The 67,902-nt window shown below is 43.5% G+C and overlaps 2 protein-coding genes across 3 annotated transcripts; both read right to left on the reverse strand.

The window, feature by feature from the left end:
- Positions 1–2,047: 2,047 nt before the first annotated feature.
- LOC142187910 (methionine synthase reductase-like) lies at positions 2,048–45,723 on the reverse strand. 2 transcript variants are annotated; one of them, XM_075261714.1, is made up of 2 exons: positions 45,634–45,723; positions 2,048–5,200 (listed from the first exon to the last, which is right to left on the reverse strand). In XM_075261714.1, the coding sequence occupies exon 2, from the start codon at positions 5,171–5,173 to the stop codon at positions 3,077–3,079; it is 2,097 nt and encodes a 698-aa protein (XP_075117815.1). In that variant the 5' UTR covers positions 5,174–5,200; positions 45,634–45,723; the 3' UTR covers positions 2,048–3,076. The 2 variants fall into 2 exon arrangements, with proteins under 2 accessions (XP_075117815.1, XP_075117816.1); XM_075261715.1 differs by having other exon boundaries at positions 45,605–45,723.
- A 13,261-nt stretch (positions 45,724–58,984) lies between these two features.
- Positions 58,985–60,912, reverse strand: LOC142187912 (UDP-GalNAc:beta-1,3-N-acetylgalactosaminyltransferase 2-like). Its single transcript, XM_075261719.1, has one exon. The coding sequence runs from the start codon at positions 60,878–60,880 to the stop codon at positions 59,474–59,476; it is 1,407 nt and encodes a 468-aa protein (XP_075117820.1). The 5' UTR covers positions 60,881–60,912; the 3' UTR covers positions 58,985–59,473.
- Positions 60,913–67,902: the final 6,990 nt, after the last annotated feature.

The following is a 67,902-nucleotide window of genomic DNA, read 5'->3' on the forward strand; positions in this document are numbered from 1 at the left end:
GGAGGTAGCAGGGGGTGATAGAGGAGGTAGTGTGTGGGGGGGGGTGACATCGGATGTAGAAGGGATGTCTTTAGTTTGCTCTTAAAGCTGTAGAAATTGAGAGTCTGATTGTCCGGGGTAGAACATTCCAGAGAAGTGGTGCAGCTCGGGAGAAGTCTTGTAGATGAGCGGGGGAGGTTCTGCTAATAGAGGATGTAAGTCTTAGGTCATTGAGTGAGCGGAGAGCAGGGGTTTGGTGATAGACCTGCTTCAGCCATAGGGCACCTGCATCGGCCTTTTTGGCAGTGAGGACGGTCCAGATTTTCACCCATCAGAATGCATATAGAGCGGAGTACAGTCATCTCCGAGCTCCACTGCTCAGGCGGGTGCAGTACTATAGGTGCAGCCTGGAGATGGCTCCTAAAGAACGGGCCAGATGGGTATTTTATTACTCCATGTATTATGTTGTGTGATCGGCCACTTACCTTGTGATGGGTCATTGAGGGGGGATTTTCCTGAATGGGGCCTCCAGGGGGACATTCTAGTATTTGGTGGGAACTAAAGAGACATCATGTTGTACATACAGATGGGGGCAGATTTCTGTTGTGATGATGGACGGAGCCTTTCCTGTCAGGAAGGTCTAATGGTGGGGGAGGTGTTTTTAGGCACACCCTGGGTCTCCTGCCACCCGTGTATGATACCAGTAGACATCACCATTCCCTGGGTTTCCGGCATTCAATACTCAGCCACTTATTTTGGGTGTAATAAATGTTTTTAGCTGCCGCTAATATCTCCTTTGAGCCCCCCATGGTCCACGTCTCAACCCTCAGATCCCCTGGGACAGATATAGTAAACAACCCGACTACGAATCCCGGGCGCGACTTCCAATACAGTCCGAATTTCATGTCACCCCCCCTAAGAGGGCATTTAGCACGCGGCCATGTTCTCTTACCACAACCCCCTGGAGGTGCGATCTACTCTGTGATATATTAATGGTCGAATGACCTTCACGCCCTCCATGAGCCCCCAGGTTGCTGGGCTGGTGCCTTTCTATAGGCGGCCATATTACTTATATGATATGTTCAGCATTATCTCGTCTCTGTAGGATTACATGGACTTATCTGATGTCGGGTCCTGCACATGGCGGGTCTGGGGCCACACCGGGGGCCCTTGTGTGGCCTCATGTATATAGATCTTTTATATCCATGCACACTGATGGCGCGGCCATGATGTATTTCATATTGATGTGGAGTCCAATAGAAGAAATCTCCAGCCCCCTCTGTAAAGGCCGGACCCATCCAGCACTGCGCCAGGACACTGATCAATGGAGAATCGTCCAAAGAAACCGCCAGGACGTAATCCTGTTCTAGAGGTTACTGGGATGGCCCTAAGTGTGGCGAGACCCCCCAGCATACCTCTTGTAAATGACCACTAGGGGGCGTGACGATGCAGGGAGGCAAGTGTTACATGACGTCAGTACAAAGACCTGAAGACAGCAGAGTCACGCCAGAGCCCAGGAGAGGTGAGTAACACTATATGTTATGTTTGTCCCCTCCCCGGGACCCCCCATTACTATACTCTGTGGTCTAAAGAGACCTCACACTATAATAATAGCTGTTGTAATTCGGACGTGTTCACACTAAACAAAACTGCTGGGAGAAACGTCACAAATAATGTAACAACAATGTGAACAGAATCGGATCGGTTATCACGGTGGGTGAGCGGTGTGGTTAGGATTTGATTAATTGATCAGCATTGACCTACACCCATTATACATACACCAGAGACACACACACATACAAGTACACACATACACATCACACATGTGCCACACACACTATACATACACCATACATGTACAAACATTATACATACACCACACACTATACATATACCATACACACTATACATACACCATACACACACACTATACATGTACAAACATTATACATACACCACACACTATACATACACCATACACACACACACACATGTACACACACCATACATGTACACACACTATACACACCCCAGGCCTAGTCTCCATGTCTAGTATAATCTTTGTCTTTATTAAGCGCAGGCTCTCATCACGTCGTGGCCTCCGTTAGTCGGCCGTTTGCCTCGGTCTCACCCGATGGGTTTGGATTTGTGTAATTTCCGAATCTTACATAATGTTGGATTTACTCTTCCATCTACTCCAGAGCAATTAGGCAGAGGTGAAGATGGGAACGTCTATAATCCCTCGCGAGGGTCATACCTGGATGCTAGGGCAGTTCCGGACTGGGGTAGATTAGATTTTGGGGTAGCTGTGCCAGCTTAATAATTCTGGTGTATATTGTGCCAGCGGGGGATGGAACGAGACTAGAATAAGAGATGCCAGTCTTAATAAATTCCCCCAATCTTTAACTGATAAGGCCTCATGTACACAGTGGAGTGCGCAGCCTGAGGGGGGGGCGCCGAAGCTCCGTTCTTTGCAATACACAGGAAGTCCAATGCAGCTTGATAACAATGGAACCCTCCACTGAAGTCAATGGAGGACAGAAGGCACTCGGGTGTAGTTTGAACATCGTCCATGTCATGTCTTTGTCTGCACCAAATCCCACCCTCATCCCCCCCCCACTGTAGACTCTGCTGCAATGTCCGATGAAAATTGGTGAAGTGAAAAGTCCTGCCAGGCCCCACGGGGTGCAAGCGCTGCAGGAAATATGGCGGCGTTTTACAGTTAGGGCAAAGTGGATGGAGTTCTAGAAAATCCCTTCGCCTACTTTGCAATAAAAACTGCTGGGCGGACCCTCTGTCATTTCCAAAATCGGGACAGTTTTGGAAATCACAGCATGTCAATTATATGTATGGAAACGCCGGCGGCTTCCCCATAGACTTTTAGGACTTTTCCCATCTATTAATTTCTGATGGACACAGGTGTGAACGGAGCCTTAAAAAGTTACCGGGCCAAACCTCCCCCACATTAGAAAGTGCAAGGATCGGGGTCAATTGCAAAATGTTTTGTGCAAATAAGCTAGACCGTTTTCACTCCATCATTGTGTAACTTCGGGCCCTGAGCATTCCCCCACCATATAGTAAGCGGTCACCCTGAGGATCAGCCCCAGACGTCCTGTATGTATCTCCTCTCGTCCCTCAGCGAGGTCACTCTCTTCATGGCCTCCAGCTTGTCCACACCTAGTTCTGCACAGAAGATCTCAGTCAGAGCCGCATGTACGTCCTTGGCCATGTTTTTGGCATCGCCACAGACATAAAAGTACCCGTTCTCTTGGGTTAATATTCGGAAGACGTCTCGAGAGAACACTTTGAGGTAATCCTGGACGTATTTGGGTGGCTCTTTGTCGTCGGTGCAGGGCGGCTCCCTGGAGAAGCTCACCTTTACATGAGTCAATGTGCCATTCGCAACGAACCTTCTCAGCTCATCCCCAAATAAATAATCCTTCTCATGGCTGCGGCAACCAAAAAACAACCAGGTATCTCCAAAAACGCATCCCCTCTGCTGCTGACGCTGCATCTCTCGGTGCTGTAGGAAACCCATGAAGGGTGAAATTCCTGTCCCTGCCCCCACCATTATAATAGGGACAGAGGAATCCAAAGGCAAATGGAACAGAGTCGATGGTCGGAGGAATATCGAGATCTGCGGTTCTGCGGCAAAGGTGTTTATATTGTCAGATGTGTCCGTGCTGCCCCTCACAAGGTCAGAGAGCCAGCCGGTGCACACGCCTTTCCTGGCCGCTCTTCGTCCACAGCAAGGTGCAAAGTTCACAACATTAAAGATAAAGCAAAGCTTTCCTGGATGAAACAGCCTGGAGCTGGCGGCGGAGTACGACCTGGGCTGTAACCTCGGAAGATGCTCCAATAATAGACCTAACGGTGGCCGGCAGCTCGGGAAGGCGTTGAGAAGGTCCAAGACGCTGATGGCCTGGTCTCTAATGAAACTGTTATAGTCAGAGTTGCCCTGTTTACTGCAGAGCTCCTGCAACCTCCGCCTCTCGGCGACATCGGAGGTCTGCTCCGCCAGGGCACGCAGGAAGGCCTTCTTGGGCAGTGCCCGGATTTCAAGGCACCAGGTCAGCAGATATAGCAGAGAACATTTCTCAGGGATATAATCCGTGGCGAGCGTCCCTCTTTTTTTGGCCTGGGGTTTAACACTCAGGCAGACCTGGCCGTCTTTCTTATCCGACAACCCAAGCTTGTTAAGGAGGTCGGCCACTTCACCGGGAGGATTAGGACAAAGCACAGCAAAAGAATCCCCAGGCTGGAAGTCAATCGTAGTGTCTGAAATGTCAAGCTCCAGCATTAAGGTGGTTTTCACAGCATCTTGCGTGGTGAGGGTCTTCGCTTGTCTGATGGGAACAGTAAAAATCTCCTTTTCGGGGTAGAGAGAACTTAGGTCACTTTCCTTTGCAGCACAGTCAAGAATCTGAACATCCAGATACGGAGCAGGAAGAGCGGGGATATTAAGGCTGCAAGAAGACAGAGGAGGCACTGAGTGGACAAGCGAGGGCTCAGCTTCTTGGCCGGCATCTGGCGTGGCTTTGTTTGGTGGAGGTCCATCTGAGACCGGCTGACGTTCCAAGCTAATAGTCTGAATGTGAACGTCCAGATTTCCTGGGATTTCCACCATATTATGGTTGGCATTGGTGACATTGTTCATTTCCCTGATGATCTTCTCATTTTCTACCCTAGAAGAGAATTCTCTCTCCAAGGCCGACCACAAGTCTTTAATCCATGGCTCTACAACCAGCTCCAAGCCGACACAATCATCTGCATATCCAGTGTCATAAAATCGCCTGGCGCCAAGCTCCTCCAGTCTTCGGTCAACGACTTTCCCACCATTGCAAAAGTAAGTGTATTCAGAGTCACCGAGGGCCAACAATCCGTATCGTAGATGTGCAAAGTAGTCCTCGGGAAGATCCTTGTCTTTAATTTTCTTCACAAATTTTTGAGCATCGTCTGGAGGATCTCCGGTCCCGGTGGTGGAGATGACGATGACCACAGGGGCCTTTTCCTTCTCCAGACTGAACTCATTGGTATCCTTCAGAGAGAAGACGTCGGCCACAAGGCCGCGCTGCTCGGCCTGCTGGCAGATCTCCTCAGCGATGGCTTTGGATTGTCCTTGCTGGGTGCCGTATAGGAGCAGGAATCTCCTCTTCAGGGTCTCGCACATGGTCCGTCTGGAGATCCCGAACATAAAAATCTGCAGCGATGAGATACTGGGCTAAAAAAAGAAAAAAGAGAACGTGTTAGAAGCCAAATCCTGCAAGAAGAGTCTCCAGAAATACAGAAAAGTATTGGCAAGGTAGAAAGCGGAGCCAAAATACAACCCGGATGGAACGTGTCCTCAATGACAAGACGCCAGAGGCTGAGGCCACAGGATACATAACGCAACACCTGCCCTGATAGCGGGATATACAGTAACCAGCTGTATCTATACTATAGTATACATGACAGGGGTATATACAGTAACTGGTGGTATATATACTATACATGACAGGGGGATATACAGTAACTGGTAGTATATATACTATACTATACTATACATGACAGGGGGATATACAGTAACTGGTGGTATATATACTATACATGACAGGGGGATATACAGTAACTGGTAGTATATATACTATACTATACTATACATGACAGGGGGATATACAGTAACTGGTAGTATCTATACTATACTATACATGACAGGGGGATATACAGTAACTGGTAGTATCTATACTATACTATACATGACAGGAGGATATACAGTAACTGGTAGTATCTATACTATACTATACATGACGGGGATATACAGTAACTGACAGTATCTATACTATACTATACATGACAGGGGATATACAGTAACTGGCGGTATCTATACTATACTATACATGACAGGAGGATATACAGTAACTGGTAGTATCTATACTATACTATACATGACGGGGATATACAGTAACAAGCTGTATCTATACTATAATATACAAGACAGGGGGATATACAGTAACTGGCAGTATCTATACTATACTATACATGACAGGGGATATACAGTAACTGGTAGTATCTATACTATACATGACAGGGTATATACAGTAACTGGCAGTATCTATACTATACTATACATGACAGGGGGATATACAGTAACTGGCAGTGTCTATACTATACTATACATGACAGGAGGATATACAGTAACTGGCAGTATCTATACTATACTATACATGACGGGGATATACAGTAACAAGCTGTATCTATACTATACTATACATGACAGGGGGATATACAGTAACTGGCAGTATCTATACTATACTATACATGACAGGGGGATATACAGTAACTGGCAGTATCTATACTATACTATACATGACAGGGGATATACAGTAACTGGCAGTATCTATACTATACTATACTATACATGACGGGGATATACAGTAACTGGCAGTATCTATACTATACTATACATGACGGGGATATACAGTAACAAGCTGTATCTATACTATACTATACATGACAGGGGGATATACAGTAACTGGCAGTATCTATACTATACTATACATGACAGGGGGATATACAGTAACTGGCAGTATCTATACTATACTATACATGACAGGGGGATATACAGTAACTGGCAGTATCTATACTATACTATACATGACAGGGGGATATACAGTAACTGGCAGTATCTATACTATACTATACATGACAGGGGGATATACAGTAACTGGCAGTATCTATACTATACTATACATGACAGGGGGATATACAGTAACAAGCTGTATCTATACTATACTATACATGACAGGGGGATATACAGTAACTGGCAGTATCTATACTATACTATACATGACAGGGGGATATACAGTAACAAGCTGTATCTATACTATACTATACATGACAGGGGGATATACAGTAACTGGCAGTATCTATACTATACTATACTATACATGACGGGGATATACAGTAACAAGCTGTATCTATACTATACTATACATGACAGGGGGATATACAGTAACTGGCAGTATCTATACTATACTATACATGACAGGAGGATATACAGTAACTGGCAGTATCTATACTATACTATACATGACAGGGGATATACAGTAACTGGCAGTATCTATACTATACTATACATGACAGGGGGATATACAGTAACTGGCAGTATCTATACTATACTATACATGACGGGGATATACAGTAACAAGCTGTATCTATACTATACTATACATGACAGGGGGATATACAGTAACTGGCAGTATCTATACTATACTATACATGACAGGGGGATATACAGTAACTGGCAGTATCTATACTATACTATACATGACAGGGGGATATACAGTAACTGGCAGTATCTATACTATACTATACATGACGGGGATATACAGTAACAAGCTGTATCTATACTATACTATACATGACAGGGGGATATACAGTAACTGGCAGTATCTATACTATACTATACATGACAGGGGGATATACAGTAACTGGCAGTATCTATACTATACTATACTATACATGACAGGAGGATATACAGTAACTGGCAGTATCTATACTATACTATACATGACAGGGGGATATACAGTAACTGGCAGTATCTATACTATACTATACATGACAGGGGGATATACAGTAACTGGCAGTATCTATACTATACTATACATGACAGGGGGATATACAGTAACTGGCAGTATCTATACTATACTATACATGACGGGGATATACAGTAACTGGCAGTATCTATACTATACATGACAGGGGGATATACAGTAACTGGCAGTATCTATACTATACTATACATGACAGGAGGATATACAGTAACTGGCAGTATCTATACTATACTATACATGACAGGGGGATATACAGTAACAAGCTGTATCTATACTATACTATACATGACGGGGATATACAGTAACAAGCTGTATCTATACTATACTATACATGACGGGGATATACAGTAACTGGCAGTATCTATACTATACTATACATGACAGGGGGATATACAGTAACTGGTAGTATCTATACTATACTATACATGACAGGGGATATACAGTAACTGGTAGTATCTATACTATACTATACATGACAGGGGGATATACAGTAACTGGCAGTATCTATACTATACTATACATGACAGGGGATATACAGTAACTGGCAGTATCTATACTATACTATACATGACAGTGGGATATACAGTAACTGGTAGTATCTATACTATACTATACATGACAGGAGGATATACAGTAACTGGCAGTATCTATACTATACTATACATGACAGCGGGATATACAGTAACTGGCGGTATCTATACTATACTATACATGACAGGGGGATATACAGTAACTGGCGGTATCTATACTATACTATACATGACAGGGGATATACAGTAACTGGTAGTATCTATACTATACTATACATGACAAGAGGATATACAGTAACTGGCAGTATCTATACTATACTATACATGACAGGAGGATATACAGTAACTGGCAGTATCTATACTATACTATACATGACAGGGGATATACAGTAACTGGCAGTATCTATACTATACTATACATGACAGGAGGATATACAGTAACTGGCAGTATCTATACTATACTATACATGACAGGGGATATACAGTAACTGGCAGTATCTATACTATACTATACATGACAGGGGGATATACAGTAACTGGCAGTATCTATACTATACTATACATGACAGGGGGATATACAGTAACTGGCAGTATCTATACTATACTATACATGACAGGAGGATATACAGTAACTGGCAGTATCTATACTATACTATACATGACAGGAGGATATACAGTAACTGGCAGTATCTATACTATACTATACATGACAGGGGATATACAGTAACTGGCAGTATCTATACTATACTATACATGACAAGAGGATATACAGTAACTGGCAGTATCTATACTATACTATACATGACAGGAGGATATACAGTAACTGGCAGTATCTATACTATACTATACATGACAGGGGATATACAGTAACTGGCAGTATCTATACTATACTATACATGACAAGAGGATATACAGTAACTGGTAGTATCTATACTATACTATACATGACAGGAGGATATACAGTAACTGGCAGTATCTATACTATACTATACATGACAGCGGGATATACAGTAACTGGTAGTATCTATACTATACTATACATGACAGGGGATATACAGTAACTGGTAGTATCTATACTATACTATACATGACAGGGGGATATACAGTAACTGGCAGTATCTATACTATACTATACATGACAGGGGATATACAGTAACTGGCAGTATCTATACTATACTATACATGACGGGGATATACAGTAACTGGCAGTATCTATACTATACTATACATGACAGGGGGATATACAGTAACTGGTAGTATCTATACTATACTATACATGACAGGAGGATATACAGTAACTGGCAGTATCTATACTATACTATACATGACAGGGGGATATACAGTAACTGGCAGTATCTATACTATACTATACATGACAGGGGGATATACAGTAACTGGTAGTATCTATACTATACTATACATGACAAGAGGATATACAGTAACTGGTAGTATCTATACTATACTATACATGACAAGAGGATATACAGTAACTGGCAGTATCTATACTATACTATACATGACAGCGGGATATACAGTAACTGGTAGTATCTATACTATACTATACATGACAGGGGATATACAGTAACTGGTAGTATCTATACTATACTATACATGACAGGGGGATATACAGTAACTGGCAGTATCTATACTATACTATACATGACAGGGGATATACAGTAACTGGCAGTATCTATACTATACTATACATGACGGGGATATACAGTAACTGGCAGTATCTATACTATACTATACATGACAGGGGGATATACAGTAACTGGCAGTATCTATACTATACTATACATGACAGGGGGATATACAGTAACTGGCAGTATCTATACTATACTATACATGACAGGAGGATATACAGTAACTAGCGGTATCTATACTATACTATACATGACAGGAGGATATACAGTAACTGGTAGTATCTATACTATACTATACATGACAGGGGGATATACAGTAACTGGCAGTATCTATACTATACTATACATGACAGGGGGATATACAGTAACTGACAGTATCTATACTATACATGACAGGAGGATATACAGTAACTGGCAGTATCTATACTATACATGACAGGGGGATATACAGTAACTGGTAGTATCTATACTATACTATACATGACAGGGGGATATACAGTAACTGGCAGTATCTATACTATACTATACATGACAGGGGGATATACAGTAACTGGTAGTATCTATACTATACTATACATGACAGTGGGATATACAGTAACTGGTAGTATCTATACTATACTATACATGACAGGGGGATATACAGTAACTGGCAGTATCTATACTATACTATACATGACAGGGGGATATACAGTAACTGGCAGTATCTATACTATACTATACATGACAGGGGATATACAGTAACTGGTAGTATCTATACTATACTATACATGACAGGGGATATACAGTAACTGGCAGTATCTATACTATACTATACATGACAGGGGATATACAGTAACTGGCAGTATCTATACTATACTATACATGACAGGAGGATATACAGTAACTGGCGGTATATATACTATACTATACATGACAGGAGGATATACAGTAACTGGCGGTATATATACTATACTATACATGACAGGGGGATATACAGTAACTGGCAGTATCTATACTATACATGACAGGAGGATATACAGTAACTGGCAGTATCTATACTATACATGACAGGGGGATATACAGTAACTGGCAGTATCTATACTATACATGACAGGAGGATATACAGTAACTGGCGGTATATATACTATACTATACATGACAGGGGGATATACAGTAACTGGCAGTATCTATACTATACTATACATGACAGGGGGATATACAGTAACTGGCGGTATATATACTATACTATACATGACAGGGGGATATACAGTAACTGGTAGTATCTATACTATACTATACATGACAGGGGGATATACAGTAACTGGCAGTATCTATACTATACTATACATGACAGGGGGATATACAGTAACTGGCAGTATCTATACTATACACGACAGGGGGATATACAGTAACTGGCAGTATCTATACTATACTATACATGACAGGGGATATACAGTAACTGGCAGTATCTATACTATACTATACATGACAGGAGGATATACAGTAACTGGCAGTATCTATACTATACATGACAGGGGATATACAGTAACTGGCAGTATATATACTATACTATACATGACAGGGGATATACAGTAACTGGCAGTATCTATACTATACTATACATGACAGGGGATATACAGTAACTGGTAGTATCTATACTATACTATACATGACAGGGGGATATACAGTAACTGGTAGTATCTATACTATACTATACATGATAGGGGGATATACAGTAACTGGCAGTATCTATACTATACATGACAGGAGGATATACAGTAACTGGCAGTATCTATACTATACTATACATGACAGGGGGATATACAGTAACTGGTAGTATCTATACTATACTATACATGACAGGAGGATATACAGTAACTGGCAGTATCTATACTATACTATACATGACAGGAGGATATACAGTAACTGGCAGTATCTATACTATACTATACATGATAGGGGGATATACAGTAACTGGCAGTATCTATACTATACTATACATGACAGGAGGATATACAGTAACTGGCAGTATCTATACTATACTATACATGACAGGGGGATATACAGTAACTGGTAGTATCTATACTATACTATACATGACAGGGGGATATACAGTAACTGGTAGTATCTATACTATACTATACATGATAGGGGGATATACAGTAACTGGCAGTATCTATACTATACTATACATGACAGGAGGATATACAGTAACTGGCAGTATCTATACTATACTATACATGACAGGGGGATATACAGTAACTGGTAGTATCTATACTATACTATACATGACAGGGGGATATACAGTAACTGGCAGTATCTATACTATACTATACATGACAGGGGATATACAGTAACTGGCAGTATCTATACTATACTATACATGACAGTGGGATATACAGTAACTGGTAGTATCTATACTATACTATACATGACAGGAGGATATACAGTAACTGGCAGTATCTATACTATACTATACATGACAGCGGGATATACAGTAACTGGCGGTATCTATACTATACTATACATGACAGGGGGATATACAGTAACTGGCGGTATCTATACTATACTATACATGACAGGGGATATACAGTAACTGGTAGTATCTATACTATACTATACATGACAAGAGGATATACAGTAACTGGCAGTATCTATACTATACTATACATGACAGGAGGATATACAGTAACTGGCAGTATCTATACTATACTATACATGACAGGGGATATACAGTAACTGGCAGTATCTATACTATACTATACATGACAGGAGGATATACAGTAACTGGCAGTATCTATACTATACTATACATGACAGGGGATATACAGTAACTGGCAGTATCTATACTATACTATACATGACAGGGGGATATACAGTAACTGGCAGTATCTATACTATACTATACATGACAGGGGGATATACAGTAACTGGCAGTATCTATACTATACTATACATGACAGGAGGATATACAGTAACTGGCAGTATCTATACTATACTATACATGACAGGAGGATATACAGTAACTGGCAGTATCTATACTATACTATACATGACAGGGGATATACAGTAACTGGCAGTATCTATACTATACTATACATGACAAGAGGATATACAGTAACTGGCAGTATCTATACTATACTATACATGACAGGAGGATATACAGTAACTGGCAGTATCTATACTATACTATACATGACAGGGGATATACAGTAACTGGCAGTATCTATACTATACTATACATGACAAGAGGATATACAGTAACTGGTAGTATCTATACTATACTATACATGACAGGAGGATATACAGTAACTGGCAGTATCTATACTATACTATACATGACAGCGGGATATACAGTAACTGGTAGTATCTATACTATACTATACATGACAGGGGATATACAGTAACTGGTAGTATCTATACTATACTATACATGACAGGGGGATATACAGTAACTGGCAGTATCTATACTATACTATACATGACAGGGGATATACAGTAACTGGCAGTATCTATACTATACTATACATGACGGGGATATACAGTAACTGGCAGTATCTATACTATACTATACATGACAGGGGGATATACAGTAACTGGTAGTATCTATACTATACTATACATGACAGGAGGATATACAGTAACTGGCAGTATCTATACTATACTATACATGACAGGGGGATATACAGTAACTGGCAGTATCTATACTATACTATACATGACAGGGGGATATACAGTAACTGGTAGTATCTATACTATACTATACATGACAAGAGGATATACAGTAACTGGTAGTATCTATACTATACTATACATGACAAGAGGATATACAGTAACTGGCAGTATCTATACTATACTATACATGACAGCGGGATATACAGTAACTGGTAGTATCTATACTATACTATACATGACAGGGGATATACAGTAACTGGTAGTATCTATACTATACTATACATGACAGGGGGATATACAGTAACTGGCAGTATCTATACTATACTATACATGACAGGGGATATACAGTAACTGGCAGTATCTATACTATACTATACATGACGGGGATATACAGTAACTGGCAGTATCTATACTATACTATACATGACAGGGGGATATACAGTAACTGGCAGTATCTATACTATACTATACATGACAGGGGGATATACAGTAACTGGCAGTATCTATACTATACTATACATGACAGGAGGATATACAGTAACTAGCGGTATCTATACTATACTATACATGACAGGAGGATATACAGTAACTGGTAGTATCTATACTATACTATACATGACAGGGGGATATACAGTAACTGGCAGTATCTATACTATACTATACATGACAGGGGGATATACAGTAACTGACAGTATCTATACTATACATGACAGGAGGATATACAGTAACTGGCAGTATCTATACTATACATGACAGGGGGATATACAGTAACTGGTAGTATCTATACTATACTATACATGACAGGGGGATATACAGTAACTGGCAGTATCTATACTATACTATACATGACAGGGGGATATACAGTAACTGGTAGTATCTATACTATACTATACATGACAGTGGGATATACAGTAACTGGTAGTATCTATACTATACTATACATGACAGGGGGATATACAGTAACTGGCAGTATCTATACTATACTATACATGACAGGGGGATATACAGTAACTGGCAGTATCTATACTATACTATACATGACAGGGGATATACAGTAACTGGTAGTATCTATACTATACTATACATGACAGGGGATATACAGTAACTGGCAGTATCTATACTATACTATACATGACAGGGGATATACAGTAACTGGCAGTATCTATACTATACTATACATGACAGGGGATATACAGTAACTGGCAGTATCTATACTATACTATACATGACAGGAGGATATACAGTAACTGGCAGTATCTATACTATACTATACATGACAGGAGGATATACAGTAACTGGCAGTATATATACTATACTATACATGACAGGAGGATATACAGTAACTGGCGGTATATATACTATACTATACATGACAGGAGGATATACAGTAACTGGCGGTATATATACTATACTATACATGACAGGGGGATATACAGTAACTGGCAGTATCTATACTATACATGACAGGAGGATATACAGTAACTGGCAGTATCTATACTATACATGACAGGGGGATATACAGTAACTGGCAGTATCTATACTATACATGACAGGAGGATATACAGTAACTGGCGGTATATATACTATACTATACATGACAGGGGGATATACAGTAACTGGCAGTATCTATACTATACTATACATGACAGGGGGATATACAGTAACTGGCGGTATATATACTATACTATACATGACAGGGGGATATACAGTAACTGGTAGTATCTATACTATACTATACATGACAGGGGGATATACAGTAACTGGCAGTATCTATACTATACTATACATGACAGGGGGATATACAGTAACTGGCAGTATCTATACTATACACGACAGGGGGATATACAGTAACTGGCAGTATCTATACTATACTATACATGACAGGGGATATACAGTAACTGGCAGTATCTATACTATACTATACATGACAGGAGGATATACAGTAACTGGCAGTATCTATACTATACATGACAGGGGATATACAGTAACTGGCAGTATATATACTATACTATACATGACAGGGGATATACAGTAACTGGCAGTATCTATACTATACTATACATGACAGGGGATATACAGTAACTGGTAGTATCTATACTATACTATACATGACAGGGGGATATACAGTAACTGGTAGTATCTATACTATACTATACATGATAGGGGGATATACAGTAACTGGCAGTATCTATACTATACATGACAGGAGGATATACAGTAACTGGCAGTATCTATACTATACTATACATGACAGGGGGATATACAGTAACTGGTAGTATCTATACTATACTATACATGACAGGAGGATATACAGTAACTGGCAGTATCTATACTATACTATACATGACAGGAGGATATACAGTAACTGGCAGTATCTATACTATACTATACATGATAGGGGGATATACAGTAACTGGCAGTATCTATACTATACTATACATGACAGGAGGATATACAGTAACTGGCAGTATCTATACTATACTATACATGACAGGGGGATATACAGTAACTGGTAGTATCTATACTATACTATACATGACAGGGGGATATACAGTAACTGGTAGTATCTATACTATACTATACATGATAGGGGGATATACAGTAACTGGCAGTATCTATACTATACTATACATGACAGGAGGATATACAGTAACTGGCAGTATCTATACTATACTATACATGACAGGGGGATATACAGTAACTGGTAGTATCTATACTATACTATACATGACAGGGGGATATACAGTAACTGGCAGTATCTATACTATACTATACATGACAGGGGGATATACAGTAACTGGCGGTATATATACTATACTATACACGACAGGGGATATACAGTAACTGGCAGTATCTATACTATACTATACATGACAGGGGATATACAGTAACTGGCAGTATCTATTCTATACTATACATGACAGGAGGATATACAGTAACTGGCAGTATCTATACTATACTATACATGACAGGGGATATACAGTAACTGGCAGTATCTATACTATACTATACATGACAGGGGGATATACAGTAACTGGTAGTATCTATACTATACTATACATGACAGGGGGATATACAGTAACTGGTAGTATCTATACTATACTATACATGACGGGGATATACAGTAACTGGCAGTATCTATACTATACTATACATGACAGGGGGATATACAGTAACTGGCAGTATCTATACTATACTATACATGACAGGGGGATATACAGTAACTGGCAGTATCTATACTATACTATACATGACAGGGGATATACAGTAACTGGCAGTATCTATACTATACTATACATGACAGGGGGATATACAGTAACTGGCAGTATCTATACTATACTATACATGACAGGGGGATATACAGTAACTGGCGGTATATATACTATACTATACATGACAGGGGATATACAGTAACTGGCAGTATCCATACTATACTATACTATACTATACATGACAGGGGATATACAGTAACTGGTAGTATCTATACTATACTATACATGACAGGGGGATATACAGTAACTGGCAGTATCTATACTATACTATACATGACAGGGGGATATACAGTAACTGGCAGTATATATACTATACTATACATGACAGGAGGATATACAGTAACTGGCAGTATCTATACTATACTATACATGACAGGGGGATATACAGTAACTGGCAGTATCTATACTATACATGACAGGGGGATATACAGTAACTGGCAGTATCTATACTATATTATACATGACAGGGGGATATACAGTAACTGGCGGTATCTATACTATACTATACATGACAGGAGGATATACAGTAACTGGCAGTATCTATACTATACTATACATGACAGGGGGATATACAGTAACTGGCAGTATATATACTATACTATACATGACAGGGGATATACAGTAACTGGCAGTATCTATACTATACTATACATGACAGGGGATATACAGTAACTGGTAGTATCTATACTATACTATACATGACAGGGGGATATACAGTAACTGGCAGTATCTATACTATACTATACATGACAGGGGGATATACAGTAACTGACAGTATCTATACTATACTATACATGACAGGGGGATATACAGTAACTGGTAGTATCTATACTATACTATACATGACAGGGGGATATACAGTAACTGGCAGTATCTATACTATACTATACATGACAGGGGGATATACAGTAACTGGCGGTATATATACTATACTATACATGACAGGGGATATACAGTAACTGGCAGTATCTATACTATACATGACAGGGGATATACAGTAACTGGCAGTATCTATTCTATACATGACAGGAGGATATACAGTAACTGGCAGTATATATACTATACTATACATGACAGGGGGATATACAGTAACTGGCAGTATCTATACTATACTATACATGACAGGGGGATATACAGTAACTGGCAGTATCTATACTATACATGACAGGAGGATATACAGTAACTGGCAGTATCTATACTATACATGACAGGAGGATATACAGTAACTGGCAGTATATATACTATACTATACATGACAGGGGGATATACAGTAACTGGCAGTATCTATACTATACTATACATGACAGGGGGATATACAGTAACTGGCAGTATCTATACTATACTATACATGACAGAAGGATATACTGTAACTGGCAGTATCTATACTATACTATACATGACAGAAGGATATACTGTAACTGGCAGTATCTATACTATACTATACATGACAGGAGGATATACAGTAACTGGCGGTATCTATACTATACTATACATGACAGGGGGATATACAGTAACTGGCAGTATCTATACTATCTCTGTGCAGTATATATGCCCCCACCAGGGTCCCCCTACCACCACCCCGACACTTACGAGGTCCTACAAAGGGAAGCTGTCCACTTCCAACCCAAAGGCAGAGTACTAATATGCGGAGACCTGAATGCAAGGACAGGCACAGAGTTAGACTACCTGCCCCCGGACGACAACCCACATACGCACGGTAGTGAGATCCACCACCCAGAACCCACACAGACAAGAAGAAACAGCCAAGACAGAATTGTCAACAAGAGTGGGAGACAACTCCTGAACATGTGCCGAAGCCTAGGACTGTACATAATAAACGGACGTACCACAGGCGATCCCAGAGGACGCTTCACACTAAACTCTCAAGTGGGCAACAGCGTGGTGGACTATGCCATTACAGACGCAGACCTGTCACACATTGAAAACTTCACAATCGCACCTGACTCCCATCTATCAGACCACAACCAGATCCTACTATACATGAGAACCAGGAACAAAACACCCACACATGAGCCCCAACAGTCCGGCCTCTACAACCTACCAAGACATTTCACATGGGCCAACCACCAGGCCATAGAATATACCAACGCAACCAACCGACCCGAAATCAAGACACTGCTCACAAACTTCCATACAAACACCTATCAGCCAGACCAACAGGGAGTCACCAGAGCTGTGAAGGATCTCAAGTACATCCTACAGACCACAGCAGAACTAGCAGGCCTGAAACCAACCAAACCCATAAGACAAACCAACAAACAGTCCCACAAATGGTTCCACAGCGACTGCAAAGCACTACGCCATACCCTAAGAACAGCCTCCAACCAAAAACACAGGGACCCCAACAACAAGGAGGTGAGGGAAGCCTACAACAATCTATGCAAGCAATACAAGGGCACCCTCAGAGAGAAGAAACAGAGATACCTCTCCCACAAAATACAGCAACTAGAGGACTCCCTCCAGGACAGCTCATTCTGGGAGACCTGGCACCACATGGGCACAAAGCCCAAGAAAAACTCTCTCCACATCCAAAATGGCAATATCTGGCTCAACTACTTCAGAGGTCTCTACAAAAACATCCCAGAAGAAGAACTAACTCCAGAACAGCAACAGATAATCACCAAACTGAGGGACATGGAGAAAGTCATCAAAGACTTCCAGAACCCTCTGGACTCACCAATCACCATAAAAGATATACAGGAAAGAATTGCCCTGCTGAAAGGCAAAAAGGCCAGTGGCCCTGACGGCATCCTACCAGAGATGATCAAATACAGCCCTCCAGCAATACACGCGGCACTGGCAAAGCTATTCACCCTCGTGCTCAATGCTGGACACTTCCCCGAAGACTGGAACAAAGGGCTCATAACCCCCATCTACAAGAATGGAGACCAATATGACCCCAACAACTACAGAGGGATCTGCGTCAGCAGCACGCTGGGGAAACTGTTCAACAGCATCATCAATAACAGAATCCTCACCTTCCTCACACAACACGGGGTCCTCAGCAAGAGCCAAGCAGGGTTCATGCCAAACCACCGCACCACAGACCATATCTACACCCTGCACAGCCTCATCAAGACGCACGTCCACAACACCAGAAGAGGCAAGATATTCGCCTGCTTCGTGGACTTTAAGAAGGCGTTTGACTCAGTATGGCACCCAGGCCTACTTCTAAAACTCCTAGAGAGTGGAATAGGAGGAAGAACGTACGACGTCATCAAGAGCTCCTACACCGGAAACCAGTGCAGTGTGAAGGTGAATGGGAAAAGGACCGCATACTTCCAACAGGCCCGAGGGGTCAGACAAGGCTGTAGCCTGAGCCCAACGCTCTTCAACATCTATATCAATGAACTGGCTACAGCCCTGGAGGCCTCACCAACCCCAGGCCTCACCCTGAACAATCGAGAGGTGAAGTTCCTGCTGTATGCCGATGACCTCCTACTCCTGGCCCCCACCGAGAAAGACCTCCAAGAAAGCCTGTCAGTGCTGGAAAAATTCAGCACCACATGGGCCCTACCCATCAACCAGAAGAAGACCAAAATCATGGTATTTCAGAAGAAGGGCCACAATAAAGCCTCCACCACCCCACAATTCACACTGAACGGCTCCACACTGGAGAAAACCAACAACTACACCTACCTGGGGCTGGAGCTCAGCCAATCAGGAAGCTTCAAAGCAGCAATAGAAACCCTGAAAGCAAAAGCCTGCAGAACCTTCTACGCCATCAGAAGACAACTGTACCACCTCAAACCACCGGTGAGGGTCTGGCTGAAGATATTTGACGCAGTCATCACCCCGATCCTTCTCTATGGCAGTGAGGTTTGGGGCCCAGCCACCTACCCAGACCAGTCAAAGTGGGATTCCAGCCCAACAGAGAACTTCCACCTGGAGTTCTGCAAATACCTGCTCCATGTCCATCGCAACACCTCCAACATGGCCTGCAGGGCAGAGCTAGGCAGACTCCCCCTATGGCTCACCATACAGAAGAGGGCGCTAGCTTTCCAGGCACACATCCAGGGGAGCGACTCCTACCACCACCAAGCCTGGCTAAGCCACCTGAGCAAACCAGACATTCACCAACCAAACAACAGCCAACCACCAAACCAAAAACACCAACAGATGATAACCAAGGCCGAAATAAAGGCGACCACAGAGGCAAACAGAGAGCGGTACATTGAAGAATGGAGAAATGAAATAAATAACTCCAAGAAACTCACCAATGTGTACCAATCCCTACAAAGGGACTACACCATGGCCACCTACCTGGAGAGAATACGCCACCCCAAGCACAGACAGACCCTGAGCTGGTACAGACTGAGCGCCCACAACCTAGAGATAGAGACAGGGCGATACAGGCAGACGTACAAGCCACGGGAGAAGAGACTGTGCCAGCACTGTGACCAGGGGGCCCTAGAAGACCAGACCCACTTCCTGCTACACTGCACCAAATACTCAGCTATGAGGGCCGTCTACTACCAAAGACTCTCTGCCCACATCCCAGACTGGGAGAAGAGGAAACTCTACATCCTACTGGGAGAAGAAGAGGCCACTGTGGAGATCGCTGCCCAATACGTGTCCAGCTGTCACCAAACCAGAGGAAGATGAGACTCCATGGACTGTTATATTTATCCCAAAACACCCGCCCCGCCCCCACCTCCCCATATAGCAGTCACCAACGAAGAGGAAGACGAGACTCCACGGACTGTTATACCCCAAACCAACCGCCCTGCCCCACCCAACCTCCAACCCCCCCCCCATATAGCAGTCACCAACGAAGAGGAAGATGAGACTCCATGGACTGTTATAACCCAAACCCCCCCCCATACCCACCACCCACCCAACCCAACTCCCCCCCCACACACACTTTACTAGCTTTGGCAATGCCAAATACCTATTCGGACGTGCCAATAAAGCATTTTTTGATTTGATTTGATTACTATACTATACATGACAGGGGGATATACAGTAACTGGCGGTATCTATACTATACTATACATGACAGGGGATATACAGTAACTGGTAGTATCTATACTATACTATACATGACAGGGGATATACAGTAACTGGTAGTATCTATACTATACTATACATGACAGGGGGATATACAGTAACTGGCAGTATCTATACTATACATGACAGCGGGATATACAGTAACTGGCGGTATCTATACTATACTATACATGACAGGGGGATATACAGTAACTGGCAGTATCTATACTATACATGACAGCGGGATATACAGTAACTGGCGGTATCTATACTATACTATACATGACAGGAGGATATACAGTAACTGGCAGTATCTATACTATACTATACATGACAGGGGGATATACAGTAACTGGCAGTATCTATACTATACTATACATGACAGGAGGATATACAGTAACTGGCAGTATCTATACAATACTATACATGACAGGGGGATATACAGTAACTGGTAGTATCTATACTATACTATACATGACAGGGGGATATACAGTAACTGGCAGTATCTATACTATACTATACATGACAGGGGGATATACAGTAACTGGCGGTATCTATACTATACTATACATGACAGCGGGATATACAGTAACTGGCGGTATCTATACTATACTATACATGACAGGGGATATACAGTAACTGGCAGTATCTATACTATACTATACATGACAGGAGGATATACAGTAACTGGCAGTATCTATACTATACTATACTATACATGACAGGGGGATATACAGTAACTGGCAGTATCTATACTATACATGACAGGGGGATATACAGTAACTGGCAGTATCTATACTATACTATACATGACAGGAGGATATACAGTAACTGGCAGTATCTATACTATACTATACATGACAGGGGGATATACAGAAACTGGCAGTATCTATACTATACTATACATGACAGCGGGATATACAGTAACTGGCAGTATCTATACTATACTATACATGACAGGGGGATATACAGTAACTGGCAGTATCTATACTATACTATACATGACAGGAGGATATACAGTAACTGGCAGTATCTATACTATACTATACATGACAGCGGGATATACAGTAACTGGTAGTATCTATACTATACTATACATGACAGGGGATATACAGTAACTGGCAGTATCTATACTATACTATACATGACAGGAGGATATACAGTAACTGGTAGTATCTATACTATACTATACATGACAGGGGGATATACAGTAACTGGCAGTATCTATACTATACTATACATGACAGGAGGATATACAGTAACTGGCAGTATCTATACTATACTATACATGACAGGGGGATATACAGTAACTGGCAGTATCTTTACTATACTATACATGACAGGAGGATATACAGTAACTGGCGGTATCTATACTATACTATACATGACAGGAGGATATACAGTAACTGGCGGTATCTATACTATACTATACATGACAGGGGGATATACAGTAACTGGCAGTATCTATACTATACATGACAGCGGGATATACAGTAACTGGCAGTATCTATACTATACTATACATGACAGGGGGATATACAGTAACTGGCAGTATCTATACTATACTATACATGACAGGGGGATATACAGTAACTGGTAGTATCTATACTATACTATACATGACAGGAGGATATACAGTAACTGGCAGTATCTATACTATACTATACATGACAGCGGGATATACAGTAACTGGTAGTATCTATACTATACTATACATGACAGGGGATATACAGTAACTGGCGGTATCTATACTATACTATACATGACAGCGGGATATACAGTAACTGGTAGTATCTATACTATACTATACATGACAGGGGGATATACAGTAACTGGCAGTATCTATACTATACTATACATGACAGGGGGATATACAGTAACTGGCAGTATCTATACTATACTATACTATACATGACAGGGGGATATACAGTAACTGGCAGTATCTATACTATACTATACATGACAGGGGGATATACAGTAACTGGCAGTATCTATACTATACTATACATGACAGGGGGATATACAGTAACTGGCAGTATCTATACTATACTATACATGACAGGAGGATATACAGTAACTGGCAGTATCTATACTATACTATACATGACAGGGGGATATACAGTAACTGGCAGTATCTATACTATACTATACTATACATGACAGGGGGATATACAGTAACTGGCAGTATCTATACTATACTATACATGACAGGGGGATATACAGTAACTGGTAGTGTCTATACTATACTATACATGACAGGAGGATATACAGTAACTGGCAGTATCTATACTATACTATACATGACAGGAGGATATACAGTAACTGGCAGTATCTATACTATACTATACATGACAGGAGGATATACAGTAACTGGCAGTATCTATACTATACTATACATGACAGGAGGATATACAGTAACTGGCAGTATCTATACTATACTATACATGACAGCGGGATATACAGTAACTGGCAGTATCTATACTATACTATACATGACAGGAGGATATACAGTAACTGGCAGTATCTATACTATACTATACATGACAGGGGGATATACAGTAACTGGCAGTATCTATACTATACTATACATGACAGGGGGATATACAGTAACTGGCGGTATCTATACTATACTATACATGACAGGGGGATATACAGTAACTGGCGGTATCTATACTATACTATACATGACAGGGGGATATACAGTAACTGGTAGTATCTATACTATACTATACATGACAGGGGGATATACAGTAACTGGCAGTATCTATACTATACTATACATGACAGGAGGATATACAGTAACTGGCAGTATCTATACTATACTATACATGACAGGAGGATATACAGTAACTGGCAGTATCTATACTATACTATACATGACAGGGGGATATACAGTAACTGGCAGTATCTATACTATACTATACATGACAGGAGGATATACAGTAACTGGCAGTATCTATACTATACTATACATGACAGGAGGATATACAGTAACTGGCATTATCTATACTATACTATACATGACAGGGGGATATACAGTAACTGGCAGTATCTATACTATACTATACATGACAGGGGGATATACAGTAACTGGCAGTATCTATACTATACATGACAGGGGGATATACAGTAACTGGCAGTATCTATACTATATTATACATGACAGGGGGATATACAGTAACTGGCGGTATCTATAGTATACTATACATGACAGGGGGATATACAGTAACTGGTAGTATCTATACTATACTATACATGACAGGGGGATATACAGTAACTGGCAGTATCTATACTATACTATACATGACAGCGGGATATACAGTAACTGGTAGTATCTATACTATACTATACATGACAGGGGGATATACAGTAACTGGCAGTATCTATACTATACTATACATGACAGGAGGATATACAGTAACTGGCAGTATCTATACTATACTATACATGACGGGGATATACAGTAACTGGCGGTATCTATACTATATTATACATGACAGGGGGATATACAGTAACTGGCGGTATATATACTATACGATACATGACAGGGGGATATACAGTAACTGGCAGTATCTATACTATACTATACATGACAGGGGATATACAGTAACTGGCAGTATATATACTATACTATACATGACAGGGGGATATACAGTAACTGGCAGTATCTATACTATACTATACATGATGGGGATATACAGTAACTGGCAGTATCTATACTATACTATACATGACAGGGGGATATACAGTAACTGGTAGTATCTATACTATACTATACATGACAGGGGATATACAGTAACTGGCAGTATCTATACTATACTATACATGACAGGGGATATAAAGTAACTGGCGGTATCTATACTATACTATACATGACAGGGGATATACAGTAACTGGCGGTATCTATACTATACTACACATGACAGGGGATATACAGTAACTGGCAGTATCTAAACTATACTATACATGACAGAGGGATATACAGTAACTGGCAGTATCTATACTATACTATACATGACAGGGGATATACAGTAACTGGCGGTATCTATACTATACTATACATGACAGGGGATATACAGTAACTGGCGGTATCTATACTATACTACACATGACAGGGGATATACAGTAACTGGCAGTATCTAAACTATACTATACATGACAGCGGGATATACAGTAACTGGCAGTATCTATACTATACTATACATGACAGGAGGATATACAGTAACTGGCGGTATCTATACTATACTATACATGACAGGGGGATATACAGTAACTGGCGGTATCTATACTATACTATACATGACAGGGGGATATACAGTAACTGGCAGTATCTATACTATACATGACAGGGAGATATACAGTAACTGGCGGTATATATACTATACTATACATGACAGGGGGATATACAGTAACTGGCAGTATCTATACTATACTATACATGACAGGAGGATATACAGTAACTGGTAGTATCTATACTATACATGACAGGAGGATATACAGTAACTGGCAGTATCTATACTATACTATACATGACAGGGGGATATACAGTAACTGGCAGTATCTATACTATACTATACATGACAGGAGGATATACAGTAACTGGTAGTATCTATACTATACTATACATGACAGGAGGATATACAGTAACTGGCAGTATCTATACTATACTATACATGACAGGGGGATATACAGTAACTGGCAGTGTCTATACTATACTATACTATACATGACAGGGGGATATACAGTAACTGGCAGTATCTATACTATACTATACATGACAGGGGGATATACAGTAACTGGCAGTATCTATACTATACTATACATGACAGGGGATATACAGTAACTGGCAGTATCTATACTATACTATACATGACAGGGGGATATACAGTAACTGGCGGTATATATACTATACTATACATGACAGGGGGATATACAGTAACTGGCGGTATCTATACTATACTATACATGACAGGGGGATATACAGTAACTGGCAGTATCTATACTATACTATACATGACAGGAGGATATACAGTAACTAGTAGTATCTATACTATACTATACATGACAGCGGGATATACAGTAACTGGTAGTATCTATACTATACTATACATGACAGGGGATATACAGTAACTGGCGGTATCTATACTATACTATACATGACAGGAGGATATACAGTAACTGGCGGTATATATACTATACTATACATGACAGGGGGATATACAGTAACTGGCGGTATCTATACTATACTATACATGACAGGGGATATACAGTAACTGGCAGTATCTATACTATACATGACAGGAGGATATACAGTAACTGGTAGTATCTATACTATACTATACATGACGGGATATACAGTAACTGGCAGTATCTATACTATACTATACATGACAGGGGGATATACAGTAACTGGCGGTATCTATACTATACTATACATGACAGGGGGATATACAGTAACTGACAGTATCTATACTATACTATACATGACAGGAGGATATACAGTAACTGGCAGTGTCTATACTATACTATACATGACAGGGGGATATACAGTAACTGGTGGTATCTATACTATACTATACATGACAGGGGGATATACAGTAACTGGCAGTATCTATACTATACATGACAGGGGGATATACAGTAACTGGCAGTATCTATACTATACTATACATGACAGGAGGATATACAGTAACTGGAAGTATCTATACTATACTATACATGACAGGGGGATATACAGTAACTGACAGTATCTATACTATACTATACTATACTATATATGACAGGGGGATATACAGTAACTGGCAGTATCTATACTATACATGACAGGGGGATATACAGTAACTGGCAGTATCTATACTATACTATACATGACAGGAGGATATACAGTAACTGGCAGTATCTATACTATACTATACATGACAGGGGGATATACAGTAACTGACAGTATCTATACTATACATGACAGGGGGATATACAGTAACTGGTGGTATCTATACTATACTATACATGACAGGGGGATATACAGTAACTGGCAGTATCTATACTATACATGACAGGGGGATATACAGTAACTGGCAGTATCTATACTATACTATACATGACAGGGGGATATACAGTAACTGGCAGTATCTATACTATACATGACAGGGGGATATACAGTAACTGGTGGTATCTATACTATACTATACATGACAGGGGGATATACAGTAACTGGCAGTATCTATACTATACATGACAGGGGGATATACAGTAACTGGCAGTATCTATACTATACATGACAGGGGGATATACAGTAACTGGTAGTATCTATACTATACTATACATGACAGGGGGATATACAGTAACTGGCAGTATCTATACTATACTATACATGACAGGGGGATATACAGTAACTGGCAGTATCTATACTATACATGACAGGAGGATATACAGTAACTGGCAGTATCTATACTATACTATACATGACAGGGGGATATACAGTAACTGACAGTATCTATACTATACTATACATGACAGGGGGATATACAGTAACTGGCAGTATCTATACTATACATGACAGGAGGATATACAGTAACTGACAGTATCTATACTATACTATACATGACAGGGGGATATACAGTAACTGGCAGTATCTATACTATACTATACATGACGGGGATATACAGTAACTGGCGGTGTCTATACTATACTATACATGACAGGGGATATACAGTAACTGGCAGTATATATACTATACTATACATGACAGGGGGATATACAGTAACTGACAGTATCTATACTATACTATACATGACAGGGGATATACAGTAACCGGCGGTATCTATACTATACTATACATGACAGGGGATATACAGTAACTGGCAGTATATATACTATACTATACATGACAGCGGGATATACAGTAACTGGCAGTATCTATACTATACTATACATGACAGGAGGATATACAGTAACTGGTAGTATCTATACTATACTATACATGACAGGAGGATATACAGTAACTGGCGGTATCTATACTATACTATACATGACAGGGGGATATACAGTAACTGGCAGTATCTATACTATACTATACATGACAGAGGGATATACAGTAACTGGCAGTATCTATACTATACTATACATGACAGAGGGATATACAGTAACTGGCAGTATCTATACTATACTATACATGACAGAGGGATATACAGTAACTGGCAGTATCTATACTATACTATACATGACAGGAGGATATACAGTAACTGGTAGTATCTATACTATACTATACATGACAGGAGGATATACAGTAACTGGCAGTATCTATACTATACTATACATGACAGGAGGATATACAGTAACTGGCGGTATCTATACTATACTATACATGACAGCGGGATATACAGTAACTGGCAGTATCTATACTATACTATACATGACAGGGGGATATACAGTAACTGACAGTATCTATACTATACTATACATGACAGGGGGATATACAGTAACTGGCGGTATCTATACTATACTATACATGACAGGAGGATATACAGTAACTGGCAGTATCTATACTATACTATACATGACAGGAGGATATACAGTAACTGGCAGTATCTATACTATACTATACATGACAGGGGGATATACAGTAACTGGCAGTATCTATACTATACTATACATGACAGGGGGATATACAGTAACTGGTAGTATCTATACTATACTATACATGACAGGAGGATATACAGTAACTGGTAGTATCTATACTATACTATACATGACAGGGGGATATACAGTAACTGGCAGTATCTATACTATACTATACATGACAGGGGGATATACAGTAACTGGCAGTATCTATACTATACTATACATGACAGGGGGATATACAGTAACTGGCAGTATCTATACTATACTATACATGACAGCGGGATATACAGTAATTGGCAGTATCTATACTATACTATGCATGACAGGGGGATATACAGTAACTGGCAGTATCTATACTATACATGACAGGGGGATATACAGTAACTGGCAGTGTCTATACTATACTATACATGACAGGGGATATACAGTAACTGGCAGTGTCTATACTATACTATACATGACAGGGGATATACAGTAACTGGCAGTATCTATACTATACTATACATGACAGGGGGATATACAGTAACTGGCAGTATCTATACTATACTATACATGACAGGGGATATACAGTAACTGGCAGTATCTATACTATACTATACATGACAGGAGGATATACAGTAACTGGCAGTGTCTATACTATACTATACATGACAGGGGATATACAGTAACTGGCAGTATCTATACTATACTATACATGACAGGGGATATACAGTAACTGGCAGTGTCTATACTATACTGTCACGGGATGGTTAGAGTCTATACTATAGGCAATGTGTAATATATATTTCATGTGGAATGTATTCTCTAACCTGTTGTAAACATCAGTGTGTAGTTGGCTGATTCGGGTCTAGTGTGTTAGCACATTGTATGCAAATACCTCTAACTAGTGAGGACAATGGGTGGAGATAATCTGATCAGTGTCTCCAAGAAGATGTTGGATGGTGCATTGTCCATAGTAGACAGGGAGTCTGCTCTCCTTGGCATAGGTGAGGGGGGAAGGATCTGTGGCTCAGCCCTTCCCACCCCCAGGTATAGGTGTAACAGTTTTAGTATATAGTTGTAGCTGGAGTTAGTATGTGTTAGCCGGCCTGTGCACAGCTCTGCAGAGAGCCAGAATTTAGTTACAGGACCAAGGAACCAAAGTTATCATTGGATTGTGACTTCTGTGGACTTATTGTTATTACGGTTGATGTGACCGCCGCCGGCTACTAACTTTGTGGATTACAATAAATTGCTGTTGTCTCCCGACCTCTTGCGTCCCTGTTGATTCAAAAGACCATCCGGAGGAAGACGTATACCTTTGCTCCGTGACATATACTATACATGACAGGGGATATACAGTAACTGGCAGTATCTATACTATACTATACATGACAGCAGGATATACAGTAACTGGCAGTATCTATACTACACTATACATGACAGGAGGATATACAGTAACTGGCAGTATCTATACTATACTATACATGACAGGGGGATATACAGTAACTGGCAGTATCTATACTATACTATACATGACAGGGGGATATACAGTAACTGGTAGTATCTATACTATACTATACATGACAGGGGGATATACAGTAACTGGTAGTATCTATACTATACATGACAGGGGGATATACAGTAACTGGCAGTATCTATACTATACTATACATGACAGGGGGATATACAGTAACTGGTAGTATCTATACTATACTATACATGACAGGAGGATATACAGTAACTGGCAGTATCTATACTATACTATACATGACAGGGGGATATACAGTAACTGGCAGTATCTATACTATACTATACATGACAGGAGGATATACAGTAACTGGCAGTATCTATACTATACTATACATGACAGGGGGATATACAGTAACTGGCAGTATCTATACTATACTATACATGACAGGGGGATATACAGTAACTGGCAGTATCTATACTATACTATACATGACAGGGGGATATACAGTAACTGGCAGTATCTATACTATACTATACATGACAGGGGGATATACAGTAACTGGTAGTATCTATACTATACTATACTATACATGACAGGGGGATATACAGTAACTGGCAGTGTCTATACTATACTATACATGACAGGGGGATATACAGTAACTGGCAGTATCTATACTATACTATACATGACAGGGGGATATACAGTAACTGGTAGTATCTATACTATACTATACATGACAGCGGGATATACAGTAACTGGTAGTATCTATACTATACTATACATGACAGGGGATATACAGTAACTGGCGGTATCTATACTATACTATACATGACAGGGGGATATACAGTAACTGGAGTATCTATACTATACTATACATGACAGCGGGATATACAGTAACTGGTAGTATCTATACTATACTATACATGACAGGGGGATATACAGTAACTGGTAGTATCTATACTATACTATACATGACAAGAGGATATACAGTAACTGGCAGTATCTATACTATACTATACATGACAGGAGGATATACAGTAACTGGTAGTATCTATACTATACTATACATGACAGGAGGATATACAGTAACTGGCAGTATCTATACTATACTATACATGACAGGAGGATATACAGTAACTGGCGGTATCTATACTATACTATACATGACAGGGGGATATACAGTAACTGGCAGTATCTATACTTTACTATACATGACAGGGGGATATACAGTAACTGGCGGTATCTATACTATACTATACATGACAGGAGGATATACAGTAACTGGTAGTATCTATACTATACTATACATGACAGGGGGATATACAGTAACTGGCAGTATCTATACTATACTATACATGACAGGGGGATATACAGTAACTGGTAGTATCTATACTATACTATACATGACAGGGGGATATACAGTAACTGGTAGTATCTATACTATACTATACATGACAGGGGGATATACAGTAACTGGCGGTGTCTATACTATACTATACATGACAGGAGGATTTACAGTAACTGGTAGTATCTATACTATACTATACATGACAGGGGGATATACAGTAACTGGCAGTATCTATACTATACTATACATGACAGGGGATATACAGTAACTGGCAGTATCTATACTATACTATACATGACAGGAGGATATACAGTAACTGGCAGTATCTATACTATACTATACATGACAGGGGGATATACAGTAACTGGCAGTATCTATACTATACATGACAGGGGATATACAGTAACTGGCGGTATCTATACTATACTATACTATACATGACAGGGGGATATACAGTAACTGGCAGTATCTATACTATACATGACAGGGGATATACAGTAACTGGCAGTATCTATACTATACTATACATGACAGGGGGATATACAGTAACTGGCAGTATCTATACTATACTATACATGACAGGGGATATACAGTAACTGGCAGTATCTATACTATACTATACATGACAGGGGATATACAGTAACTGGCAGTATCTATACTATACTATACATGACAGGAGGATATACAGTAACTGGCAGTATCTATACTATACTATACATGACAGGGGGATATACAGTAACTGACAGTATCTATACTATACATGACAGGAGGATATACAGTAACTGGCAGTATCTATACTATACTATACATGACAGGAGGATATACAGTAACTGGCGGTATCTATACTATACTATACATGACAGGGGGATATACAGTAACTGGCAGTATCTATACTTTACTATACATGACAGGGGGATATACAGTAACTGGCGGTATCTATACTATACTATACATGACAGGAGGATATACAGTAACTGGTAGTATCTATACTATACTATACTATACATGACAGGGGGATATACAGTAACTGGTAGTATCTATACTATACTATACTATACATGACAGAGGGATATACAGTAACTGGCAGTATCTATACTATACTATACATGACAGGAGGATATACAGTAACTGGCAGTATCTATACTATACTATACATGACAGGGGGATATACAGTAACTGGCAGTATCTATACTATACTATACATGACAGGGGATATACAGTAACTGGCAGTATCTATACTATACTATACATGACAGGGGGATATACAGTAACTGGCGGTATCTATACTATACTATACATGACAGGAGGATATACAGTAACTGGCAGTATCTATACTATACTATACATGACAGGGGGATATACAGTAACTGGCAGTATCTATACTATACTATACATGACAGGAGGATATACAGTAACTGGCAGTATCTATACTATACATGACAGAGGGATATACAGTAACTGGCAGTATCTATACTATACATGACAGGAGGATATACAGTAACTGGTAGTATCTATACTATACTATACATGACAGGGGGATATACAGTAACTGGTAGTATCTATACTATACTATACATGACAGGGGGATATACAGTAACTGGCAGTATCTATACTATACATGACAGGGGATATACAGTAACTGGCAGTATCTATACTATACTATACATGACAGGGGGATATACAGTAACTGGCAGTATCTATACTATACTATACTATACATGACAGGGGGATATACAGTAACTGGCAGTATCTATACTATACTATACATGACAGGGGGATATACAGTAACTGGCAGTATCTATACTATACATGACAGGGAGATATACAGTAAGTGGCAGTATCTATACTATACTATACATGACAGGAGGATATACAGTAACTGGCAGTATCTATACTATACTATACATGACAGAGGGATATACAGTAACTGGCAGTATCTATACTATACATGACAGGAGGATATACAGTAACTAGCGGTATCTATACTATACTATACATGACAGGGGATATACAGTAACTGGCAGTATCTATACTATACTATACATGACGGGGATATACAGTAACTGGCAGTATCTATACTATACTATACATGACAGGGGATATACAGTAACTAGCAGTATCTATACTATACTATACATGACAGGAGGATATACAGTAACTGGTAGTATCTATACTATACATGACAGGAGGATATACAGTAACTGGCGGTATCTATACTATACTATACATGACAGGGGGATATACAGTAACTGGCGGTATCTATACTATACTATACATGACAGGGGGATATACAGTAACTGGCAGTATCTATACTATACTATACATGACAGCGGGATATACAGTAACTGGCAGTATCTATACTATACTATACATGACAGGGGGATATACAGTAACTGGCAGTATCTATACTATACATGACGGGGATATACAGTAACTGGCAGTATCTATACTATACTATACATGACAGGGGGATATACAGTAACTGGCAGTATCTATACTATACTATACATGACAGGGGGATATACAGTAACTGGTAGTATCTATACTATACATGACAGGGGGATATACAGTAACTGGCAGTATCTATACTATACATGACAGGGGGATATACAGTAACTGGCAGTATCTATACTATACTATACATGACAGGGGGATATACAGTAACTGGCAGTATATATACTATACTATACATGACAGGGGGATATACAGTAACTGGCAGTATCTATACTATACTATACATGACAGGGGGATATACAGTAACTGGCAGTATCTATACTATACTATACATGACAGAAGGATATACTGTAACTGGCAGTATCTATACTATACTATACATGACAGGAGGATATACAGTAACTGGTAGTATCTATACTATACTATACATGACAGGGGGATATACAGTAACTGGCAGTATCTATACTATACTATACATGACAGGAGGATATACAGTAACTGGCAGTATCTATACTATACTATACATGACAGGAGGATATACAGTAACTGGCAGTATCTATACTATACTATACATGACAGGGGGATATACAGTAACTGGCAGTATCTATACTATACTATACATGAGAGGAGGATATACAGTAACTGGCAGTATCTATACTATACTATACATGACAGGAGGATATACAGTAACTGGCAGTATCTATACTATACTATACATGACAGGGGGATATACAGTAACTGGCAGTATCTATACTATACTATACATGAGAGGAGGATATACAGTAACTGGCAGTATCTATACTATACTATACATGACAGGAGGATATACAGTAACTGGCAGTATCTATACTATACTATACATGACAGGGGATATACAGTAATTGGCAGTATCTATACTATACTATACATGAGAGGAGGATATACAGTAACTGGCAGTATCTATACTATACTATACTATACATGACAGGGGGATATACAGTAACTGGCAGTATCTATACTATACATGACAGGGGGATATACAGTAACTGGCAGTGTCTATACTATACTATACATGACAGGAGGATATACGGTAACTGGCAGTATCTATACTATACTATACATGACAGGGGGATATACAGTAACTGGCGGTATCTATACTATACTATACATGACAGGGGGATATACAGTAACTGGCGGTATATATACTATACTATACATGACAGGGGGATATACAGTAACTGGCGGTATCTATACTATACTATACATGACAGGGGGATATACAGTAACTGGCGGTATCTATACTATACTATACATGACAGGGGGATATACAGTAACTGGCAGTATCTATACTATACTATACATGACAGGGGGATATACAGTAACTGGTAGTATCTAAACTATACTATACATGACAGGGGATATACAGTAACTGGCAGTATCTATACTATACTATACATGACAGGGGGATATACAGTAACTGGTAGTATCTAAACTATACTATACATGACAGGGGGATATACAGTAACTGGCAGTATCTATACTATACTATACATGACAGGGGGATATACAGTAACTGGCGGTATATATAATATACTATACATGACAGGAGGATATACAGTAACTGGCGGTATCTATACTATACATGACAGGGGATATACAGTAACTGGCAGTATCTATACTATACTATACATGACAGGGGGATATACAGTAACTGGCAGTATCTATACTATACTATACATGACAGAGGGATATACAGTAACTGGTAGTATCTATACTATACTATACATGACAGGAGGATATACAGTAACTGGCAGTATCTATACTATACTATACATGACAGGGGGATATACAGTAACTGGTAGTATCTATACTATACTATACATGACAGGGGGATATACAGTAACTGGCAGTATCTATACTATACTATACATGACAGGGGGATATACAGTAACTGGCAGTATCTATACTATACTATACATGACAGGGGGATATACAGTAACTGGCGGTATCTATACTATACTATACATGACAGGGGGATATACAGTAACTGGCAGTATCTATACTATACTATACATGACAGGGGGATATACAGTAACTGGCAGTATCTATACTATACTATACATGACAGAGGGATATACAGTAACTGGTAGTATCTATACTATACTATACATGACAGGGGGATATACAGTAACTGGTAGTATCTATACTATACTATACATGACAGGGGGATATACAGTAACTGGCAGTATCTATACTATACATGACAGGGGGATATACAGTAACTGGCGGTATCTATACTATACTATACATGACAGGGGGATATACAGTAACTGGCAGTCTCTATACTATACTATACATGACAGGGGGATATACAGTAACTGGCAGTATCTATACTATACATGACAGGGGATATACAGTAACTGGCAGTATCTATACTATACTATACATGACAGGGGGATATACAGTAACTGGCGGTATCTATACTATACTATACATGACAGGGGGATATACAGTAACTGGCAGTATTTATACTATACTATACATGACAGGGAGATATACAGTAACTGGCGGTATATATACTATACTATACATGACAGGAGGATATACAGTAACTGGCAGTATCTATACTATACATGACAGGGGGATATACAGTAACTGGCAGTATCTATACTATACTATACATGACAGGGGGATATACAGTAACTGGCAGTATCTATACTATACATGACAGGGGATATACAGTAACTGGCGGTATCTATACTATACTATACATGACAGGGGGATATACAGTAACTGACAGTATCTATACTATACTATACATGACAGGGGGATATACAGTAACTGACAGTATCTATACTATACTATACATGACAGGGGATATACAGTAACTGGCGGTATCTATACTATACTATACATGACAGGAGGATATACAGTAACTGGCAGTATCTATACTATACATGACGGAGATATACAGTAACTGGCAGTATCTATACTATACTATACATGACAGGGGATATACAGTAACTGGCGGTATCTATACTATACTATACATGACAGGGGGATATACAGTAACTGGCAGTATCTATACTATACTATACATGACAGGGGGATATACAGTAACTGGCAGTATCTATACTATACTATACATGACAGGGGGATATACAGTAACTGGCAGTATCTATACTATACTATACATGACAGGGGGATATACAGTAACTGGCAGTATCTATACTATACTATACATGACGGGGATATACAGTAACTGGTAGTATCTATACTATACATGACAGGAGGATATACAGTAACTGGCAGTATCTATACTATACTATACTATACATGACAGGGGGATATACAGTAACTGGCAGTATCTATACTATACTATACATGACAGGGGGATATACAGTAACTGGTAGTATCTATACTATACATGACAGGAGGATATACAGTAACTGGCGGTATCTATACTATACTATACATGACAGGGGGATATACAGTAACTGGCAGTATCTATACTATACTATACATGACAGGAGGATATACGGTAACTGGTAGTATCTATACTATACTATACATGACAGGGGGATATACAGTAACTGGCAGTATCTATACTATACATGACAGGAGGATATACAGTAACTGGCAGTATCTATACTATACTATATATGACAGGGGGATATACAGTAACTGGCAGTATCTATACTATACTATACATGACAGGGGGATATACAGTAACTGGCAGTATCTATACTATACTATACATGACAGGGGGATATACAGTAACTGGCAGTATCTATACTATACATGACAGGGGATATACAGTAACTGGCGGTATCTATACTATACTATACATGACAGGAGGATATACAGTAACTGGCAGTATCTATACTATACATGACAGGGGGATATACAGTAACTGGCAGTATCTATACTATACTATACATGACAGGAGGATATACAGTAACTGGCAGTATCTATACTATACATGACAGGAGGATATACAGTAACTGGCGGTATCTATACTATACATGACAGGGGGATATACAGTAACTGGTAGTATCTATACTATACTATACTATACATGACAGGGGGATATACAGTAACTGGTAGTATCTATACTATACTATACTATACTATACATGACAGGAGGATATACAGTAACTGGCGGTATCTATACTATACTATACTATACATGACAGGAGGATATACAGTAACTGGCGATATCTATACTATACTATACATGACAGGGGGATATACAGTAACTGGTAGTATCTATACTATACTATACTATACATGACAGGAGGATATACAGTAACTGGCGGTATCTATACTATACTATACATGACAGGGGGATATACAGTAACTGGTAGTATCTATACTATACTATACTATACATGACAGGAGGATATACAGTAACTGGCGGTATCTATACTATACTATACATGACAGGGGGATATACAGTAACTGGTAGTATCTATACTATACTATACTATACATGACAGGGGGATATACAGTAACTGGCAGTATCTATACTATACTATACATGACAGGGGGATATACAGTAACTGGTAGTATCTATACTATACTATACATGACAGGGGGATATACAGTAACTGGCAGTATCTATACTATACTATACATGACAGGAGGATATACAGTAACTGGCAGTATCTATACTATACTATACATGACAGGGGGATATACAGTAACTGGCGGTATCTATACTATACTATACATGACAGGGGGATATACAGTAACTGGCGGTATCTATACTATACTATACATGACAGGGGGATATACAGTAACTGGCAGTATCTATACTATACTATACATGACAGAGGGATATACAGTAACTGGCGGTATCTATACTATACTATACATGACAGGGGGATATACAGTAACTGGCGGTATCTATACTATACTATACATGACAGGGGGATATACAGTAACTGGCGGTATCTATACTATACTATACATGACAGGGGGATATACAGTAACTGGCGGTATCTATACTATACTATACATGACAGGGGGATATACAGTAACTGGCAGTATCTATACTATACTATACATGACAGGAGGATATACAGTAACTGGCAGTATCTATACTATACTATACATGACAGGGGATATACAGTAACTGGCAGTATCTATACTATACTATACATGACAGGGGGATATACAGTAACTGGCAGTATCTATACTATACTATACATGACAGGGGGATATACAGTAACTGGCGGTATCTATACTATACTATAGATGACAGGGGATATACAGTAACTGGCAGTATCTATACTATACTATACATGACAGGGGGATATACAGTAACTGGTAGTATCTATACTATACTATACATGACAGGAGGATATACAGTAACTGGTAGTATCTATACTATACTATACATGACAGGGGGATATACAGTAACTGGTAGTATCTATACTATACATGACAGGAGGATATACAGTAACTGGTAGTATCTATACTATACTATACATGACAGGGGGATATACAGTAACTGGCAGTATCTATACTATACATGACAGGGGGATATACAGTAACTGGCAGTATCTATACTATACTATACATGACAGGGGGATATACAGTAACTGGCGGTATCTATACTATACTATACATGACAGGGGATATACAGTAACTGGCAGTATCTATACTATACATGACAGGAAGATATACAGTAACTGGTAGTATCTATACTATACTATACATGACAGGAGGATATACAGTAACTGGCGGTATCTATACTATACTATACATGACAGGAGGATATACAGTAACTGGTAGTATCTATACTATACTATACATGACAGGGGATATACAGTAACTGGTAGTATCTATACTATACTATACATGACAGGGGGATATACAGTAACTGGCAGTATCTATACTATACTATACATGACAGGGGATATACAGTAACTGGCAGTATCTATACTATACTATACATGACAGGGGGATATACAGTAACTGGTAGTATCTATACTATACTATACATGACAGGAGGATATACAGTAACTGGCAGTATCTATACTATACTATACATGACAGGGGGATATACAGTAACTGGCAGTATCTATACTATACTATACTATACATGACAGGGGGATATACAGTAACTGGCGGTATCTATACTATACTATACATGACAGGGGGATATACAGTAACTGGCGGTATCTATACTATACTATACATGACAGGGGATATACAGTAACTGGCAGTATCTATACTATACTATACATGACAGGGGGATATACAGTAACTGGCAGTATCTATACTATACTATACATGACAGGGGGATATACAGTAACTGGCAGTATCTATACTATACATGACAGGGGGATATACAGTAACTGGCAGTATCTATACTATACTATACATGACAGGGGGATATACAGTAACTGGCGGTATCTATACTATACTATACATGACAGGGGATATACAGTAACTGGCAGTATCTATACTATACTATACATGACAGGAAGATATACAGTAACTGGTAGTATCTATACTATACTATACATGACAGGAGGATATACAGTAACTGGTAGTATCTATACTATACTATACATGACAGGAGGATATACAGTAACTGGTAGTATCTATACTATACTATACATGACAGGGGGATATACAGTAACTGGTAGTATCTATACTATACTATACATGACAGGGGGATATACAGTAACTGGCAGTATCTATACTATACTATACATGACAGGGGGATATACAGTAACTGGTAGTATCTATACTATACATGACAGGAGGATATACAGTAACTGGTAGTATCTATACTATACTATACATGACAGGGGGATATACAGTAACTGGCAGTATCTATACTATACTATACATGACAGGGGGATATACAGTAACTGGCGGTATCTATACTATACTATACATGACAGGGGATATACAGTAACTGGCAGTATCTATACTATACTATACATGACAGGGGGATATACAGTAACTGGCAGTATCTATACTATACATGCCAGGAAGATATACAGTAACTGGTAGTATCTATACTATACTATACTATACATGACAGGGGGATATACAGTAACTGGCAGTATCTATACTATACTATACATGACAGGGGGATATACAGTAACTGGCAGTATCTATACTATACTATACATGACAGGAGGATATACAGTAACTGGCGGTATCTATACTATACTATACATGACAGGAGGATATACAGTAACTGGTAGTATCTATACTATACTATACATGACAGGGGATATACAGTAACTGGCAGTATCTATACTATACTATACATGACAGGGGATATACAGTAACTGGCAGTATCTATACTATACTATACATGACAGGGGGATATACAGTAACTGGCAGTATCTATACTATACTATACATGACAGGGGGATATACAGTAACTGGCAGTATCTATACTATACTATACATGACAGGGGGATATACAGTAACTGGTAGTATCTATACTATACTATACATGACAGGGGATATACAGTAACTGGCAGTATCTATACTATACTATACATGACAGGGGGATATACAGTAACTGGCAGTATCTATACTATACTATACATGACAGGGGGATATACAGTAACTGGTAGTATCTATACTATACTATACATCACAGGAGGATATACAGTAACTGGCAGTATCTATACTATACTATACATGACAGGGGGATATACAGTAACTGGTAGTATCTAAACTATACTATACATGACAGGAGGATATACAGTAACTGGCAGTATCTATACTATACTATACATGACAGGGGGATATACAGTAACTGGCAGTATCTATACTATACTATACATGACAGGGGGATATACAGTAACTGGCAGTATCTATACTATACTATACATGACAGGGGGATATACAGTAACTGGCAGTATCTATACTATACTATACATGACAGGAGGATATACAGTAACTGGCAGTATCTATACTATACTATACATGACAGGGGGATATACAGTAACTGGTAGTATCTATACTATACTATACATGACAGGGGGATATACAGTAACTGGTAGTATCTATACTATACTATACATGACAGGAGGATATACAGTAACTGACAGTATCTATACTATACTATACATGACAGGAGGATATACAGTAACTAGCGGTATCTATACTATACTATACATGACAGGAGGATATACAGTAACTGGTAGTATCTATACTATACTATACATGACAGGGGGATATACAGTAACTGGCAGTATCTATACTATACATGACAGGAGGATATACAGTAACTGGCAGTATCTATACTATACATGACAGGGGGATATACAGTAACTGGTAGTATCTATACTATACTATATATGACAGGGGGATATACAGTAACTGGTAGTATCTATACTATACTATACATGACAGGAGGATATACAGTAACTGGTAGTATCTATACTATACTATACATGACAGGGGGATATACAGTAACTGGTAGTATCTATACTATACTATACATGACAGGAGGATATACAGTAACTGGTAGTATCTATACTATACTATACATGACAGGGGGATATACAGTAACTGGTAGTATCTATACTATACTATACATGACAGGAGGATATACAGTAACTGACAGTATCTATACTATACTATACATGACAGGAGGATATACAGTAACTAGCGGTATCTATACTATACTATACATGACAGGAGGATATACAGTAACTGGTAGTATCTATACTATACTATACATGACAGGGGGATATACAGTAACTGGCAGTATCTATACTATACTATACATGACAGGAGGATATACAGTAACTGGTAGTATCTATACTATACTATACATGACAGGGGGATATACAGTAACTGGTAGTATCTATACTATACTATACATGACAGGAGGATATACAGTAACTGGTAGTATCTATACTATACTATACATGACAGGGGGATATACAGTAACTGGCAGTATCTATACTATACATGACAGGAGGATATACAGTAACTGGCAGTATCTATACTATACTATACATGACAGGGGGATATACAGTAACTGGTAGTATCTATACTATACTATATATGACAGGGGGATATACAGTAACTGGTAGTATCTATACTATACTATACATGACAGAGGGATATACAGTAACTGGTAGTATCTATACTATACTATACATGACAGGGGGATATACAGTAACTGGCAGTATCTATACTATACTATACATGACAGGGGATATACAGTAACTGGCAGTGTCTATACTATACTATACATGACAGGGGGATATACAGTAACTGGTAGTATATATACTATACTATACATGACAGGGGGATATACAGTAACTGGCAGTATCTATACTATACTATACATGACAGGGGGATATACAGTAACTGGTAGTATCTATACTATACTATACATGACAGGGGATATACAGTAACTGGTAGTATCTATACTATACTATACATGACAGGGGGATATACAGTAACTGGTAGTATCTATACTATACATGACAGGGGGATATACAGTAACTGGTAGTATCTATACTATACATGACAGGAGGATATACAGTAACTGGTAGTATCTATACTATACTATACATGACAGGAGGATATACAGTAACTGGTAGTATCTATACTATACTATACATGACAGGGGGATATACAGTAACTGGTAGTATCTATACTATACTATACATGACAGGGGGATATACAGTAACTGGCAGTATCTATACTATACTATACATGACAGGGGGATATACAGTAACTGGCAGTATCTATACTATACTATACATGACAGGGGATATACAGTAACTGGCAGTATCTATACTATACTATACATGACAGGGGATATACAGTAACTGGCAGTATCTATACTATACTATACATGACAGGGGATATACAGTAACTGGCAGTATCTATACTATACTATACATGACAGGAGGATATACAGTAACTGGCAGTATCTATACTATACTATACATGACAGGGGGATATACAGTAACTGGTAGTATCTATACTATACTATACATGACAGGAGGATATACAGTAACTGGTAGTATCTATACTATACTATACATGACAGGAGGATATACAGTAACTGGCAGTATCTATACTATACTATACATGACAGGAGGATATACAGTAACTGGCAGTATCTATACTATACTATACATGACAGGAGGATATACAGTAACTGGCAGTATCTATACTATACTATACATGACAGGGGGATATACAGTAACTGGTAGTATCTATACTATACTATACATGACAGGAGGATATACAGTAACTGGCAGTATCTATACTATACTATACTATACATGACAGGAGGATATACAGTAACTGGCAGTATCTATACTATACTATACATGACAGGGGATATACAGTAACTGGCAGTATCTATACTATACTATACATGACAGGAGGATATACAGTAACTGGCAGTATCTATACTATACTATACATGACAGGGGATATACAGTAACTGGCAGTATCTATACTATACTATACATGACAGGGGATATACAGTAACTGGCAGTATCTATACTATACTATACATGACAGGAGGATATACAGTAACTGGTAGTATCTATACTATACTATACATGACAGGAGGATATACAGTAACTGGCAGTATCTATACTATACTATACATGACAGGAGGATATACAGTAACTGGTAGTATCTATACTATACTATACATGACAGGAGGATATACAGTAACTGGTGGTATCTATACTATACTATACATGACAGGAGGATATACAGTAACTGGCAGTATCTATACTATACTATACATGACAGGGGGATATACAGTAACTGGCAGTATCTATACTATACTATACATGACAGGAGGATATACAGTAACTGGCAGTATCTATACTATACATGACAGGAGGATATACAGTAACTGGCAGTATCTATACTATACATGACAGGAGGATATACAGTAACTGGCAGTATCTATACTATACTATACTATACATGACAGGGGATATACAGTAACTGGCGGTATATATAATATACAGACCCCTATAGAGCACATATGTAAGCACACGGTATACGGATGATCTCCTCACTACACATATTACATACTATAGTCACATACAGCACCGTGCTCACACCTGTCTGAGGAGTTTGTGTCCTGAAGTGAAGAAATCTCACCGGGGGCAGCGGAGCCGGTACCGGCAGAAGAGCAAGAACCGAAGAGAGACAGGAACACGTGACACAGAGCCGAGAGCATGTGGGGGAGGAGCCGTGACGTCATGTGAAAGGGCGGGACATAGATCCGGAAGTAGCTGCAGGGAGGGGGAGGAAATGGGGAGTGACGTATTTACATGGGACTGTATGTGAGGGGGAGGAGGGATGTATTTACTTGGGACTGTATGTGAGGAGGAGGAGGGATGTATTTACATGAGACTGTATGTGAGGGGGAGGAGGGATGTATTTACATGAGACTGTATGTGAGGGGGAGGAGGGATGTATTTACATGGGACTGTATGTGAGGAGGAGGAGGGGATGTATTTACATGGGACTGTATGTGAGGAGGAGGAGGGGATGTATTTACATGGGACTGTATGTGAGGAGGAGGAGGGGATGTATTTACATGGGACTGTATGTGAGGAGGATGTATTTACATGGGACTGTATGTGATGATGAGGAGGGGATGTATTTACATGGGACTGTATGTGAGGAGGAGGAGGGGATGTATTTACATGGGACTGTATGTGAGGGGAGGGGGATGTATTTACATGGGACTGTGTGTGAGGAGGAGGGGGATGTATTTACATGGGACTGTATGTGAGGAGGAGGAGGGGATGTATTTACATGGGACTGTATGTGAGGAGGAGGATGTATTTACATGGGACTGTGTGTGAGGAGGAGGGGAATGTATTTACATGGGACTGTATGTGAGGGGATGTATTTACATGGGAGTGTATGTGAGGAGGAGGGGGATGTATTTACATGGGACTGTATGTGAGGGGATGTATTTACATGGGACTGTATGTGAGGAGGAGGGGGATGTATTTACATGGGACTGTATGTGAGGAGGAGGGGATGTATTTACATGGGGATGTACGAGAGGGGGTGTATTTTCATGGGACTGTATGTGAGGGGGAGGGATGTGTTTACATGGGACTGTATGTGAGGGGGGAGGGGTGTATTTACATGGGACTGGATGTGAGGGGGAGGAGGATGTATTTACATGGGACTGTATGTGAGGGGATGTATTTACATGGGACTGTATGGGAAGAGGATGTATTTACATGGGACTGTATGTGAGGAAGAGAAAGTTGTATTTACATGGGACTGTATGTGAGGGGGTGTATTTACATGGGACTGTATGTGAGGAGGAGGAGGATGTATTTACATGGGACTGTATGTGAGGAGGAGGAGAATGTATTTACATGGGACTGTATGTGAGGGGGAGGGGGTGTATTTACATGGGACTGTATGTGAGGAGGAGGGGGATGTATTTACATGGGACTGTATGTGAGGAGGAGGAGAATGTATTTACATGGGACTGTATGTGAGGAGGAGGAGAATGTATTTACATGGGACTGTATGTGAGGGGGAGGGGGATGTATTTACATGGGACTGTATGTGAGGAGGATGTATTTACATGGGACTGTATGTGAGGAGGAGGAGAATGTATTTACATGGGACTGTATGTGAGGAGGAGGAGAATGTATTTACATGGGACTGTATGTGAGGGGGAGGGGGATGTATTTACATGGGACTGTATGTGAGGAGGATGTATTTACATGGGACTGTATGTGAGGAGGATGTATTTACATGGGACTGTATGTGAGGAGGAGGGGGATGTATTTACATGGGACTGTATGTGAGGAGGAGGGGATGTATTTACATGGGACTGTATGTGAGGGGGAGGGGGTGTATTTACATGGGACTGTATGTGAGGGGGATGTATTTACGTGGGACTGTATGTGAGGGGGAGGTGGTGTATTTACATGGGACTGTATGTGAGGGGGGGTAAATATGTGACTCCTCCCCCTCACATACATGATGTATTTACATGGGACTGTATGTGAGGGGGATGTATTTACATGGGACTGTATGTGAGGGGGAGGAGGAATGTAGTTACATGGGACTGTATGTGAGGGGGAGGGGATGTATTTACATGGGACTGTATGTGAGGGGAGGGGATGTATTTACATGGGACTGTATGTGAGGGGGAGGGGATGTATTTACATGGGACTGTATGTGAGGGGATGTATTTACATGGGACTGTATGTGAGGAGGGGGATGTATTTACATGGGACTGTATGTGAGGAGGAGGATGTATTTACATGGGACTGTATGTGAGGAGGAGGGGGGTGTATTTACATGGGACTGTATGTGAGGAGGAGGATGTATTTACATGGGACTGTATGTGAGGAGGAGGGGGATGTATTTACATGGGACTGTATGTGAGGGGGAGGTGAGGTCGGTATGTTGGGTGATGCCATATGTAATACAGTCCTATGTGTAAGTTCGTGCCCCCCTATTAATCATTATTAGTTTGGTGTTTGCCATGTCAGTCTGATCTCTCTAATAACTGATGGACACAGGAATATCTCAGGATGGGAATGAGGTTTCTTGTAGTAACAGAGAATGTGTGATATGGGATTACACCAAGCTGCAGGAAGCGACTGGAGGCAGAAGGAGGAGGAGCTACTAAATATTACTGGCACTGTTCTGTTGGGGCGCCCAGACTTTTGCACCGGTCACATTTTGGTATAATCTCATATCGCACATTCTCTGTTAGTACAATAAACCTCATTCCAATCCTGAGATATTTCTGTGTCCATCAGGTATTAGAGAGATCGGACTGACATGGCAAACACCAAAACATTTACAACTAACAATGATTAATAGGGGGGCACAAACTTATACATAGGACTGTATACTGGGGGTGTTTGATCCTACTGTTTGTGGTGTCATCCCTTTGATGCATTATATCTGGATTATATCTGGATTGGTAATTTGTAAAAACATGGCGTCACCTCTCATGCACAATAGAGGGCGCTAGAGCTGCATCCAGATGGTATGTGGAAGGCGTCCGGCCGTGTGTATACTGCGTGTGATGTCTGGAGCAGTATACAGAGGCCACGTATATGGACAGTGACTACACAGAGCAGATCAGGACCCGTCCTATATACTAGATGAGGCGATTACTGTACAGCAGTGACGGGATTGTTCATACAACAGATCACACTCTCAGCTAAACTGTCCGATCAGCGAGTCTGCACCGGATGGCTACTGAGCGAGAGATATGGCCAAACATCAAGATATATGAGCGCAGGGGCAATCTATCTGCTGGCCACCAAGGCACAGTGACAGCATGTTCATGTTTGTGAGAGTGCGGTATGGGGCGCAGCGCAGGGACGATACCGTAACCCGGGCGGATCCATCTCCTGCTGCTCGGATCATCATTCCTGACTGGCAGAAGAAGAGGCCACTGTGGAGATCACTGCCCAATACGTGTCCAGCTGCCACCAACTAAGAGGAAGATGAGACTCCACGGACTGTTATACCCCAAACTGCCCCGCCCCACATATAGCAGTCACCAACTAAGAGGAAGATGAGACTCCACCGACTGTTATACCCCAAACCGCCCCACCTCCACATAGCGGTCACCAAACAAGAGGAAGATGAGACTCCACGGACTGTTATACCCCAAACCGCCCCACCCCACCTCCACATAGCGGTCACCAAGCAAGAGGAAGATGAGACTCCACCTACTGTTATACCCCAAACCGCCCCGCCCCACCTCCACATAGCGGTCACCAAACAAGAGGAAGATGAGACTCCACGGACTGTTATACCCCAAATCAGCCACCCCCCCAACCCCTTACTCTCCCCCTCGACTCCCCCTCCACTTTACTAGCTTTGGACGTGCCAATAAAGCCTATTTGATTTGATTTATGGGGGACCTACCGTGGAGCGTATAATACTATGGGGGACCTACCGTGGAGCGTATAATACTATGGCGGACCTACCGTGGAGCCTACAATACTATGGGGGACCCACCGTGGAGCGTATAATACTATGGGGGACCTACCGTGGAGCGTATAATACTATGGGGGACCTACCGTAGAGAGTATAATACTATGGGAGACCTACCGTGGAGCGTATAATACTATGGGGGACCTACCGTGGAGCATTTAATACTGTGTGGAGCAGCCACTGTGGAGCATATAATACTATGGGGGACCTACCGTGGAGCGTATAATACCATGGGAGACCTACCGTGGAGCGTATAATACCATGGGGGACCTACCGTGCAGCGTATAATACCATGTGGGACCTACCGTGGAGCCTACAATACTATGGGGGACCCACCGTGGAGCGTATAATACTATGGGAGACCTACCGTGGAGCGTATAATACTATGGGAGACCCACCATGGAGCGTATAATACTATGGGGCACCTACCGTGGAGCGTATAATACTATGGCGGACCTACCGTGGAGCGTATAATACTATGGGGCACCTACCGTGGAGCGTATAATACTATGGGGGACCTACCGTGGAGCGTATAATACTATGGGGGACCTACCGTGGAGCCTACAATACTATGGGGGACCCACCGTGGAGCGTATAATACTATGGGGGACCTACCGTGGAGCGTATAATACTATGGGGGACCTACCGTAGAGAGTATAATACTATGGGGGACCTACCGTGGAGCGTATAATACTATGGGAGACCTACCGTGGAGCGTATAATACTATGGGGGACCTACCGTAGAGAGTATAATACTATGGGGGACCTACCGTGGAGCGTATAATACTATGGGAGACCTACCGTGGAGCGTATAATACCATGGGGGACCTACCGTGCAGCGTATAATACCATGTGGGACCTACCGTGGAGCCTACAATACTATGGGGGACCCACCGTGGAGCGTATAATACTATGGGAGACCTACCGTGGAGCGTATAATACTATGGGAGACCTACCGTGGAGCGTATAATACTATGGGAGACCCACCGTGGAGCGTATAATACTATGGGGCACCTACCGTGGAGCGTATAATACTATGGCGGACCTACCGTGGAGCGTATAATACTATGGGGCACCTACCGTGGAGCGTATAATACTATGGCGGACCTGCCGTGGAGCGTATAATACTATGGGGGACCTACCGTGTAGCGTATAATACTATGGGGGACCTACCGTGGAGCGTATAATGCTATGGGGGACTTACCGTGGAGCATATAATGCTATGGGGGACCTACCGTGGAGCGTATAATACCATGGGAGACCTACCGTGGAGCGTATAATACTATGGGGGACCTACCGTGGAGCGTATAATACTATGGGGGACCTACCGTGGAGCGTATAATACTATGGGGGACCTACCGTGGAGCGTATAATACTATGGGAGACCTACCGTGGAGCGTATAATGCTATGGGGGACTTACCGTGGAGCGTATAATACTATGGGGGACCTACCGTGGAGCGTATAATACTATGGGGGACCTACCGTGGAGCGTATAATACTATGGGAGACCTACCGTGGAGCGTATAATACTATGGGAGACCTACCGTGGAGCGTATAATACTATGGGGGACCTACCGTGGAGCGTATAATACTATGGGAGACCTACCGTGGAGCGTATAATACTATGGGAGACCTACCGTGGAGCGTATAATACTATGGCGGACCTACCGTGGAGCGTATAATACTATGGGGGACCTACCGTGTAGCGTATAATACTATGGGGGACCTACCGTGGAGCGTATAATACTATGGGGGACCTACCGTGGAGCATATAATACTATGGGGGACCTACCGTGGAGCGTATAATACTATGGGGGACCTACCGTGGAGCGTATAATAATATGGGGCACCTACCGTGGAGCGTATAATACTATGGGGGACCTACCGTGGAGCGTATAATACTATGGGGGACCTACCGTGGAGCGTATAATACTATGGGGGACCTACCGTGGAGCGTATAATACTATGGGGGACCTACCGTGGAGCATATACTATGGGAGACCCACCGTGGAGCGTATAATACTATGGGGAACTACCGTGGAGCATATAATACTATGGGAGACCTACCGTGGAGCGTATAATACTATGGGAGACCTACCGTGGAGCGTATAATACTATGGGAGACCTACCGTGGAGCGTATAATACTATGGGAGACTTACCGTGGAGCGTATAATACTATGGGAGACCTGCCGTGCAGCGTATAATACTATGGGAGACCTACCGTGGAGCGTATAATACTATGGGAGACCTACCGTGGAGCGTATAATACTATGGGAGACCTACCGTGGCGCGTATAATACTATGGGGGACCTACCGTGGAGCGTATAATACTATGGGGGACCTACCGTAGAGAGTATAATACTATGGGGGACCTACCGTGGAGCGTATAATACTATGGGAGACCTACCGTGGAGCGTATAATACTATGGGGGACCTACCGTGGAGCATTTAATACTGTGTGGAGCAGCCACTGTGGAGCATATAATACTATGGGGGACCTACCGTGGAGCGTATAATACCATGGGAGACCTACCGTGGAGCGTATAATACCATGGGGGACCTACCGTGGAGCGTATAATACCATGTGGGACCTACCGTGGAGCGTATCATACCATGGGAGACCTACCGTGGAGCGTATAATACCATGTGGGACCTACCGTGGAGCGTATCATACCATGGGGGGCCTACCGTGGAGTGTATAATACCATGGGGGACCTACCGTGGAGGGGATGTATTTACATGGGACTGTATGTGAGGGGGAGGAGGGGGATGTATTTACATGGGACTGTATGTGAGGGGGAGGAGTGACATATTTACATGGGACTGTATGTGAGGGGGGAGGGTGTATTTACATGGGACTGTATGTGAGGGGGAGGGATATGTATTTACATGGGACTGTATGTGAGGAGGAGGGGGATGTATTTACGTGGGACTGTATGTGAGGGGAGGGGGATGTATTTACATGGGACTGTATGTGAGGGGAGGGGGATGTATTTACATGGGACTGTATGTGAGGGGAGGGGGATGTATTTACATGGGACTGTATGTGAGGGGGAGGAGGGATGTATTTACATGGGACTGTATGTGAGGAGGAGGGGATGTATTTACATGGGACTGTATGTGAGGGGGAGGGGGTGTATTTACATGGGACTGTATGTGAGGGGGATGTATTTACGTGGGACTGTATGTGAGGGGGAGGTGGTGTATTTACATGGGACTGTATGTGAGGGGGGGTAAATATGTGACTCCTCCCCCTCACATACATGATGTATTTACATGGGACTGTATGTGAGGGGGATGTATTTACATGGGACTGTATGTGAGGGGGAGGAGGAATGTAGTTACATGGGACTGTATGTGAGGGGGAGGGGATGTATTTACATGGGACTGTATGTGAGGGGAGGGGATGTATTTACATGGGACTGTATGTGAGGGGGAGGGGATGTATTTACATGGGACTGTATGTGAGGGGATGTATTTACATGGGACTGTATGTGAGGAGGGGGATGTATTTACATGGGACTGTATGTGAGGAGGAGGATGTATTTACATGGGACTGTATGTGAGGAGGAGGGGGGTGTATTTACATGGGACTGTATGTGAGGAGGAGGATGTATTTACATGGGACTGTATGTGAGGAGGAGGGGGATGTATTTACATGGGACTGTATGTGAGGGGGAGGTGAGGTCGGTATGTTGGGTGATGCCATATGTAATACAGTCCTATGTGTAAGTTCGTGCCCCCCTATTAATCATTATTAGTTTGGTGTTTGCCATGTCAGTCTGATCTCTCTAATAACTGATGGACACAGGAATATCTCAGGATGGGAATGAGGTTTCTTGTAGTAACAGAGAATGTGTGATATGGGATTACACCAAGCTGCAGGAAGCGACTGGAGGCAGAAGGAGGAGGAGCTACTAAATATTACTGGCACTGTTCTGTTGGGGCGCCCAGACTTTTGCACCGGTCACATTTTGGTATAATCTCATATCGCACATTCTCTGTTAGTACAATAAACCTCATTCCAATCCTGAGATATTTCTGTGTCCATCAGGTATTAGAGAGATCGGACTGACATGGCAAACACCAAAACATTTACAACTAACAATGATTAATAGGGGGGCACAAACTTATACATAGGACTGTATACTGGGGGTGTTTGATCCTACTGTTTGTGGTGTCATCCCTTTGATGCATTATATCTGGATTATATCTGGATTGGTAATTTGTAAAAACATGGCGTCACCTCTCATGCACAATAGAGGGCGCTAGAGCTGCATCCAGATGGTATGTGGAAGGCGTCCGGCCGTGTGTATACTGCGTGTGATGTCTGGAGCAGTATACAGAGGCCACGTATATGGACAGTGACTACACAGAGCAGATCAGGACCCGTCCTATATACTAGATGAGGCGATTACTGTACAGCAGTGACGGGATTGTTCATACAACAGATCACACTCTCAGCTAAACTGTCCGATCAGCGAGTCTGCACCGGATGGCTACTGAGCGAGAGATATGGCCAAACATCAAGATATATGAGCGCAGGGGCAATCTATCTGCTGGCCACCAAGGCACAGTGACAGCATGTTCATGTTTGTGAGAGTGCGGTATGGGGCGCAGCGCAGGGACGATACCGTAACCCGGGCGGATCCATCTCCTGCTGCTCGGATCATCATTCCTGACTGGCAGAAGAAGAGGCCACTGTGGAGATCACTGCCCAATACGTGTCCAGCTGCCACCAACTAAGAGGAAGATGAGACTCCACGGACTGTTATACCCCAAATCAGCCCCCCCCCCCCCCCAAACCCTTACTCTCCCCCTCGACTCCAACTCCCCCCCCACTTTACTAGCTTTGGCAATGCCAAATATCCATTCGGATGTTCCAATAAAGCCTATTTGATTTGATTTATGGGAGACCTACCGTGGAGCGTATAATACTATGGGAGACCTACCGTGGAGCATATAATACTATGGGGGACCTACCATGGAGCGTATACTATGGGAGACCTACCGTGGAGCGTATAATACTATGGGGGACCTACCGTGGAGCGTATAATACTATGGGGGACCTACCGTGGAGCGTATAATACTATGGGAGACCTACCGTGGAGCGTATAATACTATGGGGGACCTACCGTGTAGCGTGTAATACTATGGGGCACCTACCGTGGAGCGTATAATACTATGGGGGACCTACCGTGGAGCGTATAATACTATGGGGCACCTACCGTGGAGCGTATAATACTATGGGGCACCTACCGTGGAGCGTATACTATGGGAGACCTACCGTGGAGCGTATAATACTATGGGGGACCTACCGTGGAGCGTATAATACTATGGGGCACCTACCGTGGAGCGTATAATACTATGGGGGACCTACCGTGTAGCGTATAATACTATGGGGGACCTACCGTGGAGCGTATAATACTATGGGGGACCTACCGTGGAGCGTATAATACTATGGGAGATCTACCGTGGAGCGTATAATACTATGGGGGGACCTACCGTGGAGCGTATAATACTATGGGAGACCTACCGTGGAGCGTATAATACTATGGGGGACCTACCGTGGAGCGTATAATACTATGGGGCACCTACCGTGGAGCGTATAATACTATGGGGCACCTACCGTGGAGCGTATAATACTATGGGGGACCTACCGTGTAGCGTATAATACTATGGGGGACCTACCGTGGAGCGTATAATACTATGGGGGACCTACCGTGGAGCGTATAATACTATGGGAGACCTACCGTGGAGCGTATAATACTATGGGGGACCTACCGTGGAGCGTATAATACTATGGGGGACCTACAGTGGAGCGTGTAATACTATGGGGGACCTACCGTGGAGCATTTAATACTATGAGGGATCCTACCATGGAGCGTATAATACTATGGGGGACCTACCGTGGAGCATTTAATACTGTGGGGGGGTAGCCACTGTGGAGCGTATAATAATACTATGGGGGACCTACTGTGCAGCGTATAATACTATGGGGGACCTACCGTGGAGCGTATAATACTATGGGAGACCTACCGTGGAGCGTATGATACTATGGGGGACCTACCGTGGAGCGTAGGATACTATGGGGGACCTAACGTGGAGCGTATGATACTATGGGGGACCTACCGTGGAGCGTATAATACTATGGGGGACCTACTGTGGAGCGTATAATACTATGGGGGACCTACCGTGGAGCGTATAATACTATGGGGGACCTACCGTGGAGCGTATAATACTATGGGGGACCTACCGTGGAGCGTATAATACTGTGAGGGACCTACCGTGGAGCGTATAATACTATGGGAGACCTACCGTGGAGCGTATAATACTATGGGGGACCTACCGTGTAGCGTATAATACTATGGGGCACCTACCGTGGAGCGTATAATACTATGGGGGACCTACCGTGGAGCGTATAATACTATGGGGGACCTACCGTGGAGCGTATAATACTATGGGGGACCTATCGTGTAGCGTATAATACTATGGGGGACCTACTGTGGAGCGTATAATACTATGGGGGACCTACCGTGGAGCGTATAATACTATGGGAGACCTACCGTGGAGCGTATAATACTATGGGGCACCTACCGTGGAGCGTATAATACTATGGGGCACCTACCGTGGAGCGTATACTATGGGAGACCTACCGTGGAGCGTATAATACTATGGGGGACCTACCGTGGAGCGTATAATACTATGGGGCACCTACCGTGTAGCGTATAATACTATGGGGGACCTACCGTGGAGCGTATAATACTATGGGGGACCTACCATGGAGCGTATAATACTATGGGAGACCTACCGTGGAGCGTATAATACTATGGGGGACCTACAGTGGAGCGTGTAATACTATGGGGGACCTACCGTGGAGCATTTAATACTATGAGGGATCCTACCATGGAGCGTATAATACTATGGGGGACCTACCGTGGAGCATTTAATACTGTGGGGGGGTAGCCACTGTGGAGCGTATAATAATACTATGGGGGACCTACTGTGCAGCGTATAATACTATGGGGGACCTACCGTGGAGCGTATAATACTATGGGAGACCTACCGTGGAGCGTATGATACTATGGGGGACCTACCGTGGAGCGTAGGATACTATGGGGGACCTAACGTGGAGCGTAGGATACTATGGGGGACCTACCGTGGAGCGTATAATACTATGGGGGACCTACCGTGGAGCGTATAATACTATGGGGGACCTACCGTGGAGCGTATAATACTATGGGGGACCTACCGTGGAGCGTATAATACTATGGGGGACCTACCGTGGAGCGTATGATACTATAGGGGACCTACCGTGGAGCGTATAATACTATGGGAGACCTACTGTGGAGCGTATAATACTATGGGAGACCTACCGTGGAGCGTATAATACTATGGGGCACCTACCGTGGAGCGTATAATACCATGGGGCACCTACCGTGGAGCGTATAATACCATGGGGGACCTACCTTGGAGCATATAATACTATGAGAGACCTACTGTGGAGCGTATAATACTATGGGGGATCTACCGTGGAGCATTTAATACTGTGTGGGGTAGCCACTGTGGAGCGTATAATACTGTGGGGGACCTACCGTGCAGCGTATAATACTATGGGGGACCTACCATGGAGCGTATAATACTGTGGGGGACCTACCGTGGAGCGTATAATACTATGGGGGACCTACCGTGGAGCGTATAATACTATGGGGGACCTACCGTGGAGCGTATAATACTATGGGGGACCTACCGTGGAGCGTATACCGTATTTTTCGGACTATAAGACGCACCGGACCATAAGACGCACTAAGGTTTTAGAGGAGGAAAATAGGGAAAAAAAAAAATTTTAAGGAAAAAAAATTGGTGAAATATTTAATAACCTAATAATATAATATTTCACCAATGTAAATAGAACCGGGGGCTTTCGGACACAGGGATACCAAATGTGTATGTGTTTCACAGTAATGTTTTTGTTTTATATGTATTGTAGGGCTATGGGGGTGATTTGAACATATCTATCTATCTAATTCCTATCTATCTATCTGTCTGTCTATCTATCTAATCTCATCCATGGATGGAAAGAGACACCCTGCAGTGAAGCTATGTAAGAAGAGAAAAAGGGGCGGGCCAGACGGGTGAAGGAGGTGTGGTTTTCTAAGCAAACTTGAAAACACACCTCTTTCACCTGTCTGGCTCGTCCCTCCTTCACTGCCTCTCAGATGTCGCTTCTGCAATGATGCCACACAGGCAGGGAAATAGGGGCGGGCCAGACGGGTGAAGGAGGCGTGGTTTCAAGCTTGCCGAGAAAACCACGCCTCCTCCCGTTTGGCCCGCCCCTCCTTCCCTGTCTGTGTGGTTTCATTGCCGGAGCCAGATCTGAGAGGCAGTGAAGGAGGGACGGGCCAGACGGGTGAAAGAGGCGTGGTTTTCTCGGCAAGCTTGAAACCACGCTTCCTTCACCTGTCTGGCCCGCCCCTACTTCCCTGCCTCTCAGATCTCGCTCCTGCAAATACGCGACACAGACAGGGAAGGAGGGGCAGAGCAGGCAGACACCGTGCTGCTCTTCTTTTCATTCGCACAGACGGGACACAGACGCTGCGCACGCTGCATTCGGACTATAAGACGCACACACATTTTCCTCCCATATTGGGAGGAAAAAAAGTGCGTCTTATAGTCCGAAAAATACGGTAATTCTATGGGAGACCTACCGTGGAGCGTATAATACTATGGGGGACCTACCGTGGAGCGTATAATACTATGGGGGACCTACCGTGGAGCGTATAATACTATGGGAGACCTACCGTGGAGCGTATAATACTATGGGAGACCTACCGTGGAGCGTATAATACTATGGGAGACCTACCGTGGAGCGTATAATACTATGGGAGACCTACCGTGGAGCGTATAATACTATGGGGGACCTACCGTGGAGCATTTAATACTATGGGGGACCTACCGTGGAGCGTATAATACTATGGGGGACCTACCGTGGAGCGTATAATACTATGGCGGACCTACCGTGGAGCGTATAATACTATGGCGGACCTACCGTGGAGCGTATAATACTATGGGGGACCTACCGTGGAGCATATAATACTATGGGGCACCTACCGTGGAGCGTATAATACCATGGGGGACCTACCGTGGAGCGTATAATACCATGGGGGACGTACCGTGGAGCGTATAATACCATGGGGGACCTACCGTGGAGCGTATAATACCATGGGGGACCTACCGTGGAGCGTATACCACACACAAGGCCGTCATGGTATTTAGGTTTCTGGGGTACAGGCTCCACCTCACGCGCCCATTGCAGTGCCCCAGAGGGGTTTCCTTGTCCCTGGAGATCGGCGCTCATCAGCCCTAATGATCTCCCTGTTTACTACCTCAGCAGTGATACGTCATTAAAGTAAGTGAATCCCCCCAAAGAATGAACCTGAAACAGAAGAAAAAAAACCCAGCCTGACTTTAATAAATAAATCTCTGAGACCTGTAATATATTATATAAGAGCTGAGGGGAGGGGCTATCAGACTCCACCCACTCCACAGCCAGCCATTCTCCAAGTGCAAGGTGCATAATAAATAAGACGTCTCCAGCAGTCGCGCTCTGTACAGCCTGGTACATCTGCTCCTCGGAAAGCTGAGTGACAATCTCATGGTCGAACAGTAAATCTCCGGAGAGGAGAGAGCAGCCGGTCAGGACTCTGGGAGAGCTGGGTGACTCTTCTGGGGAGGAGCTACATTGCGGCCATCCAGTTACTGGGACTTTATTGGCAACTCCAGTTTTACGTCCTGACATCGACATCTCCAATTGGTCACCTGCAGCAGGACGACCCAAACTCCGCCCACCGGGCACTTAATAGTGACCCCTGATATACTCAGCATAGGGGAGGGGTGTATAATACTGAGGGTCACAACCTTCCAGGACATTGGTCGCAAGCAGTGGGCGTGGTCACGTGTTGGCACATTCGCACGGATTCCCGCAGCGCTGCTTCTGCTGCCAGAGCTCCGCCAATTCCTGCGCAGAGAACTGTGGGGAGGAGAGCATGGCTCGGTCACATGACTTCTCACAGAGCCAGCTGTCATCCTGGTAACGGCGGGGGCCAATGGCTGCCATCCAGATGCCCATGCTGACGTCCTCACCCTGGTAGGTCTTCAGTCGGTCGGCGTTGGCCGCCAGCCATTGGACAATGTCGCGAGAGATGACGTATCCGGAGCCACAGGCGAAGGCGGGGTAGGCGGGGCTCATGTACTCCAGCTCCTGCCACTTCCCGGTCCGGTCCACAGCCCAGTTCAGGCGGAAGTTCCCCCACCAGGCGTTGGGCCCCTGCACCTTCCTGTCCTCCAGGGCCCGCAGCACATTGTCCAGGTGGATGAAGCAGTCGTCATCCGTCTTCAGCAGAAAGTGGAAGGTGGTGGAGGCCTCCAGCCAGCGGTAGAAGAGCAGCAGCTTGCGCGGGACGTTGCGGTAAGTGTCCACCACATCTACGAAGACCATGTCGCCGTGGGCGTAGCTCTCTGCCTGGAGCTCCGCCTCCTCCTCCTCTAGGGCAGCCCGGTGCTGGCTGAAGCGCTGGGGGCGGTCACTGAGTCTCTGGAGGAGGAGTTCGCCATCGTGGAGCGTGTACGTGAAGCCGCCGGCCACGCCCTCCACGCCCTGAGAGAAGTCGTAGGGTAACAGCCCTTCATCGGCCGCCGTCACCTGCAGCACACCCCCGCCATCGTTCAGGGTGACCTGGTGCACGCCCCACATGGGTAACCCCTCGGCGTCATGGCTGTCCCAGCGCACCGTGCCATGGAAGCCCTCCGGCAGGATGAATTGCTCCACTGGCTTGTAGCAGAGCCTGGCGGCGGCGGTGACGGGCGAGCCGGGGCTGAGCGGGGTGAGGCGGGCGACAAACAGCGGCTCCTCATGCTCGGCCTGGAACAGGCGCACGCTGATATTCCGGGTGAGGCCAGGACACCACGCCCCCAGCCGGGTGATGATGATCGGGTGTAACACCCGGAAGGTGACGCTGAGCTGGCGGTGCGGGGAGTGGGCGGGCTCCGGCCCGGTGAAAGCCTCGATCTCCCGGTGTAGCACGGGGGAGCTGATGTTCAGCAGGCGGCAGGAGTACGGGTCTTCCCGGTCCTCGGGCGGCACCGAGCAGGCCTGAGAGCCGAGGATGAAGCGCAGCAGCGGGCGCCGGGAGGGGGGCAGGGCCTGGAGCCAGCCGCCGCGGATGCTGTCCCGCAGGGCGCGGTGCTGGCGGGCGGACAGGACACCGATGACTAGCGGGTGGTGCGGGGAGCGGAGCCAGAGCTGCAGGAGGAGGCCGAGCAGGGCCGGGCACAGCAGCAGGAGCAGCGGGCGGCGCATCAGGCCCGGAGCAGCGCCCACACCCCACAGCGCCGGTCACAGGAAGTCAGCGCGGAGCCACAGCCAATCACAGCGCGCCTCTTACTATTGCCGGAGCAACCGCCTATGCTGAGCGCTGCTATTGGCTGCACCACTAATCACGTGAGCAGCGTGCTGTAACCGGCTGGCGCGGCTGAGCTCCTATTGGCTGACTGGCCGGGCTATGTCTGCCGCTATTGGCTGATCTACCTGCGCATGCGTAACACACGTGAAGCGAGTACAGTTGTGAAAGTATGGGAACGTCGCCAGGTAGGAAGTCTCTAGTGCTCAGCCTGATCCGCCTGCTTCATGGCACTGCCCATTAAAGGGGTTGTCCTAGTTAAAGGGATATCACAAGTTTACTCAAAGCCAGGAATGGTGATAATATGACCTAGAGTGAGGTAGTCACCGGCGCGGTCACCTCAGGCCATTGGGCAGATAGGACAGTGGTTATAAGCAGGGCTGGGAAGTACAATGGCCGACACCATAATAATAATAATAATAATATATCTCCTGTACCCCACCAGTATAATGGCCGACACATCAGCCGCAGGCTATCTCCTGTATCCCACCAGTACAATGGCCGACACATCAGCCGCAGGCTATCTCCTGTATCCCACCAGTATAATGGCCGACACATCAGCCGCAGGCTATCTCCTGTATCCCACCAGTACAATGGCCGACACATCAGCCGCAGGCTATCTCCTGTATCCCACCAGTATAATGGCCGACACATCAGCCGCAGGCTATCTCCTGTACCCCACCAGTATAATGGCCGACACATCAGCCGCAGGCTATCTCCTGTACCCCACCAGTATAATGGCCGACACATCAGCCGCAGGCTATCTCCTGTACCCCACCAGTATAATGGCCGACACATCAGCCGCAGGCTATCTCCTGTATCCCACCAGTACAATGGCCGACACATCAGCCGCAGGCTATCTCCTGTACCCCACCAGTACAATGGCCGACACATCAGCCGCAGGCTATCTCCTGTACCCCACCAGTACAATGGCCGACACATCAGCCGCAGGCTATCTCCTGTACCCCACCAGTACAATGGCCGACACATCAGCCGCAGGCTATCTCCTGTATCCCACCAGTACAATGGCCGACACATCAGCCACAGGCTATCTCCTGTATCCCACCAGTATAATGGCCGACACATCAGCCGCAGGCTATCTCCTGTATCCCACCAGTATAATGGCCGACACATCAGCCGCAGGCTATCTCCTGTATCCCACCAGTATAATGGCCGACACATCAGCCGCAGGCTATCTCCTGTACCCCACCAGTATAATGGCCGACACATCAGCCGCAGGCTATCTCCTGTACTCCACCAGTATAATGGCCGACACATCAGCCGCAGGCTATCTCCTGTACCCCACCAGTATAATGGCCGACACATCAGCCGCAGGCTATCTCCTGTACCCCACCAGTATAATGGCCGGCACATCAGCCGCAGGCTATCTCCTGTACCCCACCAGTATAATGGCTGACACATCAGCCGCAGGCTATCTCCTGTACTCCACCAGTATAATGGCCGACACATCAGCCGCAGGCTATCTCCTGTATCCCACCAGTATAATGGCCGACACATCAGCCGCAGGCTATCTCCTGTACCCCACCAGTATAATGGCCGACATATCAGCCGCAGGCTATCTCCTGTACCCCACCAGTATAATGGCCGACACATCAGCCGCAGGCTATCTCCTGTATCCCACCAGTATAATGGCCGACACATCAGCCGCAGGCTATCTCCTGTACCCCACCAGTATAATGGCCGACACATCAGCCGCAGGCTATCTCCTGTACCCCACCAGTACAATGGCCGACACATCAGCCGCAGGCTATCTCCTGTATCCCACCAGTACAATGGCCGACACATCAGCCGCAGGCTATCTCCTGTATCCCACCAGTATAATGGCCGACACATCAGCCGCAGGCTATCTCCTGTACCCCACCAGTATAATGGCCGACACATCAGCCGCAGGCTATCTCCTGTACCCCACCAGTATAATGGCCGACACATCAGCCGCAGGCTATCTCCTGTATCCCACCAGTACAATGGCCGACACATCAGCCGCAGGCTATCTCCTGTACCCCACCAGTACAATGGCCGACACATCAGCCGCAGGCTATCTCCTGTACCCCACCAGTACAATGGCCGACACATCAGCCGCAGGCTATCTCCTGTATCCCACCAGTACAATGGCCGACACATCAGCCGCAGGCTATCTCCTGTACCCCACCAGTATAATGGCCGACACATCAGCCGCAGGCTATCTCCTGTACCCCACCAGTATAATGGCCGACACATCAGCCGCAGGCTATCTCCTGTATCCCACCAGTATAATGGCCGACACATCAGCCGCAGGCTATCTCCTGTACCCCACCAGTATAATGGCCGACACATCAGCCGCAGGCTATCTCCTGTATCCCACCAGTATAATGGCCGACACATCAGCCGCAGGCTATCTCCTGTACCCCACCAGTATAATGGCCGACACATCAGCCGCAGGCTATCTCCTGTATCCCACCAGTATAATGGCCGACACATCAGCCGCAGGCTATCTCCTGTATCCCACCAGTATAATGGCCGACACATCAGCCGCAGGCTATCTCCTGTACCCCACCAGTATAATGGCCGACACATCAGCCGCAGGCTATCTCCTGTACTCCACCAGTATAATGGCCGACACATCAGCCGCAGGCTATCTCCTGTACCCCACCAGTATAATGGCCGACACATCAGCCGCAGGCTATCTCCTGTACTCCACCAGTATAATGGCCGACACATCAGCCGCAGGCTATCTCCTGTACTCCACCAGTATAATGGCCGACACATCAGCCGCAGGCTATCTCCTGTATCCCACCAGTATAATGGCCGACACATCAGCCGCAGGCTATCTCCTGTACCCCACCAGTATAATGGCCGACACATCAGCCGCAGGCTATCTCCTGTACCCCACCAGTACAATGGCCGACACATCAGCCGCAGGCTATCTCCTGTATCCCACCAGTATAATGGCCGACACATCAGCCGCAGGCTATCTCCTGTACCCCACCAGTATAATGGCCGACACATCAGCTGCAGGCTATCTCCTGTACCCCACCAGTATAATGGCCGACACATCAGCTGCAGGCTATCTCCTGTATCCCACCAGTATAATGGCCGACACATCAGCCGCAGGCTATCTCCTGTACCCCACCAGTATAATGGCCGACACATCAGCCGCAGGCTATCTCCTGTACCCCACCAGTATAATGGCCGACACATCAGCCGCAGGCTATCTCCTGTACCCCACCAGTATAATGGCCGACACATCAGCCGCAGGCTATCTCCTGTACCCCACCAGTATAATGGCCGACACATCAGCCGCAGGCTATCTCCTGTATCCCACCAGTATAATGGCCGACACATCAGCCGCAGGCTATCTCCTATATCCCACCAGTATAATGGCCGACACATCAGCCGCAGGCTATCTCCTGTACCCCACCAGTATAATGGCCGACACATCAGCCGCAGGCTATCTCCTGTACCCCACCAGTATAATGGCCGACATATCAGCCGCAGGCTATCTCCTCTATCCCACCAGTATAATGGCCGACATATCAGCCGCAGGCTATCTCCTGTATCCCACCAGTATAATGGCCGACACATCAGCTGCAGGCTATCTCCTGTACCCCACCAGTATAATGGCCGACACATCAGCCGCAGGCTATCTCCTGTATCCCACCAGTATAATGGCCGACACATCAGCCGCAGGCTATCTCCTGTATCCCACCAGTATAATGGCCGACACATCAGCCGCAGGCTATCTCCTGTACCCCACCAGTATAATGGCCGACACATCAGCCGCAGGCTATCTCCTGTACCCCACCAGTATAATGGCCGACATATCAGCCGCAGGCTATCTCCTGTACCCCACCAGTACAATGGCCGACACATCAGCCGCAGGCTATCTCCTGTACCCCACCAGTACAATGGCCGACACATCAGCCGCAGGCTATCTCCTGTATCCCACCAGTATAATGGCCGACACATCAGCCGCAGGCTATCTCCTGTATCCCACCAGTATAATGGCCGACACATCAGCCGCAGGCTATCTCCTGTACCCCACCAGTATAATGGCCGACACATCAGCTGCAGGCTATCTCCTGTATCCCACCAGTATAATGGCCGACACATCAGCCGCAGGCTATCTCCTGTACTCCACCAGTATAATGGCCGACACATCAGCCGCAGGCTATCTCCTGTACCCCACCAGTATAATGGCCGACACATCAGCCGCAGGCTATCTCCTGTACTCCACCAGTATAATGGCCGACACATCAGCCGCAGGCTATCTCCTGTACCCCACCAGTATAATGGCCGACACATCAGCCGCAGGCTATCTCCTGTATCCCACCAGTATAATGGCCGACACATCAGCTGCAGGCTATCTCCTGTACCCCACCAGTATAATGGCCGACACATCAGCCGCAGGCTATCTCCTATATCCCACCAGTATAATGGCCGACACATCAGCCGCAGGCTATCTCCTGTGTCCCACCAGTATAATGGCCGACACTATAATTGGAGGTGTCTGTGGATTGTCCTTGACTCTTCTCACCATTCTTCTTCTCTGCCTTTCTGATATTTTTCTTGGCCTGCCACTTCTGGGCTTAACAAGAACTGTCCCTGTGCTCTTCCATTTCCTTACTATGTTCCTCACAGTGGAAACTGACAGGTTAAATCTCTGAGACAACGTTTTGTATCTTTCCCCTGAACAACTATGTGGAACAATCTTTGTTTTCAGATCGTTTGCGAGTTGCTTTGAGTAGCCCATGATGCCGCTCTTCAGAGGAGACTCAGATAGGAGAACAACTTGCCATTGGCCACCTGCAATCCCTTGTCTCCTGATCGGATACACCCGGCTATGAAGTGTAAAGCTCAGTGAGGTCACAGGACCAATGTTGTGCGTCAGTAAGTCAGTGACAAGTAGTGAGGAGGAGTCACAGCAATAACAGGATAAGGGTGCCCATACTTTTGCACCGGTCACATTTTGGTGTAATGCATATCGCACATTCTCTGTTACTACAATAAACCTCATTTCTATCCTGAGATATTTCTGTGTCCATCAGATATTAGTGAGATCAGACTGACATGGCAAAGACCAAAATATTTACACCTAACAAGGATTAATAGGGGGAGGGGGGGGCACTAACTTTATCATAGGACTGTATCTCCTCCAGTAATGTTAATAAACTACACCTCCCAGAATCCCTTGCTGTTAGCCCCGCCTTCTCTCTGATTGACAGTCCAGTTGTCCAATCACTGAGCGGCTGTAACTTCAGGACTGGGCCACATTTCCTGCAAAATACTGGGGAGACCTGGAGGAGGGTGAGTGCAGCGGTGTATACAGGAGGAGGGGTACTGAGTGCAGAGGTGTATACAGGAGGAGGGGTACCGAGTGCAGCAGTGTATACAGGAGGAGGGGTACCGAGTGCAGCAGTGTATACAGGAGGAGGGGTACCGAGTGCAGCAGTGTATACAGGAGGAGGGGTACCGAGTGCAGCAGTGTATACAGGAGGAGGGGTACCGAGTGCAGCAGTGTATACAGGAGGAGGGGTACCGAGTGCAGCAGTGTATACAGGAGGAGGGGTACCGAGTGCAGCAGTGTATACAGGAGGAGGGGTACCGAGTGCAGCAGTGTATACAGGAGGAGGGGTACCGAGTGCAGCAGTGTATACAGGAGGAGGGGTACCGAGTGCTGCAGTGTATACAGGAGGAGGGGTACCGAGTGCAGCGGTGTATACAGGAGGAGGGGTACCGAGTGCAGCGGTGTAGTATACAGGAGGAGGGGTACCGAGTGCTGCAGTGTATACAGGAGGAGGGGTACCGAGTGCAGCGGTGTATACAGGTGGAGTGTTACCGAGTGCAGCGGTGTATACAGGAGGAGGGGTACCGAGTGCAGCGGTGTATACAGGAGGAGGGGTACCGAGTGCAGCGGTGTATACAGGAGGAGGGGGTACCGAGTGCAGCGGTGTATACAGGAGGAGGGGTACCGAGTGCAGCGGTGTATACAGGAGGAGGGGTACCGAGTGCAGCGGTGTATACAGGAGGAGGGGTACCGAGTGCAGCGGTGTATACAGGAGGAGGGGTACCGAGTGCAGCGGTGTATACAGGTGGAGTGTTACCGAGTGCAGCGGTGTATACAGGAGGAGGGGTACCGAGTGCAGCGGTGTATACAGGTGGAGGGGGTACCGAGTGCAGCGGTGTATACAGGAGGAGGGGTACCGAGTGCAGCGGTGTATACAGGTGGAGTGTTACCGAGTGCAGCGGTGTATACAGGAGGAGTGTTACCGAGTGCAGCGGTGTATACAGGAGGAGGGGTACCGAGTGCAGCGGTGTATACAGGAGGAGGGGGTACCGAGTGCAGCGGTGTATACAGGAGGAGGGGGTACCGAGTGCAGCGGTGTATACAGGAGGAGGGGTACCGAGTGCAGCGGTGTATACAGGAGGGGGGGGGTACCGAGTGCAGCGGTGTATACAGGAGGGGGGGTACCGAGTGCAGCGGTGTATACAGGAGGGGGGGTACCGAGTGCAGCGGTGTATACAGGAGGGGGGGGTGCCGAGTGCAGCGGTGTATACAGGAGGAGGGGTGCCGAGTGCAGCGGTGTATACAGGAGGAGGGGTGCCGAGTGCAGCGGTGTATACAGGAGGAGGGGTGCCGAGTGCAGCGGTGTATACAGGAGGAGGGGGTGCCGAGTGCAGCGGTGTATACAGGAGGAGGGGGGTGCCGAGTGCAGCGGTGTATACAGGAGGAGGGGTGCCGAGTGCAGCGGTGTATACAGGAGGAGGGGTGCCGAGTGCAGCGGTGTATACAGGAGGAGGGGTACTGAGTGCAGCGGAGTGATACAGGAAGGAGGCGGCTACTGCAGCTGCAGCGGGGGGGGGGTGGGGGACAGTGTATACAGGAGGAGGGGTACTGAGTGCAGCTGTGTATACAGGTGGGTGT

Source organism: Leptodactylus fuscus, unplaced genomic scaffold (genome assembly GCF_031893055.1).
Source record: "Leptodactylus fuscus isolate aLepFus1 unplaced genomic scaffold, aLepFus1.hap2 HAP2_SCAFFOLD_314, whole genome shotgun sequence".
NCBI classification, from domain to species: domain Eukaryota; kingdom Metazoa; phylum Chordata; class Amphibia; order Anura; family Leptodactylidae; genus Leptodactylus; species Leptodactylus fuscus.

Coding starts and splice junctions, on each gene's coding strand:
- LOC142187910 (XM_075261714.1), bottom strand. CDS start 5,173: ATGTTCGGGATCTCCAGACGGACCATGTGCGAGACCCTGAAGAGGAGA.
- LOC142187912 (XM_075261719.1), bottom strand. CDS start 60,880: ATGCGCCGCCCGCTGCTCCTGCTGCTGTGCCCGGCCCTGCTCGGCCTC.